Source organism: Eucyclogobius newberryi, unplaced genomic scaffold, assembly GCF_026437365.1.
Source record: "Eucyclogobius newberryi isolate DKJ021-1_F unplaced genomic scaffold, fEucNew1.0.hap1 SCAF_6, whole genome shotgun sequence".
Classification (NCBI taxonomy): Eukaryota; Metazoa; Chordata; class Actinopteri; order Gobiiformes; family Gobiidae; genus Eucyclogobius; species Eucyclogobius newberryi.
The window spans coordinates 5,194,758-5,265,685 of record NW_027316278.1 but is presented as its reverse complement, the minus strand read 5'-3'; the positions used below and the strand labels follow the sequence as shown (position 1 = coordinate 5,265,685).

General features: G+C 47.0%; 2 protein-coding genes across 2 annotated transcripts in view; one reads left to right on the top strand and one right to left on the bottom strand.

Moving 5' to 3' along the window:
• The window catches only part of LOC140347007 (protein SET-like), a 6,453-nt gene extending 2,166 nt beyond the window's left edge, over positions 1-4,287 (bottom strand). Inside the window, exons 1-6 of the mRNA XM_072433313.1 lie at positions 4,182-4,287; positions 2,410-2,467; positions 2,150-2,292; positions 1,771-1,874; positions 1,507-1,620; positions 868-1,038 (exon numbers count right to left, since the gene is read on the bottom strand). Coding sequence (XP_072289414.1) covers positions 868-1,038; positions 1,507-1,620; positions 1,771-1,874; positions 2,150-2,292; positions 2,410-2,467; positions 4,182-4,254 — 663 coding nt within the window. The 5' untranslated portion in view covers positions 4,255-4,287. The remainder of the gene's footprint in view (positions 1-867; positions 1,039-1,506; positions 1,621-1,770; positions 1,875-2,149; positions 2,293-2,409; positions 2,468-4,181) is intronic.
• A 20,046-nt stretch (positions 4,288-24,333) lies between these two features.
• On the top strand, positions 24,334-70,586 carry LOC140347129 (serine/threonine-protein kinase N1-like). Its single transcript, XM_072433466.1, has 20 exons — positions 24,334-24,543; positions 26,951-27,110; positions 36,277-36,428; positions 36,735-36,906; positions 39,160-39,309; positions 45,148-45,260; positions 45,757-46,041; positions 48,938-49,013; positions 50,306-50,507; positions 51,854-51,956; positions 52,769-52,821; positions 52,893-52,950; positions 53,016-53,107; positions 53,233-53,409; positions 53,555-53,617; positions 53,724-53,800; positions 55,457-55,599; positions 55,680-55,787; positions 67,721-67,801; positions 69,189-70,586. Exons 2-20 carry the CDS (start codon positions 26,951-26,953, stop codon positions 69,390-69,392), a joined length of 2,469 nt encoding a protein of 822 aa, XP_072289567.1. The 5' UTR covers positions 24,334-24,543; the 3' UTR covers positions 69,393-70,586.
• The last annotated feature ends 342 nt before the right edge of the window (positions 70,587-70,928 follow it).

Here is a 70,928-nt window from a genome sequence, read left to right as displayed (position 1 = left end):
CGACGAGTGCTAGAGCTCCGTCTACTGGCCGCACAGTGAATTACACAGAGAAAACGGCCCTTGCCTTTACGTGACGAGCTAATGCAGGCGCGGGGTCGTAATGAACGCGATATGACGGACAAAGAAATGCTCAGAATGAGTCATGGACTTAAACAGCAGGTGGAGAGAACTTTCTAGACGACAAGTGTGAATAATAATAATAACTTATTTATATATAGCGCTTTTCAGTGACCCAAAGACGCTGAACATATATAAAAAAGGGGGGGAGGGGGTATTTACAGACAGGGGGGGACAACACGTACAATACACATTAATATACAGATAAAATGAACAAGACAGAAGAAGTAGAGAGAAAAAGATGGGGATGCAACAGGGGGTAGAAGAGTAGGCAATGGGGTAGAGGAGGCTAAATACAACTCCAGGTGTGTTCTAATTAGGGAAGTGTTATAGCGCGACGAAAAAGGTGATTTTAAAACAGCACGAAAACTAAATCTGAGAGCAGACGGTTTCTACGTGTGTGGTTCAAACTTGGGAAAACCAAATTGTTGCTAGTCTAAATTTATGACCAGATAATAGTGAGTCTAATAGCAATTTTTTACCCTGACAAATATTGTAATTCTGTTCTGAGCGTTTCACCAACTTCGCCATTTTAAAAAACGTTTAAAAAGAAAAAGCACAGGATCATTTAAAACCCCGAAATACGACTTTGGAACACGGCACAGGGGTTAACAGGTTTTAAAAATGGAGAATTAGACGGGATATTGATGTCGTTTGTTGTGGAGGAAGTTCTACAATAACAATCATAATAATTTTACGCCTTTGCTACTTGCGCCCGTCCAAGCCGATTGGCCGGAGGTCAGGCCGTACCAGGTAGTACTGCAGGGGGTTGGGCCAGATGTCGTCCTTGATGACCTCCCCGAGCTCGTCGGCTCCGGCGTCAGCGTGGTCGGTGAACCAGGTGAAGAAGCTCTCTGGCTCCTCGTGTTGCCGCTTCCGCGCACCTTTGTTCTGTGACTGGCTGACGCGCTTGGTCAAGTCCTGACCACAACAACAACAACAGTAATCAAAACAACGACAATCAAAACAGAACAAAAACAAACACATTAAGTACGCAATGACGCAGTATTTTTTATCCATGTCGCTTCGTTTCTCAAATGATCTCAATGGTAAAATGTAAACTAAAGTAGTTTCAGTGCAGAGTTTAGCTTTAGCTCGTTTGCCAACTGCAGGGGGTGATAAAGGGCACTTCAACTTAGCTCAAATTAATTTCCTCAACAAACGGTCTCCAAAACGTGCCATTTAAGGAGAGAGAGTTCACGAGTCCAACTGTGTGTCAGTGATAAATGTGAGCGTAGCTGCGGCACTCTCGTTTCTCATTTTTCAGACAGGTACAAACTAAATACTTAAGTGTTGTAGACTTTTCTATTTGATATTTGACTGTAGCGGCTCGTTCACACTTTAGTCACGTCTGGGAACAAGTCCAGGATAAAGGGAGTTTATACAGACCTTCCCTGATCTCCATTTGATTTCTGTGGATTTTGAGGAAGGGTCTCCGCTCTCGTTCAGGTGAAACTCTTTGGACAGGACTTTGTTTTCGAAGTACGGATTCTCATCGAAATACTGCAAAACAGAGACAAAGATGGCAGCGATGAAGATTCGAGGAGGAAATTAGCAGTCGGAAGAACAGAAGGATCACAAAACAAACTACAAAAAAAGGGTTCAACCGACAACATCGGAACCTTTCTCGAAGACATTTTGACCCGCACTCACAAATTCTATTCTGTAGCCCGACTTGATGTCCTCGAACTCTGTGACCTCGACCCGGCTCAGGTAATGCAGCGCCTCCTCGTCCTCCTCGCCGAGTAGAGCGGATACTGGGGGTGGGGGGGGTGGGGGGGAGAAACGACAACGCGACGACAGCGTTAGCATCCCGCCACAGCTACATTTAGAATCGGGCAGGTTACAATTCCATCAGTACAGTGCAATAGTCTGTTTTTGTCTTTTGTTTTAAACGTTATAAATAGTGTGGCGCTTGTATGACTTAAGGGAACCAAATAACGTGCTACATTTGTTCCGTTGGGCTTCGGTTCCCTCCGTTCCTACTTAGAACAGCATTAAAACAAATAAGGGAAACACACTGAAGCATTACCTTGCGGATGATTGACAAACGTGGTGACCCAGAAGTTGGGGATTTTGCCGATCAGTTCTGACCGCTTCTGGAAGAACGGCTGGCGGAGTTTGTTGTACTTCTGTTCTACTTTGAGGATCTCCTCGCTGGCACTCTCGATCAACCTGCGCGCAAAAACGATACGCCGAGGTTTAATGACGCCGGCGACGGCAAAGACGAGGAACCGAGAGGCTTCACGTGACCAGTGTGGGGCGAGTAAGAACGCCGCGGGTGAAACGTACCTGTCGATTTCATTCTGGACTTCGTCAATGTGTTCGATGGCCTCTTGCTGCTCTTTTTCTGGTAAAAAAAAAAAAGGAAAAACAAACATTAGGAAGACGTCCACATGACCACGACGTCCACAGAAGTACGAGCTCACATTTCGGAGTCAGAGTAAATTTGAAGAGACTAAAATGTAAACACACAAAAGTTTGACCTGAGACATTAAGTCCACAGTGCGGATTTAATCTGTGCGTGTGGTGCCAGAGCGCGGAAGTAAATGCAACAGAGCGGCAACTGACCATTATTTTAATAGTTGACCGGTCAAACAACCATTTCTACTGTACTTTGACCTTTAAGACATTTTAAAAACCAAATAACAGGTGAAATATACTGACTGAAGGCTTATAGTTTGATATTTACAAATAAACTGAGTTATTGATTAAAATCCCAAACTGATCATTATTTTTTGCCATTTTGATTTAACACTGCCGTCAAACAAACTAGAGCATGAGACTACGAGAAAGATGGTATAAACAGAAATGTCTTGGAAATACCGTAAATCTAATGTATAAATGTAAATTAAATGCAGTTTTATTTGGATAACGCATAGAAAATAGACCAATTAATTAAAATTTTCAACGCAAAGACGAGAACTGCGTGTCGTGCGTTTATTTACATTACACATTTATTGCAGTATAATGATTTCGGTGAGTTTTTACTAGTCATAACGCAATAAAAATCCAAACTTGAGGCCGTATCATCATATTATCCCTTTGAGTTTGTACATTTAGCGCGTGTTTGTGCAGCACTTTGGATCCCGCTCTTCCACACGCGCTACACAAACACTCGTCCCCGCGGTCGGTCTCCGGTGCACGGGACGTACATCCATCCACCCGTCCGTCCCGTCTACCGCGCACGCTGCCATTAATATTCATCCGTCAGCAAAGGCTCGTCTCGGCGTCCGGAGATGATGGCACAACCCGGCGGCCAATCGCAGCGGATCTAGCGGCGCAGACACGCTCCCCTTCCGGCCGCGGCTCTCGACAAGGCCGCGTGGTTTGAAAATGTGGGACGCGCAGCGCACACACGGCGGCTCCGCGGCAAACGTGTTACGAGCCGAGCGCCAAACCGGGGAAAACACGGTCCAAAACACCGGGCACCATAACACACCGCGACGTATTTCATAACGGTGTGCGCGGCCCGGTTCACATCTGGGGTATTTAAACGCAAAATGTGCACGCGAGCCGCCGCAGTTAGCGTTAGGTAACACTACAACAACAATAGCAAGTGGCCCATGCTAACGCGGTGGCGAGGCTAACGTTTCGCACCGTAAATAAGCCCGGTCCGACGCGGGGGAACGAGCGTTAGCGTGCGGGGAGGACACGCACCGGGCGGCGAAGCGTGAGCGTCGCCAGAAATCGCGAGTACCTGGGGGGGGGGAAAGCCCGTGGACGCGCGACACATCTGGCCACGCTGGGTGATGCTACACGGCGGGGCTAGCGCGGTGCGAACAACAGCGAGGGCTAAGCTACATGCTAACCGCGCTAGCTTCCCCCCGCGAACGGCGCAACGTGAGTGCGAGAAACAAACAACAAAGAGCGGGGCACGAACAAGCCTCAAAACGGTGCGAATTTAAAACACGCGCGCACGGTTCAAACGCGACTTAAAAACGCGCGTGCGACTCCGCGGGGCCGTTTCACGCGGGGCGCCGGGGGAGTTTGCGGGAACGGGAGCCGAAAAAAAATGGCGGTGAACGGGAGCGAGGGAGGCCGCCATTCCGCCGCCGTCTTACCGGAGGTCTCGTCGCCGCCGTCGTGGTTCGAGTTCGCCTCCTTTTTACTCGCTTTTGCCGCCGAGGCCGACATGGTTCTTCCGCAGGGGCTCTGGGTCCTCGAAGGGAAAGCCGGGGTTGAAAAGCGAGGCTGGTGGGCGGGCAGTGCGTGGAGGAAAACGCGGTGTAAAAGTTGCAGAAGGGGGGGAGCGTGCTCTGCTAGCGCTCCGTGTCCACACACAATGCGCGGCCGCCGATGGAGCGAGGAAGTCCCGGTCGGACGCGTTGGGGCTCCAGCGAGCTCCGCCTCTCAAAATAGGTCTTCGCTTTTTACGACGGCGCGCGCGGACGTTTATCACGGCGCGGCGGGAAGACGCGGCGGGAAGGACCGGGGGGAAGACGCGGCGTTTGCGGGGGATTTTATTAACGAAGTGAAGCGACGTGGTTTGGGGAAAAAAGAAGTTGGCGGAAAGTTGAAGTTTAAAGAAGGGGAGGGAGAAGAGGACAGAGCGCGGTGGAGTCCGGTGCGCACTCAGGCCGGTTCACAGTGGCGCATTAAAAAAGATGCTGAGCGGTAATTAGATCATAATAATAATAATCATGCAAATAATAATAATCATGCAAACAATAATAATAATAATGCAAATAATAATAATCATGCAAATAATAATAATCATGCAAACAATAATAATCATGCAAACAATAATAATAATAATGCAAATAATAATAATCATGCAAATAATAATAATCATGCAAACAATAATAATCATGCAAACAATAATAATAATAATTCAAACAATAATAATAATGCAAACAATAATAATAATAATTCAAACAATAATAATAATGCAAACAATAATAATAATTCAAACAATAATAATAATGCAAATAATAATGCAAACAATAATAATAATAATTCAAACAATAATAATAATGCAAACAATAATAATAATAATTCAAACAATAATAATAATGCAAACAATAATAATAATAATTCAAACAATAATAATAATAATGCAAACGATAATAATAATGCAAACAATAATGATAATAAAAATAATGATAATAATAATAACGAAATCATAATTAGATCTTTTCTTTTTTTTTCTGTGTGTGCACAAAAAATCTGCATCACCAAAAGTGCAGTTATATCAAGTTAATTCATTAATTTCAGGGTAACTGTTTTTGGAAGAGCAGTTATAATTGATTTTAAGATTTTTAACACTTTTTGTCTTTGCCACATTACTTTTTCATGTTGAACAAAGGATAATCAGATAGAATGTTACCAGATTACTCATATCAGATGTAACTGTTTATGTTTCAATAATTCATTGATGTCTTTGTATAAATCGAGTTGAATGTGATGGCGCTTGAGACGACCTGAAAAACTGGAACAGTATGTGTATTAATGTCAGGACATTAATACACATTGTTTTTCTCTACAATTATGATGCTGATGATTGTTATTATGAAGAAGGTATTTTGCTATTTTTATTATTGAAAAAAGTCATAGATAAATAAATGATACCTCAAGAAGTGATCAGATTATTTGTGTGCATGTAAACAGAGCCAACGTAAAAGGACTTTCCCTTTTTATGAGACAAATGGAGTCATATTAGTCCATTAAGTTGTTGACTTCTTAACTTCTCATCTTCAACAAATCAAATTATCTATTTTCATGCATAACATAAAGTGCATTACTGTGCATTAAAAACATTCCCACACGCCGCACACAGTCAGTCACACACACACACACACACACACTCTAAACGTCATGAGTACAGATGAGCCACTTGAGGAAGCACCATCAGAGGAGCAGAGTGTGGCCCACAGACTCAGGGCCCAGACCTCTCCTGGTGCAGAGGGCTCCACACTGGAGATCCTAAACGTGAGAAAGGGGTTTAATGTAGAGTAACTTTAAAATAAAATAAAAATAGAATAAAAGTAGGACATGAATACATATGAAATAGTAAGCCTACAATAAATGAATATATTAAATACAAATTAAACAATACATATTAATCAAAAGCTAAGCTAAAAAGATGGGTCTTGAGTCTGAACTCTGAGGAGGAGCCCAAGGGCCGCGAGGGTTTGTCTGGAGAGAACATAAAATATAAAGACATTTAAAAAACAGTAAAAGACCCTTTACCGATCCTAAACACACAGGGAGCCAATCATGTGATGTGGTCCCGCCCCCTGGTCTTTGTCAGGACACGTGCTGCTGGATATGAAGTAACTGTATGTGAAGTAAACCTGAAATACTGTTTCAGGGACGACCAGAGAGCATTACAGTAGTCTATATACCACTGCTGATAAAAGCATCAGAAACCAAACATTTTGCTTTTTATACCCTGCTAATTTAGAATAAGATTATACATAAAATGAGCCTACACTGGCTAGATTCACATCTATGCTGGACCATGAGTGTCACCCCCTGCAGGACACTCTCTCCGCTCTGGAGAGCAGCTTCAGTGAGAGACTAATCCACCCTCGCTGTGTGAAGGAAAGGTTTCGCAGGTCTTTCCTTCCTGCTGCTGTCAGACTTTATAACAAACACTGTTAGTCCTGAACACTCGCAATACTGACCTAACCATGTGCAATTCTGTCATATGTGCAATTGCTGTTGGAATTCATGTGCAATCTATGTGCTGTCGTGACACATATTCATGTGCAATTACTGTCGTGATCACATGCAATGGTATTTATGTATTTATTTGTTTATTTGTCTATGGGAGTTTTTTATTTATTTATAGGAGATCTTCTACTGAAAGTGTTTTTCAGACTTCCTATAAGCGATCTGTTCTTCTGTATCTACCTCTGTATCTACCTGCGTTGCACCAATGAAATTTCCCCATGTGGGACAATAAAGGAATATCTTATCTTATACTCATCTGTTCCTCTCATATATCATATCTCATCTGTTCCTCTTCGCTTATCTGCCCCGGACCATCAGCTCCCCACTTCGCCTGGACTCACCCATCCCCCCAGCACACGGTCCCCCTGCCAACCACTGACTGTCACAGCAGCACAGGTGAGGAGTGAGCTGAAGAGGATTAAAGTGAGGAAGGCAGCAGGACCTGATGGCATCAGCCCCAGGCTCCTTAAGTCCTGCGCAGATGAACTGTGTGGAGTTATGGAGCATGTCTTCAACATGAGCCTGAAGCTGAGGGTGGTACCACAGGTCTGGAAGACCTCCTGTCTGGTACCTGTGCCTAAGACACCGCGCCCCAAAGACCTCAACAGCTTCAGGCCAGTGCCTCTCACGTCCCACCTGATGAAGACACTGGAGCGGCTAGTCCTGGACCACCTCCGCTCCACCGTGAGCTCAGCCATGGACCCGCTGCAGTTTGCATATCGGTCTGGCGTCGGAGTGGAGGACGCCGCCATCTCCCTGCTGCACCGCTCTCTCTCTCACCTGGAAAAGCCTGGCAGCTCTGTGAGGATTCTGTTCTTCGATCTTTCCAGCGCCTTCAACACCATCCAGCCGCTGCTCCTGAGGGACAAGCTGGAGACGGCTGGTGTGGAGTATGACCTGGCAGATTGGATCCTGGACTACCTCACAGACCGACCCCAGTTTGTGAGAGCCCGGAACTGTGTGTCTGACACTCGGACCTGCAGTGTGGGGGCGCCCCAGGGCACTGTCCTCGCGCCCTTTCTCTTCACCCTTTACACTGCAATTTGGAAATTTCATTGGTGCAGTTGCACCAATGAAATTTCCCCATGTGGGACAATAAAGGAATATCTTATCTTACTGCTCTTATAACTCCTCATCAGAATTTAAATAATCTTCTTAATAACAATTAGGCCAAGGCATATTGACACTTAAACAGAGCCACATAAACTGCAGGACAATAATGTGAATTATTTGACGTAGGTTTGACAAAGTTTGACATTTCATAAGTCTTGGAACATTAATGTTTGGAATCATGTTACATCAGAGTGTTTGTTATTGGCTCGAGCCATTCCATGGAATAGAATGCGACGAGTCTTTGTTCTTGCCAGGTTTCTTATTATTAGGCCCGAGCGCCACAAGTTGGCCAGAGGCCTATTAGTACCATAAGGCCGTGCGAAGCGCTCGCCCACTTCCAAACACTCACTAACGCACTCCTCCTCATGCACGCCCCGTGCATACTAATTAGTAATAGGAAAATGGAACATTACTGTTGTAAACGGGCGAATCCCGTGCAAAAGTGCGCATTAAACAAGCGCTTTACATTGGGGATGACGACCGCCATATAAAGCACTCCTTTGCGCTAAGTAGCTCACGAATACGTTCCCCATCTCTTGCATGTTCCGCTCATATAAGCATGTAATGCAAAAATTTAACATTATTACTGTATAGAGGGCCAATAACACAAAGTGGGCGGAGCCCACTCAAAATTAACGAAAGTACCCGTCAGTGACCAGGGACCCACACCATGAGGGAGCGCTTTCCGAAAATGTATAGTTTATTATATTTGAAAAATGGGAAACATTGTTTTCGCATCAGAATATTCTTCTTTCTTCTTTCTTCTTTCTTCTTTCTTCTTTCTTCTTTCTTCTTTCTTCTTTCTTCTTTCTTCTTTCTTCTTCTCGGGACCAACCCGCCTATTTTTCACCCAGTGAACATAGACGAAAAGTAAAAAAAAATTGCACACCTCATTTTGCCACAACTCTGGCATTTTTGAGCCCCTGAACAATGATGAATGTCACACATAGACGCGATCGGCTCGGCCCAAACTCAAATAAAATGGACGTTGCGAGAACGCCCGTCTTAACAGTGTTCAAAAAGAAAAAAACATGAAACTCTTAATCTCTGGCCTAGGCACATGACACTTGGGACAGTGATAGAGCTACATTTGACCTCTCACCTTTGACGAGTAAAACGCACCTGGCAGCATCGCTCTATGATAAACAGGAAGTCAGCTATGTTGAATCACCGCCACGTTTGACTTTTTTTTTTCTAAATTGTACTTGTCCTAGGTTTTTTGTCCGATCGAGCTCAATAAAACACCTTTTGCCTCTAGAGACATTGAAATTGAATAAATATTCCCCAAAAATGTTGATATTCTTTACGGTCTCTGCGTAACACGCCCTCAAAAAAGCTTTAATTTCCTGTTTTTTCTAGGACAAGTCACGCCTATTGGAATTGATCCACGGAGCTCATATTTCACTCACTAATGCGTTTTTATGATCTGATTGGAAATAAATACCATGTAACAAATTTACTCTATAGCGCCCCCTACCCATTGTGTGATATATTCTCCTCGAGACGCCATGAAAAAAGTGCATTGCAGATATTGTGTATTTTCACAAATGGCCAGCAGAGGCGCAATGAATGCCTTCACTTCCTCTTCCTCTTTTATTTTGATGGGACATTTCCTCTCGTGTCGTGGTCTTAGCATTAGCGTTAGCATCAGCATTAGCGGCGGGTCTCTGTTGCTAGGTGACAGAGGCACAGGGAGGAGGGGAATAAAGTCTTTAGACTTTAGGCTTTATTCTTTAGGCTTTATTCTTTAGACTTTATTCTTTAGACTTTATTTTTTAGGCTTTATTCTTTAGGCTTTATTCTTTAGGCTTTATTCTTTAGACTTTATTCTTTAGACTTTATTCTTTAGGCTTTATTCTTTAGGCTTTATTCTTTAGGCTTTATTCTTTAGGCTTTATTCTTTAGGCTTTATTCTTTAGACTTTATTCTTTAGACTTTATTCTTTAGGCTTTATTCTTTAGGCTTTATTCTTTAGGCTTTATTCTTTAGGCTTTATTCTTTAGGCTTCATTCTTTAGGCTTTATTCTTTAGGCTTTATTCTTTAGGCTTCATTCTTTAGGCTTTATTCTTTAGACTTTATTCTTTAGGCTTCATTCTTTAGGCTTTATTCTTTAGGCTTTATTCTTTAGGCTTTATTCTTTAGACTTTATTCTTTAGGCTTTATTCTTTAGGCTTTATTCTTTAGGCTTCATTCTTTAGACTTTATTCTTTAGACTTTATTCTTTAGGCTTTATTCTTTAGGCTTTATTCTTTAGGCTTTATTCTTTAGGCTTTATTCTTTAGGCTTCATTCTTTAGGCTTTATTCTTTAGGCTTTATTCTTTAGGCTTCATTCTTTAGGCTTTATTCTTTAGACTTTATTCTTTTTGCCACAACTCGGGTATTTTAAGATAAGATATTCCTTTATTGTCCCACATGGGGAAATTTCATTGGTGCAACGCAGGTAGATATAGAGGTAGATACAGAAGGGAGGAATAAAGTCTGGCGGTAATGCAACACTCGGATGCCAACCGCCATAAAACAACAACAACAACAACAACAACAACTATTCTGAGGAAGAACAAGCCCTGGACTAAAACTGTGAGGAGACCTTGCTCAACACCCGGTCTGGAGAGACGGGAGATGGCGGAGGAGAGTGGATCGGGGATGGAAGACGTTCTGGACGGCGTGGAGGAGCAGCCTTTTCTGGCTGCACGTGCCCGGAAACGTAAAAAGTCCCTTAGCTCGTCCGAGGGTTCTGGGAATGAGCAGCAGGATGAGGCTGAAGCTATTGATATCCGGGGTGAGAGCAGAGACTGTAAGGTGATCATAAAGCTTGCACAGGATAGTGCATCCTTTAAGGAGTGGAATTCAGTGGCATTGTCAAAGAGCCTAACTGTAGCTGTGGGAGTGATCAAGAGTGCGAGTGTCCTTAGAGATGGCTCGCTGCTGGTCGTGTGCAAGGACGCGGCTCAGCAACGGAAGGCGATTGGAACTAAACGTCTGGGTGGAAAGGACATTCTTGTCTCTGATGCTGAAAGAAACACGGTCAGAGGAGTTATCGTAGGTGTCCCTACGGCGACGTCTGTGGATGAAATTAAGGAGAATTTGACTGGAGTTACGGTGGTGGACGCTAGGCGTTTGAAGGTGACCCGGTTTGGGGTAAGATGTGACAGCTTGTCGGTAATGGTAACACTTGAAGGGAGGTGCCTGCCTAGTAAGGTGTTCATTGGGTACATGTGCTATAGCGTCAGGCCATATGTTCCGCCGCCCCTGCGTTGCTTTAAGTGCCAGCGCTTTGGGCATATTGCAGCGGTCTGTAGAGGGAAGCAAAGATGTGGTAAATGTGCAGGAGACCACGAGTATGGGAAGTGTGACGTGGGTGCAAAACTGAAGTGCTGTAACTGTGGGGAAGAACATAGCTCTGCCTTCGGGGGATGCAGGTTTAGCAAAAGAGCTGCTGAGGTGCAGAAATTAAAGGTCTCTCAAGGTATATCCTATGCAGATGCAGTCAAGAAAGTTTCAAGTAACAAGTTTAGAGTAAATACAGAGAGGGGAGCCAGCGCTGCTCCCAGCCAGGGCGAAATGAGAAAGGCCAGCGTGGCTCCCAAGAAGTGTGAAGGTTTCAAGAGTGGAGGTCCCAAGTGTGCAGGTTCCAGAATTAATGAGAATACCCTGGTTGTGGATAGAGAGGATTTTGTACTCTTTATGGTGGATGTTGTAAACTGTGCTGCTCAGACTCAAAGCAGAACTGAAAGGATCAGGATCATTGCTAAAGCTGCAGGGAGATTCCTTGGAACAAAGGAGCTTGATTGGGCAGATATAGAAAACAGGCTAAAGGCGCTAAATGGGAGTCGGAGTGATGGGGGTCTGCTTTTGGGGAGTCAGAGTGATCAGAGTGACGAGATGGGGGTGGGGGTGGTCTCCTGTCCTCGCCCAGTCTCGTAGACGCACGGCTACCAAGCAGCGACATCAGTGGACATATTAAAGCCTATAGAATGAAGCCTAAAGAATAAAGCTGTACGGTGGAAGCACCGAACGTCAAAGAAGGAGAGGAAGATGAAGAAGAGTCTCCCTGGAATAAAGCCGGTTGGTCTCTGAAACAACAACTACTATTCTAGTCACAAAGACATATCATGACCTCATGGGCTTTGTAACACCAAAGCAATGGAAGGAGTACTTTTACGGACTACGACAGAGTCTGAGGACAAGTCTGAGGAATAAAGTCTGGCGGTAATGCAACACTTGGATGCCAACCGCCATAAAACAACAACAACAACAACAACAACAACAGATCACTTATAGGAAGTCTGAAAAACACTTTCAGTAGAAGATCTCCTATAAATAAATAAAAACTCCCATAGACAAATAAATAAATAAATACATAAATACCATTGCATGTGATCACGACAGTAATTGCACATGAATATGTGTCACGACAGCACATAGATTGCACATGAATTTCACATGAATTGCACATGAATTCCAACAGCAATTGCACATATGACAGAATTGCACATCAGTATTAAGTTAGGTCAGTATTGCGAGTGTTCAGTACTAACAGTTTTTGTTATAAAGTCTGACAGCAGCAGGAAGGAAAGACCTACGGAACCTTTCCTTCGCACATCGAGGGTGGATCAGTCTCTCACTGAAGCTGCTCTCCAGAGCGGAGAGAGTGTCCTGCAGGGGGCGACACTCATGGTCCAGCATAGATGTGAATCTAGCCAGGACCCTCCTGTCCCCCACCTCCTGCACCGAGTCCAGAGCACAGCCCAGGACGGAGCTGGACTTCTTGATGACTCTGTCCAGCTTCTTCCTCTCCCTCTCTGTGACCCCCTGAACATCAATGAAAATGGGCTTTGTAACACCAAAGCAATGGAAGGAGTACTTTTACGGACTACGACAGAGTCTGAGGACTACGAAAAGTCTGAGGAATAAAGTCTGGCGGTAATGCAACAATTGGATGCCAACCGCCATAAAACAACAACAACAACAACAACAACAATGAAAAGTCCCGGGTCACAGAGGCTCTCTCTTTTTCTCCCTGCTCAGCGTCGTTTAGTATGCCGCAAAACGCAGCAGAAAACATAGAGGCGCGGGAAGGCGGTCGCGCGGGAGGCGAGAGCCATCATCGCCGCTACCGCGGCTTTAATTTAAGTTATGATTGCCCTGAATTAGGCAATAAAGCAAGGCCGTGGCTGCAGATCCGCGGCGCGGTCAAATGGCCCAGCAGTTTCAGGAACCATATAACCTCATGGCTAACCCTAACCTTATGCGGTCCCAGAGGATTTATAGGGACAGCAGCGTCTTGATTTTCACAGAGACCTGGTTAACAGCAGAAATGCCTGACTCTATTGTAGGTTTGGACAATTTTCATCTGCTGCGGGCGGACAGAACGAGAGAATCCGGGAAGAAAAGAGGTGGAGGTCTGGCTGTGTATGTGAACACGAGCTGGTCCAAACCCGAACACTGCACAGTGAAGGAGCAGCTATGTAACAAGGATATTGAACTATTGGCTATTGGCATGAGGCCATATTATCTGCCCCGGGAGTTCTCACATGTGATTTTGATTGCAGTCTATGTGGCCCCGTCTGCCAATGCTGAAGATGCTTGTGAAGCACTGCTCTCCTGCACTTGTAGGCTGCAAACACAGCATCCACAGGCTCTCTTCCTCATCTCTGGTGACTTTAACCACGCTTCTCCCTCTTCTGTTCTACCAACATACACCCAGTATGTTACCTGCCCCACCAGAGAGAATAGAACATTGGACTTGTTTTTTGCCAACACCAAGGAGGCTTATTCTTCTTCCCCCCTCCCTCCCCTGGGCAGCTCGGACCACAACCTTGTACATCTGAGGCCTGTGTATGAACCCATCGTGCGCAGGCAGCCTGTGGTGTCCCGTGAGGTGAGGATGTGGTCTGCTGAGAGCGAGGAGGCTCTGAGGGACTGCTTCAGCACCACTGTCTGGACTGAGCTTTATGACCCACATGGGGAGGACATCAACACCATCACAGAGTGCATCACGGACTACATCAACTTCTGTTTTGAGAACATTGTTCCCTCCCGGACGGTGCGGTGTTTTCCAAACAACAAGCCATGGATTAACCGTGAACTGAAGGCTTTGCTGAAGGAGAAGAAGATATACGTCATAAGGCGCTGGTACAGCTGGCAGCCCGGTGTAAACGCTCTCTCTTCTTTCTCACACTTATTGTGCTTTATCTCCTATATTTTGTAAATATAGTTAGTATATTTTTTCTATTTTACTGTACGATAGGGACACGCGCTGGAATAGTTTTTTAATTCAACTGTTTTTGACTTTTTTCGGCTGGATTTGAGCGTTTTTCGTTGCGTTCGTTGTGTTGTTGTGACGTGAGCTAGCTCCGAGCGAGCCCCCCCCCCCCCCCCCCCGCGCCCTCCGGCCGCGCTAAAGTAAGGCGTGTCGTCGGTACACGTTTATATACACGTTTATATGAAAGAGGAACTTCACGAACGATCGGGACACACACTGGAATCGCTTTAAATTAACTTGTTTTGACTTTATTCGGCTGGATTGAGTGTTTTCGTCGTGTCGTGGCGATGTGTCTTGGCTCTGAGTCCCCCGGCTCCGGCCCCGCCCCCCGGCCGGCGCCGTACCGCGTTTACACAAAGGAGGAACTCATGAAACTGCGGACAACAGTCGTCTTACCCGGAGATCGTCACGTTATCCCGTCGCAATACTGACCTAACCTAATACTGATGTGCAATTCTGTCGTATGTGCAATTGCTGTTGGAATTCATGTGCAATTCATGTGCAATTACTGTGAAATTCATGTGCAATCTATGTGCTGTCGTGACACATATTCATGTGCAATTACCGTCGGGATCACATGCAATGGTATTTATTTATTTATTTGTCTATGGGAGTTTTTATTTATTTATAGGAGATCTTCTACTGAAAGTGTTTTTCAGACTTCCTATAAGTGATCTGTTCTTCTGTATCTACCTCTGTATCTACCTGCGTTGCACCAATGAAATTTCCCCATGTGGGACAATAAAGGAATATCTTATCTTATCTTATCTTATCTTCAGGTCAGGGAACAAGGAGGAGCTGAGGACTGTGCAGAAGGAGCTGAGGAGGAAGATCAGGCAGGCTGAGGCCGGCTACAAGAGGAGGATGGAGGAGCAGCTGCAGCAAAAGAACATTCAGGGAGTGTGGAGGAGCCTAAAAACCATCTCGGGCTTCAAAATCCCCCCTGCCCAGACAGAGGGGGATCTACAGTGGGTGAATGATTTAAATGCTCACTTCTTGAGGTTTGATCAGTCACCTGCCCCTCCCCCTGCACAGCTGCATGCTCCCTCTTCCACAGCTGGACAATGCCCTGCATCTGTTCCTCTTCGCTTATCTGCCCCGGACCATCAGCTCCCCACTTCGCCTGGACTCACCCATCCCCCCAGCACACGGTCCCCCTGCCAACCACTGACTGTCACAGCAGCACAGGGGAGGAGTGAGCTGAAGAGGATTAAAGTGAGGAAGGCAGCAGGACCTGATGGCATCAGCCCCAGGCTCCTTAAGTCCTGCGCAGATGAACTGTGTGGAGTTATGGAGCATGTCTTCAACATGAGCCTGAAGCTGAGGGTGGTACCTCAGGTCTGGAAGACCTCCTGTCTGGTACCTGTGCCTAAGACACCGCGCCCCAAAGACCTCAACAGCTTCAGGCCAGTGGCTCTCACGTCCCACCTGATGAAGACACTGGAGCGGCTAGTCCTGGACCACCTCCGCTCCACCGTGAGCTCAGCCATGGACCCGCTGCAGTTTGCATATCGGTCTGGCGTCGGAGTGGAGGACGCCGTCATCTCCCTGCTGCACCGCTCTCTCTCTCACCTGGAAAAGCCTGGCAGCTCTGTGAGGATTCTGTTCTTCGATCTTTCCAGCGCCTTCAACACCATCCAGCCGCTGCTCCTGAGGGACAAGCTGGAGACGGCTGGTGTGGAGTATGACCTGGCAGATTGGATCCTGGACTACCTCACAGACCGACCCCAGTTTGTGAGAGCCCGGAACTGTGTGTCTGACACTCGGACCTGCAGTGTGGGGGCGCCCCAGGGCACTGTCCTCGCGCCCTTTCTCTTCACCCTTTACACTGCAGACTTCAGACATGACACGGACACCTGTGTCCTGCAGAAGTTCTCTGACGACTCTGCCATCATCGGACTCATCACGGACGACGATGACGCGGAGTACAGAGGACTGGCGCAGGACTTTGTGGACTGGTGTCAGCGGAACCACCTCCTCATCAACGCGGGGAAGACCAAGGAGATGGTGGTGGATTTCCGCAGACGCCACCCCACTGCCCCCCTCACCAGTGAACATCCAGGGAAGGGACATTGAGAGAGTGGACTCATACAAGTACCTGGGTGTTCATCTGAACCACAAACTGGACTGGACTCATAACACAGACGCACTGTACAGGAAGAGCCAGAGTCGGCTCTACCTATCTATCTACCGATCTATCTTTTGGAGTGACAGGGCCACTCCTGAAGACCTTCTATGACTCTGTGGTGGCATCAGCCCTCCTGTACGGTGTGGCCTGCTGGAGCAGCAGCATCACAGAGAGGGAGAGGAAGAGGCTGGACAGAGTCATCAAGAAGTCCAGCTCCGTCCTGGGCTGTGCTCTGGACTCGGTGCAGGAGGTGGGGGACAGGAGGGTCCTGGCTAGATTCACATCTATGCTGGACCATGAGTGTCACCCCCTGCAGGATACTCTGTCCGCTCTGGAGAGCAGCTTCAGTGAGAGACTGATCCACCCTCGATGTGTGAAGGAAAGGTTCCGTAGGTCTTTCCTTCCTGCTGCTGTCAGACTTTATAACAAAAACTGTTAGTACTGAACACTCGCAATACTGACCTAACCTAATACTGATGTGCAATTCTGTCATATGTGCAATTGCTGTTGGAATTCATGTGCAATTCATGTGCTGTCGTGACACATATTCATGTGCAATTACTGTCGTGATCACATGCAATGGTATTTATTTATTTGTCTATGGGAGTTTTTATTTATTTATAGGAGATCTTCTACTGAAAGTGTTTTTCAGACTTCCTATAAGTGATCTGTTCTTCTGTATCTACCTCTGTATCTACCTGCGTTGCACCAATGAAATTTCCCCATGTGGGACAATAAAGGAATATCTTATCTTATCTTAACCTTAACCTTAACCTTAACCTTAACCTTAACCCTAGCCCTAGCCCTAACCCTAACCCTAACCCTAGCCCTAACCCTAACCTTAACCTGGCGCGGTCCAAAATGGCGCGGTCAAATGGCCCTGCAGTTTGAGGAGCTCTGTAGACACTCCCATAAAGCAAATCTGTTGTATAGGATAAGATCTGGACCGGCGTCACAAAGGCGCCGGTCCAGCTGGCAGCCCGGTGTAAACGCTCCGCTCTTTTCTCACACTTTTTTCACACTTATTGTGCTTTATATTTTGTATTTTGTAAAAAAAAATTCTACTTTACTTGTACAATAGGGACACGTGCTGGAATCGCTTTAATTTAACTTGTTTTTGACTTTGTTCGGCTGGATTATTGAGTGTTTTCGTCGTGATGTGCGCTAGCTCTGAGCTAGCCCCCGGCCCCCCCGCGCCCTCCGGCCGTCCTGACGTACAGTATGCCGCCGGTACACGTTTATATAAAAGAGGAACTTCATGAATGATCGGGACACGCACTGGAATCGCTTTAATTCAACTTGTTTTGACTTTGTTCGGCTGGATTGAGTGTTTTCGTGTCATCGCGATGTGCCCTGGCTCCGAGCCCCCCCGGCCCCCCCGCGCCCCCCGGCCGGCGCCGTACCGCGTTTCCACAAAGGAGGAACTCATGAAACTGCGGAGAACAGTCGTCTTACCCGGAGATCGTCACGTTATCCCGGCGGACATCCTAAGATTTTTATAAGAGATCTTCTACTGAGAGCGTTTTTCAAACTTCCTATAAGTTATTTGTTCTTTTCTTCTGTATCTATCTCTGTATCTACCTGCGTTGCATCAATGGAATTTCCCCATGTGGGACAATAAAGGAATATCTTAAGATAAGCCTTTATTTGTCCCACAATGGGGAAATTCCACTGCTGCAATACAATTAGGTACAGAAGTAAACAACAAAGAACAGATAACTTATAGAAAACTTAAAAAAAAAAAGAAAAAACACTCAGTTCTTATAAAAACACTCTATAAAAACACTTCTCTTATATTCTTAATAAAAAGTAAAAAAACATATTAGTAACAATAGTAACAGTCTTATTTACAGTTGTTATATGGACGGAGAATATTACACCAATATTACTGACATTATGTCAGAGAATTGCACATGATTAAGTCAGTATTGCACATGTTTATGACAGTGTTTGTTATAAAGTCTGACAGCAGCAGAAGGACAGACTGTGAAACGTCTCCTTCACACAGCGAGGGTGGATCAGTCACTGAAGCTGCTCTCCAGAGCGGACAGAGTGTCCTGCAGGGGACAGAGTGTCCTGCAGGGGACAGAATGTCATGCAGGGGGCGACACTTATGGTCCAGCATAGATATGAGTTTAGCCAGGACCCTTCTATCCCCCACCTCCTGCACCGAGTCCAGAGGACAGCCCAGGACGTATAGGATTAAACATTGGAGATTGCACTGACTGAAACAATAAAGCTCAGAACAAACAAAATGAAGAAATTAGGGGGAAAATTAAATAGGCTATAAAATAGATTAGATTATGCTGTGTGAGTTAGCGTTCATCAGGCAATATTCTTTGCACTTAATTCTATGTAAGTGGCAATTAAAGAAGATAAGCTTTTGTATTAAACTTATCCCAAACACATGCGTTACTGTAATTGAGTAGATTTGAATTATGCTTTTGTGTGTAGCTTTTTAAACCAGTTCTTGTACTTGTAACTGAGTCTAATTCTGGCATGTATTGTAATTAGGTACATTTGAAAACTGTGTGTGAATCGTGAGCACGGAAATCTCACGGTTTCTGCTCATTTATAGTAAGTAAGTGAATACAAGTACCAAAAATACATATTCAGAGTACTAATTTTGCATAACCGTATTCCAGTACAGTTCCAAATACAGCTACTTTTCCTAAATCAGAAGAATACTGTACATAGTGGTATTTGACAGCCTTCGACCGTCACTGGATTTGTGAGAAAACTGTAAAACGCAGCTCTTACGGCGGCGAGTTCACATTGTGCAATATTTCCTTCTCTAATTCGTCATAAAGTTTCTCTCATAAGAAACGGTCAAACAAAAAGCTGCTTTAAATCCTAAGGCATGTTCTTCTTCACACTATAATATAATGCAGTTCAATGTGAAAGTATTCCAAGTATTCAGACTACAGTTCTCCGATTGGACCAAGTAAAAGAACTAGGGTGACCAGACGCCCCCTTGTACTGGGGATTAAACCAAGTAAAAGAACTAGGGTGACCAGACGCCCCCTTGTACCGGGGATTGCCCCTTTGTACCGGGGATTGGACCAAGTAAAAGAACTAGGGTGACCAGACGCCCCCTTCTACCGGGGATTGGACCAAGTAAAATAACTAGGGTGACCAGACGCCCCCTTGTACCGGGGATTGAACCAAGTAAAAGAACTAGGGTGACCAGACGCCCCCTTGTACCGGGGATTGCCCCCTTGTACCGGGGATTGGACCAAGTAAAAGAACTAGGGTGACCAGACGCCCCCTTGTACCGGGGACTGAACCAAGTAAAAGAACTAGGGTGACCAGACGCCCCCTTGTAACGAGGATTGGACCAAGTAAAAGAACTAGGGTGACCAGACGCCCCCTTGTAACGAGGATTGGACCAAGTAAAAGAACTAGGGTGACCAGACGCCCCCTTGTACCGGGGATTGCCCCCTTGTACCGGGGATTGGACCAAGTAAAAGAACTAGGGTGACCAGACGCCCCCTTGTACCGGGGATTGCCCCCTTGTACCGGGGATTGGACCAAGTAAAAGAACTAGGGTGACCAGACGCCCCCTTGTACCGGGGACTGAACCAAGTAAAAGAACTAGGGTGACCAGACGCCCCCTTGTAACGAGGATTGGACCAAGTAAAAGAACTAGGGTGACCAGACGCCCCCTTGTAACGAGGATTGGACCAAGTAAAAGAACTAGGGTGACCAGACGCCCCCTTGTAACGAGGATTGGACCAAGTAAAAGAACTAGGGTGACCAGACGCCCCCTTGTACCGGGGATTGTACCACGTAAAAGAACTAGGGTGACCAGACGCCCCCTTGTACCGGGGATTGCCCCCTTGTACCGGGGATTGGACCAAGTAAAAGAACTAGGGTGACCAGACGCCCCCTTGTAACGAGGATTGGACCAAGTAAAAGAACTAGGGTGACCAGACGCCCCCTTGTACCGGGGATTGGACCAAGTAAAAGAACTAGGGTGACCAGACGCCCCCTTGTACTGGGGATTGGACCAAGTAAAAGAACTAGGGTGACCAGACGCCCCCTTGTACCCGGGACAGTCCCAGTTTTGAGCCCTGTGTCCCATGTCCCAGCAGATGCGTCCAAAACCATTGATTTGTCCCAGTTTTATACAAGACCAGCTCTCCCACCCGCCAACAGTCAATAGAACGTTGTTTCTTTAGCAAAAAATCTGTCTTTAGAATAAGCAGAACATTCAAATTGCACTCAGACAATACACTGAGTCTCCAGTGAGCCATAAAAGAAGTGTGAATGAGCCATAAATCGATAAAAACGTCCCTTTTTATCTCGACCCGGTTTGTTCCAGTGTCTAATTTTGAAAAATCCGATCACCCGAAACAGAAAAGATTTAAATGCGGGTTTCGAGTATTCTGTAAATACATTTTCAAAGTATTTTCTCACCACCATCTGAGAGTTCATAAGAAAGAGAAAGAGTGAGAGAGAGACTAGAGAGAGAGAGACTAGAGAGAGAGACTAGAGAGAGAGACTAGAGAGAGAGAGACTAGAGAGAGAGAGAGACTAGAGAGAGAGAGACTAGAGAGAGAGACTAGAGAGAGAGACTAGAGAGAGAGAGACTAGAGAGAGAGAGAGACTAGAGAGAGAGAGACTAGAGAGAGAGACTAGAGAGAGAGAGACTAGAGAGAGAGAGACTAGAGAGAGAGAGAGACTAGAGAGAGAGAGACTAGAGAGAGAGAGACTAGAGAGAGAGAGACTAGAGAGAGAGAGAGACTAGAGAGAGAGAGACTAGAGAGAGAGAGAGACTAGAGAGAGAGACTAGAGAGAGAGAGAGACTAGAGAGAGAGAGAGACTAGAGAGAGAGAGAGAGAGAGACTAGAGAGAGAGAGAGACTAGAGAGAGAGAGAGAGACTAGAGAGAGAGATAGACTAGAGAGAGAGACTAGAGAGAGAGAGAGAGAGAGAGAGAGAGAATAGAGATAGAGAGAGAATAGAGAGAGATAGACTAGAGAGAGAGAGACTAGAGAGAGAGAGAGACTAGAGAGAGAGACTAGAGAGAGAGAGAGAGAGAGAGAGAGAGAGAGACTAGAGAGAGAGAGACTAGAGAGAGAGAGAGAATAGAGAGAGATAGACTAGAGAGAGAGACTAGAGAGAGAGAGACTAGAGAGAGAGAGAGAGACTAGAGAGAGAGAGAGACTAGAGAGAGAGACTAGAGAGAGAGAGAGAGAGAGAGAGAGAGACTAGAGAGAGAGACTAGAGAGAGAGAGACTAGAGAGAGAGAGAGACTAGAGAGAGAGACTAGAGAGAGAGAGACTAGAGAGAGAGAGAGACTAGAGAGAGAGAGAGACTAGAGAGAGAGACTAGAGAGAGAGAGACTAGAGAGAGAGAGACTAGAGAGAGAGAGAGAATAGAGAGAGAGAGAGACTAGAGAGAGAGACTAGAGAGAGAGAGACTAGAGAGAGAGAGAGACTAGAGAGAGAGACTAGAGAGAGAGAGACTAGAGAGAGAGAGACTAGAGAGAGAGAGAGAATAGAGAGAGAGAGAGAATAGAGAGAGATAGACTAGAGAGAGAGAGACTAGAGAGAGAGAGAGACTAGAGAGAGAGAGAGAATAGAGAGAGAGATAGACTAGAGAGAGAGAGAGAATAGAGAGAGAGAGAGAATAGAGAGAGATAGACTAGAGAGAGAGAGAGACTAGAGAGAGAGAGAGACTAGAGAGAGAGACTAGAGAGAGAGAGAGAGACTAGAGAGAGACTAGAGAGAGAGAGAGAGAGAGACTAGAGAGAGAGAGAGAGAGAGAGACTAGAGAGAGAGGCTAGAGAGAGAGAGAGAGAGAGAGAGACTAGAGAGAGAGACTAGAGAGAGAGAGAGACTAGAGAGAGAGAGAGAGAGAGAGAGACTAGAGAGAGAGACTAGAGAGAGAGAGACTAGAGAGAGAGAGAGCGAGACTAGAGAGAGAGAGAGAGACTAGAGAGAGAGAGAGACTAGAGAGAGAGAGAGACTAGAGAGAGAGAGACTAGAGAGAGAGAGACTAGAGAGAGAGAGAGAGAGAGAGAGACTAGAGAGAGAGACTAGAGAGAGAGAGAGACTAGAGAGAGAGAGAGAGAGACTAGAGAGAGAGACTAGAGAGAGAGGCTAGAGAGAGAGAGAGAGAGAGAGAGACTAGAGAGAGAGACTAGAGAGAGATAGAGACTAGAGAGAGAGAGAGAGAGAGAGAGAGACTAGAGAGAGAGACTAGAGAGAGAGAGACTAGAGAGAGAGAGAGCGAGACTAGAGAGAGAGAGAGAGACTAGAGAGAGAGAGAGACTAGAGAGAGAGAGAGATAGAGAGAGAGACTAGAGAGAGAGAGACTAGAGAGAGAGACTAGAGAGAGAGAGAGAGAGAGACTAGAGAGAGAGGCTAGAGAGAGAGAGAGAGAGAGAGAGAGAGACTAGAGAGAGAGACTAGAGAGAGAGAGAGACTAGAGAGAGAGAGAGAGAGAGAGAGAGAGCGAGACTAGAGAGAGAGAGAGAGACTAGAGAGAGAGAGAGACTAGAGAGAGAGAGAGATAGAGAGAGAGACTAGAGAGAGAGAGACTAGAGAGAGAGACTAGAGAGAGAGAGAGAGAGAGACTAGAGAGAGAGAGAGACTAGAGAGAGAGAGACTAGAGAGAGAGAGAGACTAGAGAGAGAGAGACTAGAGAGAGAGAGAGAGAGAGAGACTAGAGAGAGAGAGAGACTAGAGAGAGAGAGAGAGAGAGAGAGACTAGAGAGAGAGAGAGACTAGAGAGAGAGAGAGAGAGAGAGACTAGAGAGAGAGAGACTAGAGAGAGAGAGAGAGACTAGAGAGAGAGAGACTAGAGAGAGAGAGACTAGAGAGAGAGAGACTAGAGAGAGAGAGACTAGAGAGAGAGAGAGAGACTAGAGAGAGAGAGACTAGAGAGAGAGAGACTAGAGAGAGAGAGAGAGACTAGAGAGAGAGAGAGACTAGAGAGAGAGAGAGATAGAGAGAGAGACTAGAGAGAGAGAGAGAGAGAGAGAGACTAGAGAGAGAGAGAGAGAGAGAGAGACTAGAGAGAGAGAGAGACTAGAGAGAGAGAGAGAGAGAGACCTTGAGTGTCTGGATTACGTAACATTCTTGAGGGAAACCGAAGTCTCTCTGGAAATGTTGTTTTGTTCCAGCTTTTTTTAAAAACATCATCTTTAGTCCTTCACCTCCAGCTCATCACCATGGAGACCGTTTAAAACAAATACATTTATCATGGCTCGAGCCTAATTTATTCCTCATTTTTAATTAACTGGAGGCTTTTTTTTTTAACAAAATAGGCGTGACTCATTTTCTGATTATATCAAATAAAATATAATATAATGTAATGTAATATAATGTAATATAATATAATATAATATGAGATAATATGAGATAATATAATATAATGTAATGTAATATGAGATAATATAATATAATGCAATGTAATATAATGTAATATAATATAATATGAGATAATATGAGATAATATAATATAATGTAATGTAATATGAGATAATATAATATAATGCAATGTAATATAATGTAATATAATATAATATGAGATAATATGAGATAATATAATATAATGTAATGTAATATGAGATAATATAATATAATGTAATGTAATATGAGATAATATAATATAATGCAATGTAATATAATGTAATATAATATAATATGAGATAATATGAGATAATATAATGTAATATAATAATGTAATATAATGTAATATAATATAATATAATGTAATATAATATAATATAATATAATATTGGCTCGTTATCGGCTTATTTCATTTATTTCCCGGTGACAGCGGCGCGGTCACGTGCTCCGCCCGCGTCCAATAGGCGCGCGGGGGCCGGTGATGGAGCCGCGTGTGTGCGCGTACAGGACGGACACGGGACGGGAGGACGCGCACACGGGAGTCACATTGCGGGAGGAAAAACGATCCCCCGGTCAAAAGACGGGGACGTGAGGGACGCGGCGCCGGGGGACGACTGCGCGCGCGGGGCGATGTTCCGTGCTTACGCCGCGTTGCTGTTGTTCTTGTTGTTGTTGTTGTTGACGCGCGGCGGCAGCGGAGGAGAACGGAGCGCGTGAAGATGTAGAAGAGACGTACGGTTGGCGCGCAAGATTTCGTTGTAACGATCGCGGCGGCGGACGCGGAGCGGGGACGGAGCGCGCGCGCGTCACGGAGCGGGACGCGTCAATGCGGGATCCTTTTCCACGGTGCGCACGGGACATGACGGCGTAACGGGGAGAGGTGAGTGCGCCCGCGCCCGTGAAATGCAAAGTCATGGCCCGCGCCACTGTTGTTGCACGTGACGCGGGCACGGTTATTGTTTGATCGCACGTGTCGCCTCCGGCCAATCAGACACTTCGACCGGATTAATTGCGGCCCACGTGACTCGAATGCGGGCTGGGGTTTACGTTAAACGCTTCGTTCAAAAACGTAACAGACGAAGTGTTTAGTTTGTGGCCGGAAGTTGGATTTGGTTCAATAGTTTTTTGTTTTTAATTTTGACCTCGACAGGGCCGTTTCTAGAAGCGGTCGTGATGGGCGCGTGCGCGGGGCCCCACGCGCCATGAGGGGCCCTTTTTAGTTTTTTCCGTATTGTTTTTTTTTTTTGCTTAAAAGTAAAAGGCTCGACGATATGGATGAAAATACAACTGTCGTTTTATAACATTTTTGTGAGTAATAAACATGTAGGAATAGTTATTTTTGTAATATTTGATCACTTGTCTATACTCTGTGCACTTTAAGTAATAATATATGTAGTACTTTACACCATTTTTAACCAGTAAACGAATACAAATACTTGCCATAGTAAAGCAGGACGTGGTATAGATGTTTGCCTCTTGTTGGCCCCGGTTACAGTGTGTTACTGTGTTAAACCGTTGCGCTGGTTTTATATTACACTGACACAAGCACTCCAGGGTGTTTCCTGTGGACGATGATGGACACAAAGCATCGGGACGTGTCCAGACTCTTCCTGTCGTCCCATTTACAGGCCATACTTTTCATCTGCTACAATTTCGACGTCGATGTCTTGATCGCAGATGGAGGGCGGGGCCTGTTTTTGGACCAAACATCCGAAATGTAGATCCATGAGTGCTGAACATGATCATTATTTGTGGTTTGGAGTTGGATAATGGCACCACTTTATTTAGTTTGTGTCGACGGAGAAGACGTTGGACACGTTGTTTCATGTGGATGTACCAGATATGAACTATTCACCAGCTCAACAAATCTATAATCTGAATTCTGACCTGTCTCGGCTCAATTTTAAACTATCCGTGGGTTTCTGTCACGTGACTTATTTGTTGTCGGCGCCATTTTGAAGACGTCGCACAAAAAACTGCGCATATCGTTGAAAACGTATGGACTTTGAGTCGCTGACGACACGTATAAGCAGCGACAATCTGCGCTTTCTCGTCCACACGCCCTCTGCAGTGGACACGCCCTCTGCGCCGGACACGCCCTCTGCAGCGGACACGCCCTCTGTGCCGGACACGCCGTCTGCGCCGGACACGCCCTCAAAGCTTTCAAGAGCACGGACTTTGTCTGATCCTAAAATATAACACCGGGACAGTTGGAAATGAGGCCGTTAAAAGTGTCTGTGTAGAATAACGTTTATTAGCATAGCCGCTAGCGTTAGCATTAGCAGCTAACGACCTGAAACAAACGGCTCCGCCTCAGTCCGGAGTGACCTCTGTAAGTCCACTGGTCCCTCCTGACCAGTCACACATTTGTGGACACACAGGGTCTTTGTGGGCGGGACAGAAGTGAGAGAATCTTTGTTTTCAGACGTTTTGCTGGCTCCGCCCACAGTGAACATGCTGCTTTTGTCCTCCAGATGGCAGTAGCAATCACTTCAGACACACAAACAGGTTGTCCTCTGACTTTCTTTTATATGAATGGCAGAATTATTGGAAGTACAACTTATGAAACGTGTTTCTCGTTTTATGGCTCATTTTTTGCCAGTGAAACTATTATTTTGCTCCAATTAACTTTATACGGCAAGATTTATAGTCAAAATAGTTTCTGTGCAGAGCTTAGCTAGCTTGTTTGCTAACGGCAGTTGGAGATTTAGGACGCTTTAACTGCCGAAATACAATTATTTTCCTCAACACAAACATCTGTTTTAAGGAGAGAAAGTTGATGAGTTCATCTGGAGTGATAAATGTGGGCGTCGCTGCAGCGTTCCTGTTGTTCATCTGGTTTACTACAACTGTTCACTTCTAAATAGCATTGTTTCGTTAGCACGCGGCTCCTGTCTCGTTAGTGCGGCTCCGGCCTCGTTAGTGCGGCTCCGGCCGGCTCCTGGCTCCTGTCTCATTAGCGCGGCCCCTGTCTCGTTAGCGTGGCTCCGGCCTCAATAGCGCGGCTCCTGTCTCGTTGGCGCGGCTCCGGCCTCAATAGCGCGGCTCCGGCCTCATTAGCGCGGCTCCGGCCTAGTTAGCGCGGCTCCTGTATCGTTAGCGCGGCTCCGGCCTCGTTAGCGCGGCTCCAGCCTCGTTAGCGCGGCTCCGGCCTAGTTAGCGCGGCTCCTGTATCCTTAGCGCGGCTCCTGTCTCGTTAGCGCGGCTCCGGCCTCGTTAGCGCGGCTCCTGTATCGTAATCAGATTTGAGATTGCTCACCTTCATTGACGTTTTGTGCTTGCATCAGATGTTGTCCACGGCTCAGCAGATGCTTCAGGACAGCCGCTCCAAAATCGAACTCATCCGCCTCCAGATCATCAAAGTGGCCCAGTCCGGCGTCAACGGCAACGGCGACGAGGGCGGCCATGATGAGAGCCGCGGGGAAACAGACGGGGACAACCAGGAAGGTAAGAATTGGATGTGATATGTAATTTAGACTTGTGGATATTGTAGTCCTTAAACCTCTGTAATTGTACATTTAGAAAGGTAAAAGTGCATATGACGGGTTCAACGACACATTTGTCTTAAACGCACTGAACACAATTATATTCCAGATCTGACTCAACATTTTGTCCGTTTGTCCCCAGTTTGAATCATTTTTGTAAAGTTTATAATTTTACTTCCTGGTTGGACACGAGCATAAATATGACACAGGTAGAGGTGATTCCACAGCTGTTACCATAGCAACCAGACTGTAAACAAGAGCTAAACTCCACGTAAATGACACAACAGTTCTGATCTGACACAATAATACCATAAAACACAATAATACCATAAAACACTGTGTACTCCGTCCCGAGGAAACTATATATTTGGGCCTTGAAACTCCTGCCATGGACACAGTGGATGGATCTCTTTGGAGCACACTTATAGCAGCAGGAAAAAGGCCATCACAAAAAATAGATGACACATTTTGCACCGACGATTAAGGACTGAACCGACATACGCAATTTTTGTTTTTTAACTCACATTTGGGTTCAACTTGAAAATAGACTAATTTAACCGACTTTGGACAAAACAGGACTTTAATTTCTGACTATATGTGCCTTCATTTTTATTTATTTAGTATTTATTTTTATGTATTTTTTGTTTATTTGTATTATTTGTATTTATTTGTATTTATTTTGTATTTATTTGTATTTATTTATATATTTTTGTATTTTATTGTTTTGTATTTTTTATTTATTTGTCTTTATTTGTATTTTTAATTTGTATTTATTTTTATATATTTTACGCCTCCCCTTCCTTTTCCTCATTTTTAATTTTACTTATTTTTAAAAAATGTCCTGCCCTGTTTGTTTTATTTTTTTAAAGGAAAGATGTATATGTATGTATGTATGTATATATATATATATATATATATATATATATATATATATATATATATATAAATTAGTTGTGTCTGATGCTGCTGTAATTCCATAAAAAGCTCAAACCTGTGTTGACCTTTAAACTCTCCTCATTAGCGTCATCTGTCTCGTGAGCTCGTTACACAGAATAATTAACCACCAGCGACTCACGAGCGCCGTCTTTAACCGTTAAATCGCCTTTATCGTTTTCACCTTAAAAGTGCGACGCGTGACTCGCTCCAGCACGAAAGAAGAGCGCGTCTGGAAATAGCTTAGGTTTAAAAATAACTGGAGGAAATCGATTGAACGTGAAAAGGACTTTCAGGATGTTGGATTGAAGTGGAAGAATGTGCAGTTTACACCAGAACCAGGAGTGAAAATGAGGCCAAATTCTAATGTCAGTTTATCCAAAAACTAAAGAAGAATTCAGACCACGTTTTTCTATCTTCTCTTTGTACAAACGCCACATTTAAATTGGACACGATAAATGTTTACATGATGTTTTGGTTCATCTGCTTCATGGTTTTGTTGACGTCTATTTGTGATTTTGTTCTTTTTGTTCTTGATTTTGCGCTCTTGTTTGAGCTTTTTGTCTCTGTGTTTACAATGTCCCATATCATGTAAATCTGTGATAAATTAATTAAAAATGTCTTTAAAAAGAAAAAAACAAAATCAAAATTGGAATCAAACTAGGTCTAAATCTGGAACTAAACATGGACAAAGTCAGAGCTAAACAAGGACCATAAACGGAGCAAATCAAGTCTGTCAGAGTCAAACTGGGCTCCTCCTCTCCCTCCTCCTCTCCCTCCTCCTCTCCCTCCTCCTCTCCCTCCTCCTCTCCCTCCTCCACTCGCTCCTCCTCTCCCTCCTCCTCTCGCTCCTCCTCTCGCTCCTCCTCTCCCTCCTCCTCTCCCTCCTCCACTCGCTCCTCCTCTCCCTCCTCCTCTCCCTCCTCCTCTCGCTCCTCCTCTCCCTCCTCCTCTCCCTCCTCCTCTCGCTCCTCCTCTCGCTCCTCCTCTCCCTCCTCCACTCGCTCCTCCTCTCCCTCCTCTCCCTCCTCCTCTCGCTCCTCCTCTCCCTCCTCCACTCGCTCCTCCTCTCGCTCCTCCTCTCGCTCCTCCACCCGCTCCTCCTCTCTCTCCTCCTCTCGCTCCTCCTTTCGCTCCTCCACTCGCTCCTCCTTTCCCTCCTCCACTCCCTCCTCCTCTCACTCCTCCACTCCCTCCGCCTCTCCCTCCTCCTCTCGCTCCTCCTCTCTCTCCTCCACTCGCTCCTCCTCTCGCTCCTCCTCTCGCTCCTCCTCTCCCTCCTCCACTCCCTCCTCCACTCGCTCCTCCTCTCGCTCCTCCTCTCGCTCCTCCTCTCCCTCCTCCACTCCCTCCTCCACTCCCTCCTCCTCTCCCCGCTCCTCTCCCCCCTCCACTCGCTCCTCCACTCGCTCCTCCTCCACTCACTCCTCCACTCGCTCCTCCTCTCGCTCCTCCTCTCCCTCCTCCTCTCACTCCTCCACTCGCTCCTCCTCTCGCTCCTCCTCTCCCTCCTCCTCTCCCTCCTCCACTCGCTCCACTCGCTCCTCCACTCCCTCCTCCTCACTCCTCCACTCGCTCCTCCACTCGCTCCTCCACTCGCTCCTCCTCTCGCTCCTCCACCCGCACCACTCGCTCCTCCACCCGCACCACTCGCTCCTCCTCTCGCTCCTCCACTCGCTCCTCCTCTCACTCCTCCACTCGCTCCTCCTCTCGCTCCTCCACTCGCTCCTCCTCTCACTCCTCCACTCGTTCCTCCACCCGCACCACTCGCTCCTCCTCCACTCACTCCTCCACTCGCTCCTCCTCTCGCTCCTCCTCTCCCTCCTCCTCTCACTCCTCCACTCGCTCCTCCTCTCACTCCTCCACTCCCTCCTCCACTCGCTCCACTCGCTCCTCCACTCCCTCCTCCACTCCCTCCTCCACTCGCTCCTCCTCACTCCTCCACTCGCTCCTCCACTCGCTCCTCCACTCGCTCCTCCTCTCGCTCCTCCACCCGCACCACTCGCTCCTCCACCCGCACCACTCGCTCCTCCTCTCGCTCCTCCACTCCCTCCTCCACTCGCTCCTCCTCTCACTCCTCCACTCGCTCCTCCTCTCGCTCCTCCACTCGCTCCTCCTCTCCCTCCTCCACTCGCTCCTCCTCTCCCTCCTCTCCCTCCTCCTCTCGCTCCTCCTCTCCCTCCTCCACTCGCTCCTCCTCTCGCTCCTCCTCTCGCTCCTCCACCCGCTCCTCCTCTCTCTCCTCCTCTCGCTCCTCCTTTCGCTCCTCCACTCGCTCCTCCTTTCCCTCCTCCACTCCCTCCTCCTCTCACTCCTCCACTCCCTCCGCCTCTCCCTCCTCCTCTCGCTCCTCCTCTCTCTCCTCCACTCGCTCCTCCTCTCGCTCCTCCTCTCGCTCCTCCTCTCCCTCCTCCACTCCCTCCTCCACTCGCTCCTCCTCTCGCTCCTCCTCTCGCTCCTCCTCTCCCTCCTCCACTCCCTCCTCCACTCCCTCCTCCTCTCCCCGCTCCTCTCCCCCCTCCACTCGCTCCTCCACTCGCTCCTCCTCCACTCACTCCTCCACTCGCTCCTCCTCTCGCTCCTCCTCTCCCTCCTCCTCTCACTCCTCCACTCGCTCCTCCTCTCGCTCCTCCTCTCCCTCCTCCTCTCCCTCCTCCACTCGCTCCACTCGCTCCTCCACTCCCTCCTCCTCACTCCTCCACTCGCTCCTCCACTCGCTCCTCCACTCGCTCCTCCTCTCGCTCCTCCACCCGCACCACTCGCTCCTCCACCCGCACCACTCGCTCCTCCTCTCGCTCCTCCACTCGCTCCTCCTCTCACTCCTCCACTCGCTCCTCCACTCGCTCCTCCTCTCACTCCTCCACTCGTTCCTCCACCCGCACCACTCGCTCCTCCTCCACTCACTCCTCCACTCGCTCCTCCTCTCGCTCCTCCTCTCCCTCCTCCTCTCACTCCTCCACTCGCTCCTCCTCTCACTCCTCCACTCCCTCCTCCACTCGCTCCACTCGCTCCTCCACTCCCTCCTCCACTCCCTCCTCCACTCGCTCCTCCTCACTCCTCCACTCGCTCCTCCACTCGCTCCTCCACTCGCTCCTCCTCTCGCTCCTCCACCCGCACCACTCGCTCCTCCACCCGCACCACTCGCTCCTCCTCTCGCTCCTCCACTCCCTCCTCCACTCGCTCCTCCTCTCACTCCTCCACTCGCTCCTCCTCTCGCTCCTCCACTCGCTCCTCCTCTCACTCCTCCACTCGCTCCTCCACCCGCACCACTCGCTCCTCCTCTCGCTCCTCCACTCGCTCCTCCACTCGCTCCTCCACTCCCTCCTCCTTTCGCTCCTCCTTTCGCTCCTCCACCCTCTCCTCCACCAGTATGTTTATCAAAGCGGTTCTATTGATTCCTTCAAATGTTAATTGCTCTTTATCCTTCAGTCTCGTCTTTAAGTCTTTTCCAGCGTTTCACGTTCAGAGAAATATCGAGCTGTGACATTTATGGCTCGTTTCCAAAGTCCTTCATCTCAGCAACTACTCCATGTACACATACATGTACCTCATAACACTGCAACTACTCCATGTACAAATACATGTACCTCATAACACTGCAACTACTCCATGTACAAATACATGTACCTCATAACACTGCAACTACTCCATGTACAAATACATGTACCTCATAACACTGCAACTACTCCATGTACACATACATGTACCTCATAACACTGCAACTACTCCATGTACAAATACATGTACCTCATAACACTGCAACTACTCCATGTACAAATACATGTACCTCATAACACTGCAACTACTCCATGTACAAATACATGTACCTCATAACACTGCAACTACTCCATGTACACATACATGTACCTCATAACACTGCAACTACTCCATGTACACATACATGTACCTCATAACACTGCAACTACTCCATGTACACATACTCCATGTACAAATACCCAGAAGAAGAAGTACTCACATACAGGACCAAACATACATTTACTTTCTACCACTTTTAGTTTCTCCTTTTTTTTAACTCTGACTTAGTTTAATGGAGTTAAAACCTGTGGTGAATATTTATCACAGTTTTACTTCTGTTAAGTGTCAGTTTGTGAAGAAATGTAAAGAGATTAAAATGACAGGAAGTGGAGCTGAATCCCTCTGTGATGTCATCAGTGTGAGACAGTTTAAACCATGGTTGGACTAAATAAAGGTGTTTTATGGTCTTATTGTGTGTCAGGTCAGAACTGTTGTGTCATTTATGTGGATTTTGGCTCTTGTTTACAGTCTGGTTGCTATGGTAACAGCTGTGGAATCACCTCTATGACATATCTGTGCTCACGTCCAAACAGGAAGTACAATGATAAACTTTACAGAAATGGTCAAACCTGGACAAACGGGCAAAATGTTGAGTCAAACCTGATTTATTTTTTTAATTTAATTTAATTTTAGATTGTAGAAAAAGCTTCAGTTGTAGTTAGAAAAAATAGACGTTTCGACTCTCATCCAAGAGTCATTGTCAATAAAAGAATTTAGGTCGAGAACTCCGATATTTATCCTATTCTGTGGTAAGTCCAGCCCATTGGGCGGAGCCTTCCTGAAGTAGAAAGAGTTGTTTGTTTCAACAGAAACTCCCCCCTTGTATCTACCGAGACTATTCAGAATCTTAATGGCCTATTAGAATCCTCTTTGTCTTTGTGAGACCCTGGCTCAACCACCCTGAGTACCTGATTAGCATCTAAATAAGATAAGATAAGATATTCCTTTATTGTCCCACATGGGGAAATTTCATTGGTGCAACGCAGGTAGATACAGAGGTAGATACAGAAGAACAGATCACTTATAGGAAGTCTGAAAAACACTTTCAGTAGAAGATCTCCTATAAATGAATAAAAACTCCCATGTCCTGGTCCTCTACCTTTCCAGGGGTTCAGAATCCCATTATAAATAACAGGAAGATTAAACCTTAGCCCTCCATTTCTGTTTAAAGAAGGTCTTTCTTTTTTAACAAAAATAGCTTCCTTGACTCCTCTTTCAAACCATCTTTTCTCCTGCTTAAAACCTTCACCTCACCGTCTTCAAACGAGTGATTAGAGGCTTCAAGATGGAGATGCACGGCGCTCTGAGGTCCTGAACTTGTATTTCTTCTGTGCTGATAGAGCCTCTTGTGTAGAGGCTGTTTTGTCTCACCTATGTAACGTTCTTTACAGCTTTCTTCACTGCATTGGATCGAATAAACTACATTGCTCTGTTTTTGAGTCGGCAACTTGTCCTTTGGGTGAACCAGTTTTTGTCTTAAAGTGTTTCCTGGTTTAAAATAAACAGGGACTTCGTGTTGTCTAAAAATTCTCTGCAGTTTTTCCGACAGGCCAGACACATAAGGGATAGAAACACCCTTCCTTCTCTGTTCAGTTTCCCTTTTGTCCTGCTTCTTGGTTCTCTTCACTCTGTTGAGAGCCCAAGCGGGGTAACCACAGGCTGAGAGGGCATTTCGGACATGTTTTTCCTCTTTCTTCCATTAAGATTCTGAATAGGCTCGGTAGCTACAAGGGGGGAGTTTCTGTTGAAACAAACAACTCTTTCTACTTCAGGAAGGCTCCGCCCAATGGGCGGGTCTTACCACAGAACAGTATTAATATCAGAGTTCTCGATCTAAATTCTTTTATTGACAATGACTCTTGGATGAGAGTCGAAACGTCTATTTTTTCTGAGTCCAGATGACTACAACTGAAGCTTTTTCTACTATGGAACACGCCTGGACGAATGAGGGATTACACCGATTTATTTTAGATTGTGAGACTTATGTAAGAGTCAAATGTAGTGATGTTGATAAAGATTCGTTTGGATGATTTTTGGTCGACAGAAGCAGCTGAAAACGCGTCGTACATTTTGGTCTGTTCAAAGCCGGAACTCGAACTAAAAACAATCAGGATTTTTTTTTTTTTTTTAAATGTAGTGCAGTTAAAAAATCTGCTCTCAAAAGTAAAAAGTAGATGTAAATGTGCAGATTCCTAAAAACTTAAAGGTGGAATGGACGATTTGTTTGGCCCAAATCTGAGTTTCATTTCCTGGTGGCGTGGACTGCCGATTAGCATCTACTGTTCACCTGCAGCGGCATGCGGCTCGTCCCCATGAGCAGCATGTTGTCTAAGCGCATGGATCTATCGTGATATAGTTCCCTCAGTGTACAGGACAAAATCAAGACAGAGAAAGACAGTTCGAGCTCAGAAGAGACAGACGGAAATCTACGGAGACGAGAGACGATGCGATCCGTCGTGCTAATACACGTGTAGAGGGAGGGGCATGTGCACTTCCGCTTGAGTTCTCAAATCGGCGAAAAATCCTCCATTATGCCTTTAATAATATTACTGATGCTGGTACTAATAAATTGGGTTTTGGCGAAAAAAAGAAGAAGAAAAAAAGAAAGAATTAATAAAAAATAAAAAAGAATAAATAATAGCAATAATTGGGTTTGGGAGGAAAATAAATAAATGAATAAAGAAATAATTAGAATAAAAAAAGAAAAATTATAATTAGGGTTTGGGGGGAAATAAATGAATAAATTAATTAAAAAAATATTTGAATAAATTAATAAATATAATAATTACGGGTTTTGGGTGGAAATGAATAAATACAAATAATTGGGTTTTGAAGTTGTTTGGTTGCTTTTACAGACTTCGTAAAGGTCAGGACAATGCGTCCAGTGACTCAAGGTCAAACACAAAACGTTGTCTTTTTGCCTTTTATAAATCGCCCTTGGAGCCTTTTGCCGCGTGGCATTTGGCTCTCGGCGCGTCGTGAAATATTGATCAGGGGCTGAGCGAGGAGCCGTCTCAGCGTCTGACCGTGCTTTCAAAGACCATTGGCCCCGACTATTTTTAGTTTTTTATGATCCGTGGAAGTCGTGCGGACGGCTATTTACACGATGTACGAGTCTGAACCAGGTACAAGCAAGAGTCAAGAAGGTCGAAGAAGGACTAAACTTAACTCTCTAAACCGTGTCTAAACCAGCACTGAACACGCGTAAAACAGCTTTATTTGGACTGAAGGTTGTGGGTTCCACCTCTGCAGCGCGGTGGTTTTGTTCTCCCTTTATCTGCGTGAGGGTCCAGTTTCCCCCGTGAGCATAAATCATGCACCACACCAGCCCCTGCACCACGTGACTAAAGGTGTAGATGGCGCCGTCACGACAGGGAAGAAACAAGCCTGTAATGAAGCGTTTGGAGTTTGTCTTTGTCGTTAAATTAAGCCGTAAACGAGAACAAACGACTTAAAAACAGATTCAACATTATGACGTTTGTCTAGATTGAGCCCTAAATCTGGACATTTGAGTCACTTTCCACCTTCTAATGTCATCATAAAGTGTCTGGATATTTTTGTGAGAAATACACTTAACCCTAACCATAACCCTATTATAAAACCCTTTTTTATTTATTTTATTTATTTTATTTATTATTTTTTTCACATCACATGATCTCTCTGGGTGGAGTTTGCATGTTCTCCCCGTGTTACCGTGGGTTCTCTCCGGGTTCTCCGGCTCCTCCAACCGTCCAAAGACAGGCATGTGTTAGGTAAAATTGGTGACTCTAAATTGGCCCTAGTGAATGAATGTGAGCGTGAACTGTCTGTAATGTCTATGTCTCTGTGTTGGCCCTGCGACAAGTTGGCCACTGTCCAGGGTGTACCCCGCCTAAGGCCCAAAGTCACTGGGATCGCCTCCAGTCCCCCGCGACCCCGAAAGGGAACAAGTGGTAGAAAATTATGCCCCATATCGAAATATATAAATATACAGCGGCGCGGGGACAGCGGGGCGGGGACAGCGGCGCTATCCAGAGCGCCCGTGTAAATCGCCGACACATTCGATAGGGTCGGATGGTAAGCGCTCTGTTATCTCTGTATTAGAATTGTACTTGATTCTTGCCTTTTCTTTCATAAGCGAGCACGCCGACAAAGTCATAAAAAGTAAAATATAAAAAGTAATAAAGAATAAAGTAATACATAACAAGTAATAAAATAAATAAAACAGTAAATACACAGAATAAATGAATAAAACAATAAATAAAACGGATAAATAAATAAAAGACACAGAGGACTACAACACAACTCATGCTGTGTTAAAACCAGAGAATAAAGGTTAAAACACTTAACTATGTTTGTAATAAATAAACATGAATAAATAGACGTGTGTGTGTTTATAGACGTGTCTAGGGGGAACGGGCGGCGTGTGGCGCCCCGTCTGGCCGAGCTCCGTCATTACATTCAGAAGGAGACGGACGCGCTGACTCTGGCCAAAGACGTGGTCAAACAGCTGCAGGGCATCGCGCCCCTCGACCACACGGCACGACACGAGGTACTTTACACGCCACGAGGTACTATACACGCCATGAGGTACTTTACACGCCATGAGGTACTTTACACGCCACGAGGTACTTTACACGCCATTAGGTACTTTACACGCCACGAGGTACTTTATGCGCCAAACGAGGTACTTTGTTTTTAATCGAGAATTGTTTTAAATCAAATGATGACGTGACACACTCACTACTGCCACCGCGAGGACAAAAGATGCATGTTCACTGTGTCAGACTGAGGCTGAGCTGTTTCAGGTCGTTAGCATCTAATGCTAATGCTAATGCTTGTTGCTGTGTTTTCTCAGGCAGAGAGTCGGCTGCAGGAGTCGTCTCAGAAACTGGATTTGCTGCGTCTGTCGCTGGAGAAATATCTGAAGGAAAACGACTCTTTGGACAAAACGGAAAACGAAAGCGAAGCTGAAACTCTTCTTTCCACTTCCTCGTCCAACCACTCCATCCGACCCGCCTCACTCACAGGTAAGAGTCTGGTCCTGGTTTAGTCCTGGTTTAGTCCTGGTTTAGACCTGGTTCAGTCCTGGTTTAGTCCTGGTTCAGACCTGGTTTAGTCCTGGTTCAGACCTGGTTTAGTCCTGGTTTAGACTTGGTTTAGTCCTGGTTTAGTCCTGGTTCAGTCCTGGTTTAGACCTGGTTTAGTCCTGGTTTAGTCCTGGTTTAGTCCTGGTTCAGTCCTGGTTTAGACCTGGTTCAGTCCTGGTTTAGTGCTGGTTTAGACCTGGTTTAGTCCTGGTTTAGACCTGGTTTAGTCCTGGTTTAATCCTGGTTTAGTCCTGGTTTAGACCTGGTTTAGTCCTGGTTTGGACCTGGTTCAGTCCTGGTTTAGTTCTGGTTTAGACCTGGTTCAGTCCTGGTTTAGTCCTGGTTTAGTCCTGGTTTGGACCTGGTTCAGTCCTGGTTTAGTCCTGGTTCAGTCCTGGTTTAGTCCTTATTTAGACCGGGTTTGGAACATTGACTCATATTATTCTGTCCTTTCATGTTATAAACTAATTGTATTATTGATGTTGATTGACATGTCAGACTGTTTGAGGAGTCTGTTTATCCGGGTTTGGGACCGACGCATGAAACACACGTGTGCTTCAAACGACACCGTCTCTTCTGCAGAGGTGACCAGAGCATACGCTGACCGGAGCATACGCTGACCATAATCCCGGTGTAATCTGTGTTTTTGGAGACCAAACAGAATCAGATAGAAACGTTACGTAACAGGAATAAATCTGGATGCTCGCGGTCAATGACGATGATAATAATAATAATCGTTTATAAAAAGCAACGATTTGGAGCTTCTCTGACCTCTACATCGCCTCTAATCCATCCATGACCAGGACTGACCAGGGCTGACCAGGGCTGACCAGAGCTGACCAGGGCTGACCAGAGCTAGACCAGGACTGACCAGGGCTGACCAGAGCTAGACCAGGACTGACCAGGGCTGACCAGGACTGACCGAGACTCAGTTGTGTTTCGGTCGATTCCTGCGTGATTGAGTTAATCCTGTTTTGTGCTGCGACTGAAGCTCCAGTGCTCAGAAAAGTCCTGTTTTCACCTACCCCCTAGCCCCGCCCACATCCCTGCACTTACTGCCATGATTTGAAGAAGTGACAGTTCTACAAAGTCAAACGTACAACTCCGAAACAAAAACATGTAAATGACAATCTGCTGCTTTTTACAGTGAAATGTCACCAGGACGAGGCGGGGCTTATCACTATGAGGGGGCGGGGCTTCTAGTTCTAGAGACTAAACCAGGTCAAAAATGAGACTTGTCCTGGAGCAGAGCAGGAGGTGGTGCTGATCCTGGTGTAGGTTCCCGGGGAGTCCAGGTGCTGCAGGTGAAGTGGAGAGCCAGGTTGATGACGTCGTCCACAGACCTGTTGGTTCTGTAGAAGAACTACAGGGGGTCCAGCAGGGGGGGTCCAGCAGGGGGGGTCCAGCAGGGGGTCCAGCAGGGGGTCCAGCAGGAGGTCCAGCAGGGGCTCCAGCAGGAGGTCCAGCAGGAGGTCCAGCAGGAGGTCCAGCAGGAGGTCCAGCAGGAGGTCCAGCAGGAGGTCCAGCAGGAGGAAGTGAGGGACTTGAGGTGGGGGAGGACCAGGCGCTCAGATGACTTCATGACTTCAGTCGTCAGAGCCACAGGTCTGTGGTCATGAGTCCAGTGATTCTTGGGGACGGGGACAATGATGGACTTGAAGCTGGGACATGGCGTGACTCCAGGAGTCAGCTCGCCTGCACAGTGTCTTAAGGGGGCCGGAGTGACACCGTCTGGTCCAGCAGATTTTCGGGGGTTGGATTTACGAAATAGTCTGCAACTGTTGTGACTTATTTTGAATACATTGCCGTCCTTTGAGGATTAATCCTGCCAAAATGAATTAAATAAATACACAATTAAATAATAAATTAAATATTGATATGAAAATAAATGTTAAATTACTTAATTTAATGACTTCTTTAAATAACGATTTAAACATGTTATTATTTCATATGTTTTTCATAATTCTTTAAATGTTATTTTAAAGTTAGTTATTTTAATATTTTTTGGTACATTTACTTACTTAATCAAATATTTAAATGATTACTGAAACAAAGAAGTCATTTAATTGAACATTGAATTAATACATTACCTATTTATTTAATGGAATATTAAATTGTGTATTTTTTGTAATTTTGGCACAATAAACTAACCAGAATTGTGATAAATAAATATGTTCATCTTGTGTTGTCCAGGTAAAGTGGAAGTGACGCTGCTCGGCTGTGAGGACTTACCGGAGCCCCCCTTAAGCCCCCCTCAGCAAACCAGACCCCAACATGGAGCAGCCGCCGCCCAAACCGCCCAGACCGCCCAGACCGCCCAGACCGCCCGGACCGCCCACACTGGTCAGTGTCATAAAGGCAGTGCTTTTCACGTGGCTGTTTAAGTCACAATAACTATAATAAAAGTTTGATTTACTGAAGCTGAAACTTTTGCCGTTTGGATTTCATAATAATGTTTAACGATCGTGACACTAAAATGTTTTATTGTGACATCGTCTTGTGTCACTATAACAAATATATTATAATGTTTTACTTTTACCGACACATTTACACTACGATAACTTAAGTAATCAGATAAATCAGTGTCTTTAGTGTTTACGCCATAAAAACTGCTGAAGACAAGAATAATCAGAAAGAAATCCGATTAAAAGAAATCTGATAAAAAGAAATCAGATTAAATGAAATCAGATTAAAATAAATCTAATTAAATGAAATCTGATTAGGCTAGGCAAAATAATATGTCTGTTTGCCGTAACCCGACCGACCCGCTATGAAACTAGCCGACTGGAATAAAAATATCAGCATTTTGTTGAAAAAACGTCAAAATCTTTTATTTTTCAATTATTTCGCCGACTCACCGACCGGACTTTCCTAAACCGCTGTGTTGAATATTTTTTATCACGCTGGTAAACCTGTCTATCACCTCAAAGGACTCAGAACGCAACGCACCGCACAACACATGTGCATCTTCATTTTCAGTCCTCCACATGCGTCTGTAACAAAACAGAGCGCGTGTAGGAGTCGTCATTTTGCTTTAGTCAAGTTGGTTTGCCTCTGTCGGCGCCACTGAAGTCTGCATAGGACATGTGTTTCTCTGTCAGGGTGTGAAATATGACTTACGCAAATGCATTCTGGGATTGAAACACGCCCAGTAGCGTCATCACAACAAACAAGGCGGCGCCCGTGTCCCCCGCATGTTCCCCCCGCTCGCCTTAGCTACCAAAATAAAGGATAGCGGCGTACAAAAGGTCGATTGAAATGTCTTAAAGTCGAGAGATTTAGTACGGGTTGATCGAGACGTTTTCCGTCATTGACTGTTGAAGCCTCTGACCCCTGGACTGTTGAAGCCTCTGACCCCTGGACTGTTGAAGCCCGAACCCTGGACTGTTGAAGCCTGACCCCTGGACTGTTGAAGCCCGACCCTGAACTGTTGAAGCCTGACCCCTGGACTGTTGAAGCCTGACCCCTGGACTGTTGAAGCCTGACCCTGAACTGTTGAAGCCTGACCCCTGGACTGTTGAAGCCTGACCCCTGGACTGTTGAAGCCTGACCCCTGGACTGTTGAAGCCTGACCCCTGGACTGTTGAAGCCTGACCCCTGGACTGTTGAAGCCTCTGACCCCTGGTGGTCACTCCGACTCAAAAAATGACAAAATTTGGATCTTTTTTTTGCCTTCAAAGTAAAAAAAAATAAGAATTTGCCTACCGACCGACCCACTTGAAAAATGTTGACTCGGGTTACAGCAAACAGACAATTTATTTGGGGTAGCCTTAAAAGAAATTCAATTATAAATAATCAGATTAAATGAAATCAGATTAAATGAAATCAGATTAAATGAAATCAGATTAAATGAAATCAGATTAAATGAAATCAGATTAAAAGAAATCTGATTAAATGAAATCCGATTACTCTCATCAGAACGGAACAGAAAAGAGCTGTTTACGTGTCAATAATCCAATAACTCCGGCAGAAATCAGATCATCAGACTGTAGGTGGCGCTGTTTAAAGTCATTAAAGGTGCACTGTGTAACTTTTCTGGTGGCGGGCGTGGCCTCTCACCTGCTTCTCGCCATGGAAACGCACCAAAGTATGACATTAAACGTATTTTACAAACACAAATTGGGCCTAAACTTGCTTCATTTTCTACTTTAACAAGCAGCAGTTTCTCCTGAGATTTATTTTCAAATCAAATCAAATCAATTTATTTTTGCAAGATCCAAAATCACAACAACAGTTGCCTCTGAGGGCCACAGGGAGAAATGAATCAACAATGTCTGTGGTGGCGATGGAGTCAGACAATGTCTGTGGTGGCGAGGGACAATGTCCCAGGGTCCTCTGTCCTTAGACTCTCCTTCTCGGCCAGGAAAAACTACAAAAAAAACGTCTTTGGGAAAAAAGCGTAGAAACCTGGAGGAGTTCCAGTGAAGGAGAGATCCGACTCTCACAGACGGACACGAGGAGACTGGAGCTGGACCCACTCTTCAGGCAGATGAGGGACCGTCGGAGGCGAGCTGGACCCACTCTTCAGGCAGATGAGGGACCGTCTGAGTCGAGCTGGACCCACTCTTCAGGCAGATGAGGGACCGTCCACACAGGGCAGGGACCACTTCACCAGGGGAGGGGCATCTGGGTCCACAGGTCCTCAGGAGTGAGAGAAAGAAAAGAAGGCGGTGAACAGTTTGCAAGTGGAATTAAAAAATAAATATTGTTTGATAGCATAAGTAGTCAGAAGAAGAAGAGGATAGTGCTCAAGCTGTCATACTTCCCCCAGCATAGTTACTCCTAGGGCAGCGTAGCTAAAGCTGTGGGTTTATGTTTCTGTTCCTAACTACTCTGACCATAAGCGATTTCGAAGAGGAACGTTTTAAGCCTGGACTTAAATGAAGAGACCGTGTCAGCATATTTAACATGGGTCGGGAGCTGATTCCATAACACAGGAGCTTGGTAGCTAAACGCTCTACCTCCTACAGTACCTTTAGAGACTCTTGGCACCACCAGAAGGCCAGCATTCTGAGAGCGAAGAGCTCTGTTTGGATGATATGGTTCTATAGCATCTTTGAGGTAGGATGGGGCCATGTCATTTATGGCTTTGTAGGTCAAGAGTAGAATTTTGAATTTGATTCTAGACTCGACGGGAGCCAGTGAAGAGACTTCAGCACCGGCGTAATGTGTTCTCTTCTTTTTGTTCCTGTTAGTAATCTTGCTGCTGCATTTTGAACCAGTTGAAAGCTTTTTATGGAGCTTTTAGGACACGCTGCAAGCAGGGAGTTACAGTAGTCTAATCTAGTCGTTACAAATGCATGGATAAGTTTTTCGGCATCACTTTTAGGCAGGATTCTTCTGATTTTGGCTCTTGTTGCGCAAATGGAAATAGGCTGTTTTACAAGCTTGATTTATATGAGCGTTAAATGAGAGCTCCTGGTCAAATAAGACTCTGAGGTTTCTTACAGTAGAACTGGAGGCTACACTGACATTGTCCAGTGTGACTATCTGCTCAGATAGAGCGTCTCGTAGATGCTTAGGGCCAAGCACAATGACCTTGGTTTTTTCAGGGTTAAGAAGCAGGTAGTTTAGTGTCATCCAGGTTTTTATCTCCTTCACACAAGTACTAAGTCTGTCTACTTGATCGCTCTGATCAGGTTTCATTGATAAATACAGCTGAGTGTCGTCTGCAGAGCAGTGGAAGTTAATGCCATGCTTTCTGATAATGTGGCCTAATGGTAGCATATAAAGAGTAAACAGAATTGGACCGAGTACCGAACCCTGTGGCACACCGTAAATTACTTTAGAGCTTGGTGAGGAGCTCTGGTTTACATTAACAAATTGGAACCTATCAGATAGATAGGATTTAAACCAGCTGAGGGCTGTTCCTCCAACACCTACATCACATTCTAACCTCTGCAGTAGAATGTTGTGGTCGATGGTGTCAAACGCTGCGCTGAGGTCCAACAGAACCAGGATTGAGACCAGTCCATCGTCAGCGGCTAATAACAAATCATTTGTGACTTTAACTAGTGCAGTTTCAGTGCTGTGGTGGGCTCTGAACCCTGACTGGAAAACTTCAAATAAGTTATTGTCCTGCAGGTGGCGACAAAGCTGTTTTACTACAACTTTTTCAAGGATTTTAGAGACGAAGGGAAGATTTGAAATAGGTCTGTAGTTTACCAATAGGTCGGGATCTAGATTAGGCTTTTTCAGAAGAGGTTTAATGACTGCATGTTTGAAGGACTGTGGAACATAGCCACTTTCGAGTGAAGTATTTATTATATTAAGAATAGGGTCTATAATTAGGGGAAGAATGTCTTTGAGGAGTCTGCTTGGAATGGGGTCTAGGACACAAGTTGAGCTTTTAGAGGACATAATGGCTGAATTTTGTAATTTAATTGTGTTATTACCGTATTTTCTGGAGTATAAGTCGCACCAGCTAAAAAATGCATAATAGAGAAGAAAAAAACACATTTAAGTCGCACTGGAGTATGAAATGTGGTTGCAAGTGTGAAAATAACAAATAATATCACATAAGTCGCTCCCGAGTATAAGTATATAAGTAGAAGTAGAAGTATAAATATAAGTATAAGTCGCACCCCGGCCAAAATTATGAAAAAACTATAACGACTTAGAACGGCAGATTTAGAATTTATTGAATTACTGGTGTTTGTGTTGCAAAACCTGGGAAACGTGCATTATTACTGCGAGTTTCCCCTTGCCTCTCCACAGATCTGACCTGTAACTCAGAAAAGTTACCTTTTAAATTCAAGCCTGAGTTGTTCTTGACTAAATGTGTTATTTATCAGTTGAACAGTGTGAAACATGTGAGTCGCACGTGGAGGTTGAAGTCGCCACCACAGGTCAGGACGCTCTCAGAGTGGTTTACAATCAGGTCCTGGACACAAAGAGAGACCTCCCTGTGGGTCTTACACATTTACTAAACTAAACCAGGTCTAAAGTGAGACTAAACCAGGTCTAAAATGAGACTAAACCAGGTCTAAAGTGAGACTAAACCAGGTCTAAAATGAGACTAAACCAGGTCTAAAGTGAGACTAAACCAGGTCTAAAGTGAGACTAAACCAGGTCTAAAATGAGACTAAACCAGGTCTAAAGTGAGACTAAACCAGGTCTAAAATGAGACTAAACCAGGTCTAAAGTGAGACTAAACCAGGTCTAAAGTGAGACTAAACCAGGTCTAAAATGAGACTAAACCAGGTCTAAAATGAGACTAAACCAGGTCTAAAGTGAGACTAAACCAGGTCTAAAATGAGACTAAACCAGGTCTAAAATGAGACTAAACCAGGTCTAAAATGAGACTAAACCAGGTCTAAAGTGAGACTAAACCAGGTCTAAAGTGAGACTAAACCAGGTCTAAAATGAGACTAAACCAGGTCTAAAGTGAGACTAAACCAGGTCTAAAATGAGACTAAACCAGGTCTAAAGTGAGACTAAACCAGGTCTAAAGTGAGACTAAACCAGGTCTAAAATGAGACTAAACCAGGTCTAAAATGAGACTAAACCAGGTCTAAAGTGAGACTAAACCAGGTCTAAAATGAGACTAAACCAGGTCTAAAATGAGACTAAACCAGGTCTAAAATGAGACTAAACCAGGTCTAAAGTGAGACTAAACCAGGTCTAAAATGAGACTAAACCAGGTCTAAAGTGAGACTAAACCAGGTCTAAAGTGAGACTAAACCAGGTCTAAAATGAGACTAAACCAGGTCTAAAGTGAGACTAAACCACTTTAAAATAAAATGAGACTAAAGGTCACAACAAATAAAATCTGTGACAATTTTAGAGCCAAAATTGAGTCTTTTTAATTAAATCTGTCGTCAAAATGTGCAGTTTTTGTCACATTCACTTCATTTTATCATTCAGAAGGTTTCAAATCATAAAACTGGTCATAAACACAATAATAATAATATGACAACGGGAATTAAGTCTTAGTAATCATGAATAATCGTGCTATAAATCGTGCTATTTTTTAACCGTAGCAGTTAAAATTTGACATCGTGACAGCCCGATTCATGCCTCATCAAGGCCGTTAAAGGTTCAGTTATAATAAAGTGTTACCTGAAACGTACTGCTGCCTGAATTGGGTGTTTTCAGAGTCAAATGGGGCAGTTCCATAGCAAAAGCCTTAAAACACTTGTATCATATGAACAAACGATCCAAATGTGTTTCTGGATCCAGCCCCGGAGGTGAGCGCCGTGCTGCGTCTGGACGGCAGAGTGGTCGGCCGGACCGAGTGGGCGTCGGCCGGGAAGCTGACCTGGGACCAGAGCTTCTGTCTGCAACTGCAGCGGGTGAGAACGAAAGGAGAGCGCGGCCTTGTAGAGTCTGATAAAAAACAACGATTACACAAAAAAACACTGTTAATTCTTCAGTTTTAAAGATCAAGCATAAAAATGAACGTGTGACTAGTTTAAAACGTCCAACATTATGCACATTTCCAGCTTTAAGAACACATTTACATTGGTGTTTCATGTTTTAAAGCCTCAAATATTTAGGAAAACAAGGAAAGGTGTGAATACAGTCTCCATTTCTGAGCATTTAGAACTTCACTGTTGCAACTGGCCAGAAGGGGGCGCTGCAAGTCTCTTCCGTAACTGTATTTTGCCAAGTGTAAGTATTATCTGGACTTTATAGACGCTGCGCCACAAACAACGGCGTTTTATAACAAAGACAGTGGCATTATTCAAGTCAAAATGTCCAAAAATAATAAATCATTTCTAATTTTCATCAATAAGACACGTTTCTGTGAATACTCTCCGTCATCGTTTTGTTGTTGTTGTGTTCTAGTCCCGCGAGCTGGAAGTGAGCGTGTTCCGCCGCGAGCCTCGGACCACCACGTGCGAGCCTCGGACCACCACGTGCGAGCCTCGGACCACCACGTGCGAGCCTCGGACCACCACGTGCGAGCCTCGGACCACCACGTGCGAGCCTCGGACCACCACGTGCGAGCCTCGGACCACCACGTGCGAGCCTCGGACCATGTGTGCCGTGGCGTTTGTGCGTTTGGAGGAGGCGATGGAGCGACCGGAGCAGACTCTGGCTCTGGAGCCACAGGGACGGCTCAATGTCCAGGTGAGAGCCACACATTAAGGGGCCTTCACACCGCGGCGGCCGAAGCGTCCAGTTCAAAGTCTATGTAAACGCGCGTCGAACGCGTCCTGCGTTTTCCGCGGCGCGATTTCTAAGTTTTGCGTCCTGCGTTTTCGTACGCTCTCGACGCTTTGGGCGCGCGTACGAGGCGCCCGAGGCGTCCAAAGCGGCCGGCGCGACATGTTCAGCTTTGTTCAACTTTCTGCGGCAGATGCACCGCAGCCAATCAGAGATGACGCTCCAGTGACGTGCAACGCACGACCCAGAAAAAGACCCAAAACAAAACCCTCAAGATAAAACACAAATCTTTAGACGCAGCTCTTGGAGCAAATAATGATATTGACTAAACTCTGCTCAGCTCTGAAGTATCTGCAGGTCCCAGACGGGCCCCGGGGCCCATCGCCTCCGCTTTTGGACTTTGTAAAGTTTAGAAACTAAAGCCACTGTCTCAACCTGGTCCACCATTAAACTCCATTTACACCACGAGAAAAGCAACACAGCACAATTCCTCCACTGAGCATGTGCAGGACGACTCAAACGCACGTCTGCTGCCGAGTGTATTTTACGGACATGAGTCCGGGGCGTCGAGAACGCGCATCCGGTGCGTTTGTCTTTCAAATGTATAGGCGTCTAACTTCTGCGTCTGGCGCGAATTTGAGGCCGCGGTGTGTACTTATAGTCTTGACTAATGGACTATAAGTCGCAGCAGCCAAAAAATGCATAATAGAGAAGAAAAAAACATATACAAGTCGCACTTGAGTATAAGTATAAGTATATAAGTATAAATACAAGTATAAGTCGCACCCCCATCAAAACTATGAAAAAGGTGCGACTTATAGTCCGGAAAATATGGTACTTTTATGTGTAAATATGAGCGCGTCATGATTAATGCGTCACTTTTCCATGATTTGTCGCATGAGTCGACGCGTTCACTTTGACAGTTCTACTTTTTAGGCAAAAATAGACTAAAATAAAGACGTGTTCATTTTGGCGCTTGCATCTCCACAAACCTGACTTGTACTGCCTCCTCCTGCTTGTTTCCATGGAAATGGAATATTCCACAGTATGGAATTAAACATATCCATCTTCAATGTTTAAAACAGAGAACAAAACCAGAGAGAACAAATACAATTAAAACATATTTATTTAATTAAATGTTAGATTAATTTAAAATCAAATAAAAACATAAAAGTAAAAAAGAAATAAATAAAGAAGACATGAGATGGTGATGGTCTGATAATAAAGAACAACAGGATAAAAACAAACAGTCACAACATTAGAAATCATCAGTGGTAAAAACATTGTTCTCAGATTTACTCTTCGTTTGGTTTTGTTAAAAAGAAATCAAAATTAGGCCGCCCCAAATAAATCGTCTGTTTGCTGTAACCCGACCCAACTTTTCAACCGACCCCTTTTCAAGTGGGTCGGTCGGTAGGCAAATTCTTATTTTTTTTTACTTTGAAGGCAAAAAAAAAGATCCAAATGTTGTCATTTTTTGAGTCGGAGTGACCACCAGGGGTCAGAGGCTTCAACAGTCCAGGGGTCAGGCTTCAACAGTCCAGGGGTCAGGCTTCAACAGTCCAGGGGTCAGGCTTCAACAGTCCAGGGGTCAGGCTTCAACAGTCCAGGGGTCAGGCTTCAACAGTCCAGGGGTCAGAGGCTTCAACAGTCCAGGGGTCAGGCTTCAACAGTCCAGGGGTCAGGCTTCAACAGTCCAGGGGTCAGAGGCTTCAACAGTCCAGGGGTCACAGTCCAGGGGTCAGGCTTCAACAGTCCAGGGGTCAGAGGCTTCAACAGTCCAGGGGTCGGGCTTCAACAGTCCAGGGGTCAGGCATCAACAGTCCAGGGGTCAGGCATCAACAGTCCAGGGGTCAGGCTTCAACAGTCCAGGGGTCAGGCTTCAACAGTCCAGGGGTCAGGCTTCAACAGTCCAGGGGTCAGGCTTCAACAGTCCAGGGGTCAGAGGCTTCAACAGTCCAGGGGTCAGGCTTCAACAGTCCAGGGGTCAGAGGCTTCAACAGTCCAGGGGTCACAGTCCAGGGGTCAGGCTTCAACAGTCCAGGGGTCAGAGGCTTCAACAGTCCAGGGGTCGGGCTTCAACAGTCCAGGGGTCAGGCATCAACAGTCCAGGGGTCAGGCATCAACAGTCCAGGGGTCAGAGGCTTCAACAGTCCAGGGGTCGGGCTTCAACAGTCCAGGGGTCAGAGGCTTCAACAGTCCAGGGGTCAGAGGCTTCAACAGTCCAGGGGTCAGAGGCTTCAACAGTCCAGGGGTCAGGCATCAACAGTCCAGGGGTCAGAGGCTTCAACCCGATCAGGAGACTAAATCTCTCGATTTTAAGATATTTCAATCGACCTTTTGTACGCCGTTATCCTTTATTTTGGTAGCTAAGGCGAGCGGGGGGAACATGCGGGGGGCACCGCCATGTTTGTTGTGATGACGCTACTGGGCGTGTTTCAATCCCAGAATGCATTTGCATAAGTCAAATTTCACACCCTGACAGAGGGTGACATTACTATGGACATGTCAGTGGCGCTGACAAGGGCAAACCAATTTGTAAAAGGCAATGTGACTGTTTTATTATAGACGCATGTGGAAGACTGAATATAAAGACGCGCATGCGGTGCGCAGTGCGTTCTCAGTCCTTTGATATGAAAGTCAGGTTTACCAGCGTGATAAAAGTGTTCGACACGGTGGTTCAGGACAGACCGGTCGGTGAGTCGGCGAAATAATTGAAAAATGAAAGATTTTGACGTTTCAACAAAATGCTGATATTTTTTTTTCGGTCGGCTAGTTTCATAGCGGGTCGGTCGGGTCACGGCATACAGACATATTATTTTGCCTAGCCTCAAAGTAAAAGCTCTTGTGATTGTTGCAGCTTCATTTCGTGGACACGGTGGTGGAGCGACAGCCGAAGCTCAGGAGACAGCGCTGCATCTTCACAAAAGAACGAGGTACGAGACAAAAACGGGAACGGAACCAGCCCCAAAGCCCAGATAAAGACCAAAGGTGGAGAAGTTCCTGCTGCAGGAGGTTGTCTGCAGTGTTTAAACCCGAGCGTGTGGAAGACGGATCCCGCGGTCATGGAGACGATGGAAATAAATGTTTTAACGCGGCAGAAGCTTTTGAACCTAAGCCACAGTTAAAGTCCATGTGTCAGGTTCACGTATTTGACTAATTATGACGTCGTTAGAGATCGTGGTAAATAATGATCAGAGTTTTACATCGGTCGAGTCTCAGTTTGTGAAGGAAATTTGACGAGTAAAAGTAGAAAATCACACTAGTTGTGCTGAGTTCTACAACAGGATCCCTCTGTGATGTCATCAAAAAGCGCCATTCCATCAAAAACGCAGAGAAACGTTGCGTCTTACACCTTTTATGACAGTTTAACACTCATTTAACAAAATAAAGTCATCATCAGGTGTAATTATTTGTTCAATCATAACTATTGTATGATTTAAATGGACTTTGGCTCTTGTTTACAGTCCGGTTGCTTAGTAACAGTTGTGGGATTACCTCTGTCTATGTCATATTCACTGGACACGTCAAATCAGGAAGTGACATTATAAACGTCACTAAAAATGGCCAAATTGGAGAAAAAAAACGGCAAAATGTTAATCTTAAATATAATCACGTTAGTAAGTACATTTTTTTTGTATAGCACCTTTCACAAAAACACAGAATAAAACAATAAAAACACAAAAAACTTACAATTATTACAAACCTACTTATTCTAATGTTAATAATTCACATGGACTTGAACGTGAGCTGTAATGAAAGCTAAAGCTAAAGCTAAAGCTAAAGGAGCTCCAGACAAAATTAGACCTTTATTCTGTGGCGACTTTAGTTGTTGTTTTTGGCCTGGCGTTTGAAGACCCTGAACAAGATTTTGGCCAATTATTTAGTCTAATTGTTTATTCTGGCAGACAGAGAACTTAACGAGGACTAAACCGAGACAAAACCAGGACCAGATCCACACAAAGACCACCCCAGGATCAGGACTAAACTAGACCTAAACCTGAAGCTAAACGCGGACAAGGCTAAACCAGGACTAAAGCCGGAACAAGCGCGACCGCGGCCCTAAAACAGAAGCTACAGAAGATACCGAGCAATGAACTGCATCTTCCTCGTTGATCTTCTCACCGTCCTCGAGTCGTACGTGAGCGCTGCGAGTGGCCACGCCCCCCGCGGACACAGAACGCCGGCGTGACCTCCGACTTGACGTTGCGTTTTTTTGACCCTTCAGGTAAGAACTTCCTGCGAGCGGCTCAGATGAACATGAACTTCGCGACGTGGGGCCACCTCATGATGAGCATCCTGCCTCGCTACGGCTCCTTCTCCGGCTTCGGCTCGTCTTTCCGCGCTCCTCCGGAATTCTTCGCGAGCGTCTCCGCCGAGCGCCGCGATGCCGAGCCGACGCCCCCCCAGAGCCACAGCGCACTGCCAATGTGAGTACGGCCCACGTTCTCGCTCCGTTCCTCGTCACAAACTCGGCCGGAGCACGTTTGATGAAGTCCTCTCCCCTCCGAGCCTCAGAAACACTCCGTTCTGAATCCCCTCGATCTGTGATGTCATAGTCGATCTGTGATGTCATAGTCGATCTGTGATGTCATAGTCGATCTGTGATGTCATAGTCGATCTGTGACGCGGCTTTGAGAATCTTTTGACATCGAATCACGTTTGTTACGACGGCGCTGCTTCATCAGGAAGTCGGCGAGCAAGTGCAGAACGTTTATTTAGTGTGTAATTCCCTCTGCAGCCAGTAGGTGGAGCCAAAGCTCAGTTATTCTGGCGTCGCCCAAGGCTGTGACAAAGTTGTATTGTTTTTTTCTAAATGTAAATGTATTCTAAAATATGAAATACCAAACTGAATGTTCAAGATCATGATTTAAAGGACAATAACAAGACAAATAATGCTTTAAACCGTGACTAAAATGAGCCTTAAATCAAACTGAAGCTGTTCCTGAACCTTTGAGTCTAAATAAATGTCTGAACTCTGTGAAGCTGAGACTTTGTGTTCTTTTAGCCTCTGATTCTGAGGAGGATGGACTGTCTGACTGACGAGTTTTGGAAAGTTCATTTAACTAAAAATTAGATTTAACGACTTTTAATTGAGCCAAAAAGTCAAGACCAAATCCACATAAAAGTCCTATTCATTTATTTAATTTAAGGCTAGTTTTTTTAAATCTGTTTTGAAAAGGTTTTAACTCGTCCAGCAGCTTGAGCGTTCCCTTTAATCAGACGACGGACGAAAAGGAATAAATAACGAATAAAATAAAGACAAATAAAATAAAGTGTCAAATTCCACCGTCTCTTATGGAGTTTTAAATCACAAAAGTGCAGAAATATCACCTCGTTTTAAAGCTTACGACGTCACTTTTTTCATTTTTATTACTAATCGGCTCTTTTTTCTGACTATGAACGATAAAAATCACTCTTCAAATGTTGCGTATTTACTCTGCAACAATCACGATGTTTCCAAATGTCTGTAGATTTAGATGCACCGTATTTTCTGCACTATAAGGAGCACTTAAAACCTGACATTTTCTCAAAAAACAACAATGGTGAAAAATGTATGAAAAATTTTCGCAAATAGACCATTCATTATAATCCAGTGCGTCTTATAGTGCGGAAACTACGGTAGATGAACAGAAAACTCACATCTCGTTGTTTATTCGTCATGATTTTAATTGTTTGTAGATGTTGACGCGAGAGCGGTTTAACCTTAAAAACCAGACGCTTCACTTGAACCGTGTTTTAAAAGTGTTTATTTACCGTTTGTTGTCGTCGACAGCAACACGCCCATCATCAACCTGAGCATCTCGGACACGCCCCCTCCTCTTTCCAACGGCGTGGACAGAGAATCCTCGTCCGGCTCCGAGCTGCAGGAAAACACGGTACGGCGTTTCCATCCGGGCGATTTAACGTCTTTTTCATCGTATTTACCGTCGAGTCACCGACAAAACACACGAAAAACTGATGAAACGACGTCCAGAAGTTCTAGTGTTTCTTGCTCAAATTTAAAGCGTTTAAAATGTGATGAAAAGCGGTGCAGAACGTGGGGTACGGGGCCTCCTGGTGGTGTGTGATGGTATTACAGATAGACTGGGCAAATCTGTATTTTAGTTTAATTCAGTGGTTCTCAAGCTTTTACACCAAGTACAAGTACCACCAAAGAAAGTATGAATACTTTCTAAATCGGGTCAATAAAAGGACTATTTCAGGTGTGAAAAAGGTCTAAATTTGGGCTAAACCGGGTCTGCCTATGATTTTTTAGGTTTATAATTTCACTTCCTGTTTGTAATTGATGACATCACACTAGGAAATCACACTTTTTTTGACAAATGAAAATAATTGTTTTGTTGAGTTCATGTTTTAGAAGAGAAAAAAAATTGTTTATTTTGTGTAAACGATGCATGAACTTGGTCTGCTGTGTGTCACTTCCTGTCCTTGGTGTGATGTCACTTCCTGTCATTTTCTACAGATTTTTCAATGTTTTCTCCACAAATACCTGCTCGATCGGTATAAAACTATCATTTATCTGCACAATTGGTATAAACACACCAAATAAAGTCAACATTAGAAAATCGGACACACATGTCACGGGCCCTTTAATGCGCTCTGAAGTTAGAACTCGAATCGTTCAAGTGGAAAATAAGCAACTTCTCACGCAAATCTTGTATTTTTTGATGTTCTTCTGTATTTGCAGTTGTCCCTGAGCGATTCGGAGGGAAACCAGGTCCAGCCGATCGCCGCTTTGAAGTAAAAACCTCGCTCGGAATGACGTAAGACACAATCGGCGCGTTGTTGGTAACAAATGGCGTTGTTTGCAGGATGCGGCGAGAGGACTTCAGATACGTGTCGGTTCTGGGCAGAGGACACTTTGGAAAGGTGACCGCTCGCGAGTCACACGTGCGTCTCGTCTCGCTCTGGTGTTGACCGGTTGATGTGTGCAGGTTCTGTTGGCCGAATCTCATCCAAAGGGAAAACTTTACGCCGTCAAAGCCTTGAAGAAGAAGGAAATTGTGTCGCGGGACGAAGTGGACAGGTCAGTGGTCAGACGTTTTCCTTGTATCTGTGTTGTAATAAATATGGACCTTTGTGGGACCCTCACGTTGGTCTGCTTCACGGGACACTCTGGACGCCGGTCAAACGCTTGTGCGGCCGCTGCAGCCTGATGAGCGAGAAGAGAATCTTTGAGATGATCAACGCGTCTCGACACCCGTTTCTGGTGAATCTGTTCGGCTGTTTCCAGACGGACGATCACGTGTGTTTCGTCATGGAGTATCTGCCCGGAGGAGACCTGATGATCCACATCCACACGGACCCCTTCACCGAGGAGCAGACCAGGTACTGGCCTGCTTTAGTCCTGCTTTAGTCCTGCTTTAGACCTGGTTTAGACCTTGATCGTTCAGATAGTTCTTTAAAGTACTATTGAAAGTACACTTGAAAGTACTTTAGCGTTTCCGTGGTGACGTTGTCTCGTGTCCTGCAGGTTCTACTCGGCGTGTGTGGTGCTGGCGCTCGAGTTCCTCCACCAGAACAAAATCATCTACAGGTGAGTCGCCCGGTCACGTGACTAAACCGGCCAATCACCTGTGAGTCGTGGTGCGAACCGCCGCCAGGTCACGTGACTAAACCGACCAATCACCTGTGACCCGCAGGGACCTGAAACTGGACAACATCCTGCTGGACAGAGATGGATACGTCAAGATGACCGACTTTGGCCTCTGTAAAGAAGGTGAGGCCCGGACCAGAGTGGACGGTCCAGTCGCTGTGTGTTTGTGTTTGTTTGTTTGTTTGTTTGTGTGTTTCTCTTCTATTCTGTTCTTTCTTTCGTCCTTTCTTCTTCCTTCTCGCCCTTAAAGTTCACTCAAAATGTTTTAACAAATTGTAAAGTACCTTCTGGACACAATAATGAGATAATAAGCCAAGTGTGTGTGTGTGTGTACGTGTGTGTGTGTGTGTACGTGTGTGTGTGTGTGTGTACGTGTGTGTGTGTGTGTGTGTGTGTACGTGTGTGTACGTGTGTGTGTGTGTGTGTGTGTACGTGTGTGTGTGTGTGTGCGTGTGTGTGTACGTGTGTGTGTGTGTGTGTGTGTGTGTACGTGTGTGTGTGTGTGTGTGTGTACGTGTACGTGTGTGTGTGTGTGTGTACGTGTACGTTTGTGTGCGTGCGTGTGTGTGTGTGTGTGTGTGTGTACGTGTGTGTGTGTGTGTACGTGTGTGTGTACGTGTGTGTGTGTGTGTACGTGTGTGTGTGTGTGTGTGTGTGTACGTGTGTGTGTTGTTTGTGTGTGTGTGTAATATATATATATATGCAAATCATTGGGTGAACTAATAAATAAGACAGTAAATACTGAATATAACACACATAATTTACAGTTGAGTCTCTGAAGGTCAGACCAGTGAGACCAGGAGCGTTGATTCTGTCGCCCTCTTGTGGTGAACGGTGAGACTGACGTTTAAAATACATGAAAAAGTCCTTTGACCTTGAGAAACAGAACTTTATTAGATATTTACCAATGTAGAGTTATTATAACCAAGACATTCAGCTTATACACTGGAATAATATCAAAATGATATAAATGTATTGATGATTCAGGTTATATTATCTGATTATATTAAAAATAAATGGTAAAGCGAGGGTCACTTTAATGTATCTGAGGAAGAATGAGAACATATCTGTCCTTCTCAGAGGAGGAGCTTAAATCACATGTTTGGAGGGAATTCTGTGTGAAAAATGTGTCGTGTTTCTTCATAACTCCAGGTCAAAGTGCTCATTACTCACAAGTAAATGCAGAATGTTGGAGAAACAGCGCCACCAGGAGGAAAACCACTGTCACGTCTTCTGGGCGTGTCCTTTAATGACGTTGACGGATTCTCATCTTCTTTTCCATCTTTGTTCTTTTACTTTTGAAATGAGACTTTGGACTAAATGGGACTTTTTTGTTTGTATTTGTGTTTCGCTGGCGTCTGCTTGTGTAGTTGTTATTATTCCCTCTGGTCGTTTTTGTTTTGTTCTGTTTATTTGTTTCTAAAATAAAATATTTGTTTTTTTGAAGTTGACTTTACCTTGTGACTCAGCTCCAGTTTTCTCCACTTTTGGCCGATCGTCTTTTCTCTCTCGGGGATTTTCATGTTTAGTTCCGTCTTTGTTCTTTTACCGTATTTTCCGCACTATAAGGCGCACTTAGAAGCCTTCAATTTAGTCCAAAAACGATCTTATATATGGATTCATTCTGGTTGTTCTTACTGACGTTTTGTTTCGCCTTATATATGTAAAATGATCGAAAATAGAACGTTCATTGACAGTGCGCCTTATAGTGCGGAAAATACGGTACTTTTGAAAATGGCGTCGCCTTGACCGTCGCGTAAATGCGTTTGTGTGTTCGAGGCATGGGCCACGGCGACCGCACCTCCACCTTCTGCGGCACGCCCGAGTTCTTGGCCCCGGAGGTTCTGACGGATGACAACTACACCCGCGCCGTGGACTGGTGGGGCCTCGGCGTGCTCATATTCGAGATGCTCGTGGGAGAAGTGAGCGCCGCCCTCTTTTGCTCCGCCCGCTTCGGCGGCGGTGGCGGCTCTTAACGCGCTCTCTGTGCATTTCCCCCCAGTCTCCGTTCCCCGGCGAGGACGAGGAGGAGGTGTTCGACAGCATCGTGAACGACGACATCCGGTATCCGGCCTGCATCCCGCCCAGCGCCGTGGCCGCGCTGCAGAAGGTGACGCCCACGTTTCCTCCGGGTGTTTTCACGCTCTGTGTTTACGTGTCGCTCTGTGTTTACGTGTCGCTCTGTGTTTACGTGTCGCGCCGTGTTTACGTGTCGCTCCGTGTTTACGTGTCGCTCCGTGTTTACGCGTCGCTCCGTGTTTACGCGTCGCTCCGTGTTTACGCGTCGCTCTGTGTTTACGCGTCGCTCTGTGTTTACGCGTCGCTCTGTGTTTACGTGTCGCTCCGTGTTTACGTGTCGCTCCGTGTTTACGTGTCGCTCCGTGTTTACGTGTCGCTCCGTGTTTACGTGTCGCTCCGTGTTTACGTGTCGCTCTGTGTTTACGCGTCGCTCCGTGTTTACGTGTCGCTCTGTGTTTACGTGTCGCTCCGTGTTTACGTGTCGCTCTGTGTTTACGTGTCGCTCCGTGTTTACGTGTCGCTCTGTGTTTACGTGTCGCTCTGTGTTTACGCGTCGCTCCGTGTTTACGTGTCACTCTGTGTTTACGCGTCGCTCTGTGTTTACGCGCCGCTCCGTGTTTACGCGTCGCTCCGTGTTTACGCGTCGCTCCGTGTTTACGCGTCGCGCCGTATTTACGTGTTGCTCCGTGTTTACGTGTCGCTCTGTGTTTACGCGTCGCTCTGTGTTTACGCGTCGCTCTGTGTTTACGTGTCGCTCTGTGTTTACGCGTCGCTCCGTGTTTACGCGTCGCGCCGTATTTACGCGTCGCTCCGTGTTTACGTGTTGCTCTGTGTTTACGCGTCGCTCTGTGTTTACGTGTCGCTCCGTGTTTACGTGTCGCTCTGTGTTTACGTGTCGCTCTGTGTTTACGCGTCGCTCTGTGTTTACGTGTCGCTCCGTGTTTACGTGTCGCTCTGTGTTTACGTGTCGCTCTGTGTTTACGCGTCGCTCTGTGTTTACGCGTCGCTCTGTGTTTACGCGTCGCTCCGTGTTTACGTGTTGCTCTGTGTTTACGCGTCGCTCTGTGTTTACGTGTCGCTCCGTGTTTACGTGTCGCTCTGTGTTTACGTGTCGCTCCGTGTTTACGCGTCGCTCTGTGTTTACGCGTCGCTCTGTGTTTACGTGTCGCTCTGTGTTTACGTGTCGCTCCGTGTTTACGCGTCGCTCCGTGTTTACGTGTTGCTCTGTGTTTACGCGTCGCTCTGTGTTTACGTGTCGCTCCGTGTTTACGTGTCGCTCTGTGTTTACGTGTCGCTCCGTGTTTACGCGTCGCTCTGTGTTTACGCGTCGCTCTGTGTTTACGTGTCGCTCTGTGTTTACGTGTCGCTCCGTGTTTACGCGTCGCTCTGTGTTTACGCGTCGCTCTGTGTTTACGTGCCGCTCCGTGTTTACGTGTCGCTCTGTGTTTACGCGTCGCTCCGTGTTTACGTGTCGCTCCGTGTTTACGCGTCGCTCTGTGTTTACGCGTCGCTCCGTGTTTACGTGTCGCTCTGTGTTTACGTGTCGCTCTGTGTTTACGCGTCGCTCTGTGTTTACGTGTCGCTCCGTGTTTACGCGTCGCTCTACGTGTCACTCTGTGTTTACGCGTCGCTCCGTGTTTACGTGTCACTCTGTGTTTACGCGTCGCTCCGTGTTTACGCGTCGCTCTACGTGTCGCTCTGTGTTTACGCGTCGCTCTGTGTTTACGCGTCGCTCCGTGTTTACGCGTCGCTCCGTGTTTACGCGTCGCTCTACGTGTCACTCTGTGTTTACGTGTCGCTCTGTGTTTACGTGTCACTCTGTGTTTACGCGTCGCTCCGTGTTTACGTGTCGCTCTGTGTTTACGTGTCGCTCTGTGTTTACGCGTCGCTCCGTGTTTACGCGTCGCTCCGTGTTTACGCGTCGCTCCGTGTTTACGTGTCGCTCTGTGTTTACGCGTCGCTCTGTGTTTACGCGTCGCTCCGTGTTTATGTGTCGCTCTGTGTTTACGCGTCGCTCCGTGTTTACGCGTCGCTCCGTGTTTACGTGTCGCTCTGTGTTTACGCGTCGCTCTGTGTTTACGCGTCGCTCCGTGTTTACGTGTCGCTCTGTGTTTACGCGTCGCTCCGTGTTTACGCGTCGCTCCGTGTTTACGTGTCGCTCTGTGTTTACGTGTCGCTCTGTGTTTACGCGTCGCTCCGTGTTTACGTGTCACTCTGTGTTTACGTGTCGCTCTGTGTTTACGTGTCGCTCCGTGTTTACGCGTCGCTCTACGTGTCGCTCTGTGTTTACGCGTCGCTCTGTGTTTACGCGTCGCTCCGTGTTTACGTGTCACTCCGTGTTTACGCGTCGCTCCGTGTTTACGTGTCGCTCTGTGTTTACGTGTCGCTCTGTGTTTACGTGTCGCTCCGTGTTTACGTGTCGCTCCGTGTTTACGTGTCACTCTGTATTTACGCGTCGCTCTGTGTTTACGCGTCGCTCCGTGTTTATGTGTCACTCTGTGTTTACGCGTCGCTCCGTGTTTACGCGTCGCTCCGTGTTTATGTGTCACTCTGTGTTTACGTGTCGCTCTGTGTTTACGCGTCGCTCTGTGTTTACGTGTCGCTCTGTGTTTACGCGTCGCTCCGTGTTTACGTGTCACTCTGTGTTTACGTGTCGCTCTGTGTTTACGTGTCGCTCTGTGTTTACGTGTCGCTCCGTGTTTACGTGTCGCTCCGTGTTTACGTGTCACTCTGTATTTACGTGTCGCTCTGTGTTTACGCGTCGCTCTACGTGTCGCTCTGTGTTTACGTGTCGCTCTGTGTTTACGTGTCGCTCCGTGTTTACGTGTCGCTCCGTGTTTACCCGTCGCTCCGTGTTTACGTGTCGCTCTGTGTTTACGCGTCGCTCCGTGTTTACGTGTTGCTCCGTGTTTACGCGTCGCTCCGTGTTTACGTGTCGCTCTGTGTTTACGTGTCGCTCTTTGTTTACGTGTCGCTCTACGTGTCGCTCTGTGTTTACGTGTCGCTCTGTGTTTACGTGTCGCTCCGTGTTTACGTGTCGCTCTGTGTTTACGCGTTGCTCCGTGTTTACGCGCCGCTCTGTGTTTACGCGTCGCTCCGTGTTTACGTGTTGCTCCGTGTTTACGTGTCGCTCTGTGTTTACGCGTCGCGTTTACGTGTTGCTCCGTGTTTACGTGTCGCTCCGTGTTTACGCGTCGCTCTGTGTTTACGTGTCACTCCGTGTTTACGTGTCGCTCTACGTGTCGCTCTGTGTTTACGTGTCGCTCTGTGTTTACGCGTCGCTCCGTGTTTACGCGTCGCTCCGTGTTTACGCGTCGCTCTACGTGTCGCTCTGTGTTTACGCGTTGCTCCGTGTTTACGTGTCACTCTGTGTTTACGCGTCGCTCTGTGTTTACGCGTCACTCCGTGTTTACGTGTCGCTCTGTGTTTACGCGTCGCTCCGTGTTTACGCGTCGCTCCGTGTTTACGTGTCGCTCTGTGTTTACGTGTCGCTCTGTGTTTACGCGTCGCTCCGTGTTTACGTGTCACTCTGTGTTTACGTGTCGCTCTGTGTTTACGTGTCGCTCCGTGTTTACGCGTCGCTCTACGTGTCGCTCTGTGTTTACGCGTCGCTCTGTGTTTACGCGTCGCTCCGTGTTTACGTGTCACTCCGTGTTTACGCGTCGCTCCGTGTTTACGTGTCGCTCTGTGTTTACGTGTCGCTCTGTGTTTACGTGTCGCTCCGTGTTTACGTGTCGCTCCGTGTTTACGTGTCACTCTGTATTTACGCGTCGCTCTGTGTTTACGCGTCGCTCCGTGTTTATGTGTCACTCTGTGTTTACGCGTCGCTCCGTGTTTACGCGTCGCTCCGTGTTTATGTGTCACTCTGTGTTTACGTGTCGCTCTGTGTTTACGCGTCGCTCCGTGTTTACGTGTCACTCTGTGTTTACGTGTCGCTCTGTGTTTACGTGTCGCTCTGTGTTTACGTGTCGCTCCGTGTTTACGTGTCGCTCCGTGTTTACGTGTCACTCTGTGTTTACGTGTCGCTCTGTGTTTACGCGTCGCTCCGTGTTTACGTGTCGCTCCGTGTTTACGCGTCGCTCTACGTGTCGCTCTGTGTTTACGCGTCGCTCTGTGTTTACGCGTCGCTCCGTGTTTACGTGTCGCTCCGTGTTTACGCGTCGCTCTACGTGTCACTCTGTGTTTACGCGTCGCTCCGTGTTTACGTGTCACTCTGTGTTTACGCGTCGCTCCGTGTTTACGCGTCGCTCTACGTGTCGCTCTGTGTTTACGCGTCGCTCTGTGTTTACGCGTCGCTCCGTGTTTACGTGTCGCTCCGTGTTTAAGCGTCGCTCTACGTGTCACTCTGTGTTTACGCGTCGCTCCGTGTTTCCGCGTCGCTCTACGTGTCGCTCTGTGTTTACGCGTCGCTCTGTGTTTACGCGTCGCTCCGTGTTTACGTGTCGCTCTGTGTTTACGTGTCGCTCTGTGTTTACGCGTCGCTCCGTGTTTACGCGTCGCTCCGTGTTTACGTGTCGCTCTGTGTTTACGCGTCGCTCTGTGTTTACGCGTCGCTCCGTGTTTATGTGTCGCTCTGTGTTTACGCGTCGCTCCGTGTTTACGCGTCGCTCCGTGTTTACGTGTCGCTCTGTGTTTACGCGTCGCTCCGTGTTTACGCGTCGCTCTACGTGTCGCTCTGTGTTTACGCGTCGCTCTGTGTTTACGCGTCGCTCCGTGTTTACGCGTCGCTCCGTGTTTACGTGTCGCTCTGTGTTTACGTGTCGCTCTGTGTTTACGTGTCGCTCCGTGTTTACGTGTCACTCTGTATTTACGCGTCGCTCTGTGTTTACGCGTCGCTCCGTGTTTATGTGTCACTCTGTGTTTACGTGTCGCTCTGTGTTTACGCGTCGCTCTGTGTTTACGTGTCGCTCTGTGTTTACGCGTCGCTCCGTGTTTACGTGTCACTCTGTGTTTACGTGTCGCTCTGTGTTTACGCGTCGCTCTACGTGTCGCTCTGTGTTTACGTGTCGCTCTGTGTTTACGTGTCGCTCCGTGTTTACGCGTCGCTCCGTGTTTACGTGTCGCTCTGTGTTTACGCGTCGCTCCGTGTTTACGTGTTGCTCCGTGTTTACGCGTCGCTCCGTGTTTACGTGTCGCTCTGTGTTTACGTGTCGCTCTGTGTTTACGTGTCGCTCTACGTGTCGCTCTGTGTTTACGTGTCGCTCTGTGTTTACGTGTCGCTCCGTGTTTACGTGTCGCTCTGTGTTTACGCGTTGCTCCGTGTTTACGCGCCGCTCTGTGTTTACGCGTCGCTCCGTGTTTACGTGTTGCTCCGTGTTTACGTGTCGCTCTGTGTTTACGCGTCGCGCCGTGTTTACGTGTTGCTCCGTGTTTACGTGTCGCTCCGTGTTTACGCGTCGCTCTGTGTTTACGTGTCACTCCGTGTTTACGTGTCGCTCTACGTGTCGCTCTGTGTTTACGCGTCGCTCCGTGTTTACGTGTCACTCTGTGTTTACGTGTCGCTCTGTGTTTACGCGTCGCTCCGTGTTTACGCGTCGCTCCGTGTTTACGCGTCGCTCTACGTGTCGCTCTGTGTTTACGCGTTGCTCCGTGTTTACGTGTCACTCTGTGTTTACGTGTCGCTCTGTGTTTACGTGTCGCTCTGTGTTTACGTGTCACTCTGTGTTTACGCGTCGCTCTGTGTTTACGCGTCGCTCCGTGTTTACGTGTCGCTCTGTGTTTACGCGTCGCTCCGTGTTTACGCGTCGCTCCGTGTTTACGTGTCGCTCTGTGTTTACGTGTCGCTCTGTGTTTACGCGTCGCTCCGTGTTTACGTGTCACTCTGTGTTTACGTGTCGCTCTGTGTTTACGTGTCGCTCCGTGTTTACGCGTCGCTCTACGTGTCGCTCTGTGTTTACGCGTCGCTCTGTGTTTACGCGTCGCTCCGTGTTTACGTGTCACTCCGTGTTTACGCGTCGCTCCGTGTTTACGTGTCGCTCTGTGTTTACGTGTCGCTCTGTGTTTACGTGTCGCTCCGTGTTTACGTGTCGCTCTGTGTTTACGTGTCGCTCCGTGTTTACGTGTCGCTCCGTGTTTACGTGTCACTCTGTATTTACGCGTCGCTCTGTGTTTACGCGTCGCTCCGTGTTTATGTGTCACTCTGTGTTTACGCGTCGCTCCGTGTTTACGCGTCGCTCCGTGTTTACGTGTCGCTCTATGTTTACGCGTCGCTCTGTGTTTACGTGTCGCTCCGTGTTTACGTGTCGCTCTGTGTTTACGTGTCGCTCTACGTGTCGCTCTGTGTTTACGTGTCGCTCTGTGTTTACGTGTCGCTCCGTGTTTACGCGTCGCTCCGTGTTTACGTGTCGCTCTGTGTTTACGCGTCGCTCCGTGTTTACGTGTTGCTCCGTGTTTACGTGTCGCTCTGTGTTTACGCGTCGCGCCGTGTTTACGTGTTGCTCCGTGTTTACGTGTCGCTCCGTGTTTACGTGTCGCTCTGTGTTTACGCGTCGCTCCGTGTTTACGTGTCACTCTGTGTTTACGTGTCGCTCTGTGTTTACGCGTCGCTCCGTGTTTACGCGTCGCTCCGTGTTTACGCGTCGCTCTACGTGTCGCTCTGTGTTTACGCGTTGCTCCGTGTTTACGCGTCGCTCTGTGTTTACGTGTCGCTCTGTGTTTACGCGTCGCTCCGTGTTTACGTGTCACTCTGTGTTTACGTGTCGCTCTGTGTTTACGTGTCGCTCTGTGTTTACGTGTCGCTCCGTGTTTACGTGTCGCTCCGTGTTTACGTGTCACTCTGTGTTTACGTGTCGCTCTGTGTTTACGTGTCACTCTGTATTTACGCGTCGCTCCGTGTTTACGTGTCGCTCTGTGTTTACGCGTCGCTCTACGTGTCGCTCTGTGTTTACGTGTCGCTCTGTGTTTACGTGTCGCTCTGTGTTTACGTGTCGCTCCGTGTTTACGCGTCGCTCCGTGTTTACGTGTCGCTCTGTGTTTACGCGTCGCTCCGTGTTTACGTGTTGCTCCGTGTTTACGCGTTGCTCCGTGTTTACGTGTCACTCTGTGTTTACGTGTCGCTCCGTGTTTACGCGTCGCTCTACGTGTCGCTCTGTGTTTACGCGTCGCTCCGTGTTTACGTGTCACTCTGTGTTTACGTGTCGCTCCGTGTTTACGTGTCGCTCTATGTTTACGCGTCGCTCTGTGTTTACGTGTCGCTCCGTGTTTACGTGTCGCTCTGTGTTTACGTGTCGCTCTGTGTTTACGTGTCGCTCTACGTGTCGCTCTGTGTTTACGTGTCGCTCTGTGTTTACGTGTCGCTCCGTGTTTACGTGTCGCTCTGTGTTTACGCGTTGCTCCGTGTTTACGCGCCGCTCTGTGTTTACGCGTCGCTCCGTGTTTACGTGTTGCTCCGTGTTTACGTGTCGCTCTGTGTTTACGCGTCGCGCCGTGTTTACGTGTTGCTCCGTGTTTACGTGTCGCTCCGTGTTTACGTGTCGCTCTGTGTTTACGCGTCGCTCTGTGTTTACGTGTCACTCCGTGTTTACGTGTCGCTCTACGTGTCGCTCTGTGTTTACGCGTCGCTCCGTGTTTACGTGTCACTCTGTGTTTACGTGTCGCTCTGTGTTTACGCGTCGCTCCGTGTTTACGCGTCGCTCCGTGTTTACGCGTCGCTCTACGTGTCGCTCTGTGTTTACGCGTTGCTCCGTGTTTACGTGTCACTCTGTGTTTACGTGTCGCTCTGTGTTTACGTGTCGCTCTGTGTTTACGCGTCGCTCCGTGTTTACGCGTCGCTCCGTGTTTACGTGTCGCTCTGTGTTTACGTGTCGCTCTGTGTTTACGCGTCGCTCCGTGTTTACGTGTCACTCTGTGTTTACGTGTCGCTCTGTGTTTACGTGTCGCTCCGTGTTTACGCGTCGCTCTACGTGTCGCTCTGTGTTTACGCGTCGCTCTGTGTTTACGCGTCGCTCTACGCGTCGCTCCGTGTTTACGTGTTGCTCTGTGTTTACGCGTCGCTCTGTGTTTACGTGTCGCTCCGTGTTTACGTGTCGCTCTGTGTTTACGTGTCGCTCTGTGTTTACGCGTCGCTCTGTGTTTACGCGTCGCTCTGTGTTTACGCGTCGCTCCGTGTTTACGTGTTGCTCTGTGTTTACGCGTCGCTCTGTGTTTACGTGTCGCTCCGTGTTTACGTGTCGCTCCGTGTTTACGCGTCGCTCCGTGTTTACGCGTCGCTCTGTGTTTACGCGTCGCTCTGTGTTTACGTGTCGCTCTGTGTTTACGTGTCGCTCCGTGTTTACGCGTCGCTCTGTGTTTACGCGTCGCTCCGTGTTTACGTGTTGCTCTGTGTTTACGCGTCGCTCTGTGTTTACGTGTCGCTCCGTGTTTACGTGTCGCTCTGTGTTTACGTGTCGCTCCGTGTTTACGCGTCGCTCTGTGTTTACGCGTCGCTCTGTGTTTACGTGTCGCTCTGTGTTTACGTGTCGCTCCGTGTTTACGCGTCGCTCTGTGTTTACGCGTCGCTCTGTGTTTACGTGTCGCTCCGTGTTTACGTGTCGCTCTGTGTTTACGCGTCGCTCCGTGTTTACGTGTCGCTCCGTGTTTACGCGTCGCTCTACGTGTCGCTCTGTGTTTACGTGTCGCTCTGTGTTTACGCGTCGCTCCGTGTTTACGTGTCGCTCTGTGTTTACGTGTCGCTCTGTGTTTACGCGTCGCTCCGTGTTTACGTGTCGCTCCGTGTTTACGCGTCGCTCTACGTGTCGCTCTGTGTTTACGCGTCGCTCTGTGTTTACGCGTCGCTCCGTGTTTACGTGTCGCTCCGTGTTTACGCGTCGCTCTACGTGTCACTCTGTGTTTACGCGTCGCTCCGTGTTTACGTGTCACTCCGTGTTTACGCGTCGCTCCGTGTTTACGTGTCGCTCTGTGTTTACGTGTCGCTCTGTGTTTACGTGTCGCTCCGTGTTTACGTGTCGCTCCGTGTTTACGTGTCACTCTGTATTTACGCGTCGCTCTGTGTTTACGTGTCGCTCTACGTGTCGCTCTGTGTTTACGCGTCGCTCCGTGTTTACGTGTCACTCTGTGTTTACGTGTCGCTCTGTGTTTACGCGTCGCTCCGTGTTTACGCGTCGCTCCGTGTTTACGCGTCGCTCTACGTGTCGCTCTGTGTTTACGCGTTGCTCCGTGTTTACGTGTCACTCTGTGTTTACGTGTCGCTCTGTGTTTACGTGTCACTCTGTGTTTACGCGTCGCTCTGTGTTTACGCGTCGCTCCGTGTTTACGTGTCGCTCTGTGTTTACGCGTCGCTCCGTGTTTACGCGTCGCTCCGTGTTTACGTGTCGCTCTGTGTTTACGTGTCGCTCTGTGTTTACGCGTCGCTCTGTGTTTACGCGTCGCTCTGTGTTTACGCGTCGCTCCGTGTTTACGTGTCACTCCGTGTTTACGCGTCGCTCCGTGTTTACGTGTCGCTCTGTGTTTACGTGTCGCTCTGTGTTTACGTGTCGCTCCGTGTTTACGTGTCGCTCCGTGTTTACGTGTCACTCTGTGTTTACGCGTCGCTCTGTGTTTACGCGTCGCTCCGTGTTTATGTGTCACTCTGTGTTTACGCGTCGCTCCGTGTTTACGCGTCGCTCCGTGTTTATGTGTCACTCTGTGTTTACGTGTCGCTCTGTGTTTACGCGTCGCTCCGTGTTTACGTGTCACTCTGTGTTTACGTGTCGCTCTGTGTTTACGTGTCGCTCCGTGTTTACGTGTCGCTCCGTGTTTACGTGTCGCTCCGTGTTTACGTGTCACTCTGTATTTACGCGTCGCTCCGTGTTTACGTGTCGCTCTGTGTTTACGCGTCGCTCTACGTGTCGCTCCGTGTTTACGTGTCGCTCCGTGTTTACGCGTCGCTCTACGTGTCACTCTGTGTTTACGCGTCGCTCCGTGTTTACGCGTCGCTCTACGTGTCGCTCTGTGTTTACGCGTCGCTCTGTGTTTACGCGTCGCTCCGTGTTTACGTGTCGCTCCGTGTTTACGCGTCGCTCTACGTGTCACTCTGTGTTTACGTGTCGCTCTGTGTTTACGCGTCGCTCCGTGTTTACGCGTCGCTCTACGTGTCGCTCTGTGTTTACGCGTCGCTCTGTGTTTACGCGTCGCTCCGTGTTTACGTGTCGCTCTGTGTTTACGTGTCGCTCTGTGTTTACGCGTCGCTCCGTGTTTACGCGTCGCTCCGTGTTTACGCGTCGCTCCGTGTTTACGTGTCGCTCTGTGTTTACGCGTCGCTCTGTGTTTACGCGTCGCTCCGTGTTTATGTGTCGCTCTGTGTTTACGCGTCGCTCCGTGTTTACGTGTCGCTCTGTGTTTACGCGTCGCTCCGTGTTTACGTGTCGCTCTGTGTTTACGCGTCGCTCTGTGTTTACGCGTCGCTCCGTGTTTACGTGTCGCTCTGTGTTTACGCGTCGCTCCGTGTTTACGCGTCGCTCCGTGTTTACGCGTCGCTCTGTGTTTACGTGTCGCTCTGTGTTTACGCGTCGCTCCGTGTTTACGTGTCACTCTGTGTTTACGTGTCGCTCTGTGTTTACGTGTCGCTCCGTGTTTACGCGTCGCTCTACGTGTCGCTCTGTGTTTACGCGTCGCTCTGTGTTTACGCGTCGCTCCGTGTTTACATGTCACTCCGTGTTTACGCGTCGCTCCGTGTTTACGTGTCGCTCTGTGTTTACGTGTCGCTCTGTGTTTACGTGTCGCTCCGTGTTTACGTGTCGCTCCGTGTTTACGTGTCACTCTGTGTTTACGCGTCGCTCCGTGTTTACGCGTCGCTCCGTGTTTATGTGTCACTCTGTGTTTATGTGTCACTCTGTGTTTACGTGTCGCTCCGTGTTTACGCGTCGCTCTGTGTTTACGTGTCGCTCTGTGTTTACGCGTCGCTCCGTGTTTACGTGTCACTCTGTGTTTACGTGTCGCTCTGTGTTTACGTGTCGCTCCGTGTTTACGTGTCGCTCCGTGTTTACGTGTCACTCTGTATTTACGCGTCGCTCCGTGTTTACGTGTCGCTCTGTGTTTACGCGTCGCTCTACGTGTCGCTCTGTGTTTACGTGTCGCTCTGTGTTTACGTGTCGCTCTGTGTTTACGCGTCGCTCCGTGTTTACGTGTCGCTCTGTGTTTACGCGTCGCTCCGTGTTTACGTGTTGCTCCGTGTTTACGCGTCACTCTGTGTTTACGTGTCGCTCCGTGTTTACGCGTCGCTCCGTGTTTACGTGTCGCTCTGTGTTTACGCGTCGCTCCGTGTTTACGTGTTGCTCCGTGTTTACGCGTCACTCTGTGTTTACGTGTCGCTCTGTGTTTACGTGTCGCTCTGTGTTTACGTGTCGCTCTGTGTTTACGTGTCGCTCTGTGTTTACGCGTCGCTCCGTGTTTACGTGTCGCTCTATGTTTACGCGTCGCTCTGTGTTTACGTGTCGCTCCGTGTTTACGTGTCGCTCCGTGTTTACGTGTCGCTCTGTGTTTACGTGTCGCTCTACGTGTCGCTCTGTGTTTACGTGTCGCTCTGTGTTTACGTGTCGCTCCGTGTTTACGCGTCGCTCCGTGTTTACGTGTCGCTCTGTGTTTACGCGTCGCTCCGTGTTTACGTGTTGCTCCGTGTTTACGTGTTGCTCCGTGTTTATTTGTCGCTCTGTGTTTACGCGTCGCTCCGTGTTTACGTGTCACTCTGTGTTTACGTGTCGCTCTGTGTTTACGCGTCGCTCCGTGTTTACGCGTCGCTCTACGTGTCGCTCTGTGTTTACGCGTCGCTCCGTGTTTACGTGTCACTCTGTGTTTACGTGTCGCTCTGTGTTTACGTGTCGCTCCGTGTTTACGCGTCGCTCTGTGTTTACGCGTCGCTCTGTGTTTACGTGTCACTCTGTGTTTACGTGTCGCTCTGTGTTTACGTGTCGCTCCGTGTTTACGCGTCGCTCTGTGTTTACGTGTCACTCTGTGTTTACGTGTCGCTCTGTGTTTACGTGTCGCTCCGTGTTTACGCGTCGCTCTGTGTTTACGCGTCGCTCTGTGTTTACGTGTCGCTCTGTGTTGCAGCTGCTGAAGAGAAACCCTTTAAAACGACTCGGATCTGGAGAAAGAGACGCCAACGAGATCAAGGGAGAGAAGTTCTATGAGGTGAAGAAGAGATCTGTTTTCTGTACAACATGGGGGAGGAGCCACACTACATGGGGGAGGGGCCACTCTACATGGGGGAGGAGCCACACTACATGGGGGAGGGGCCACTCTACATGGGGGAGGAGCCACACTACATGGGGGAGGAGCCACTCTACATGGGGGAGGAGCCACTCTACATGGGGGAGGAGCCACTCTACATGGGGGAGGAGCCACACTACATGGGGGAGGAGCCACACTACATGGGGGAGGAGCCACTCAAAGCACTGGAAGAACAACTTTTAGGACTACGACAAAGTCTGGGGAATAAAGTCTGGCGGTAATGCAACACTCGGCTGTCGACTGCCATAAAACAATAACAACAACATCTACATGGGGGAGGAGCCACTCTACATGGGGGAGGAGCCACTCTACATGGGGGAGGAGCCACTCTACATGGGGGAGGAGCCACACTACATGGGGGAGGAGCCACACTACATGGGGGAGGGGCCAACCTACCAGGGCAATCCAGGCTCAATAAACCCTTAGTTTTGTGCTGCTTCTCTTCTCCTCTGCACATGCTCAGTTAGAGCTTCTCTTCTCCTTTGCACATGCTCAGTTAGAGCTTCTCTTCTCCTCTGCACATGCTCAGTTAGAGCTTCTCTTCTCCTTTGCACATGCTCAGTTAGAGCTTCTCTTCTCCTCTGCACATGCTCAGTTAGAGCTTCTCTTCTCCTCTGCACATGCTCAGTTAGAGCTTCTCTTCTCCTCTGCACATGCTCAGTTAGAGCTTCTCTTCTCCTTTGCACATGCTCAGTTAGAGCTTCTCTTCTCCTCTGCACATGCTCAGTTAGAGCTTCTCTTCTCCTCTGCACATGCTCAGTTAGAGCTTCTCTTCTCCTCTGCACATGCTCAGTTAGAGCTTCTCTTCTCCTCTGCACATGCTCAGTTAGAGCTTCTCTTCTCCTCTGCACATGCTCAGTTAGAGCTTCACTTCTCCTCTGCACATGCTCAGTTAGAGCTTCACTCCTCTGCACATGCTCAGTTAGAGCTTCACTCCTCTGCACAGGCTCAGTTAGTGCCTCTGAACACGCCCACAGACTGAGCAGCTGCAGGAGAAGAAGAACTAAGCTTCCTGCAGTACTGCTGAGCGCCTGTAGAGGCTCCAGCAGCAGAAGTGAGGGGGAAAAACGGGCTGATTTGGAAATATTTAGGAAAAATGTAAATATAGTTGTTACAGACGATCATTTTAGATTTTATTGGTCAATCACTACTCGTCTTGATCGCCCTGACAACGCGCCGCTGCAAACTAACACTTTACACGCCTCAGTCCCAATATGTACAATAGAAATAAGGATTTGACCAGTGAATCGCTGTTAACTCGATGGTAATGACACGCGTCCCGTTCCAGAGCATAGACTGGGACGCGCTGCTGCTGAAGACGCTGACTCCGCCCTTCCTGCCGGTGATAAAGGCGTCGCTGGACCTGAGTAACTTCGACAGCGACTTCACGGCTCTGAGGCCCGAGCTGTCTCCGCCCCTGTCGCCCTCGGCGCTGACGCAGGAGCAGCAGGACGCCTTCAAGGACTTCGACTTCTGCGCGCTGCACGGATGAAACGCTGAACAGGGGAATTAGCGGGGAGAGGAAGGGTCAAAGGTTAAAGGTCCTGTATTATGCTAAATATGCTACTTCTTATATTTTCTGCCGCGCTGTGAAGTCCCTTTAAAACGTCATCGAAACAGTCGAGAATCCTGAATGAAAGCAAAAGGTATTCCAATGCTAACTACTGTGCGCTACTTCATGTGTGACGTCACATACTCATCGCTACTGCCATCTGGAGGACAAAAGCCGCATGTTCACTGTGGGTGGAGCCAACAATAAGTCTGAAAACAAAGGATTCTTTCTCTTCTGTCACGCCCCCAAAGACCAGTGGACTTACAGCTTATCACTCCCGACTGAGCTGTTTGTTTCAGCTCGTTAGCAGCTAATGCTAATGCTAGTTTACATGTCATTGCGCGGTTATGCTAGTAAACGTTAGCCTACTCGCAGACAGTTTTCCAACTGTCCGGGTGTTATATTTTAGGATTTTAGGACAGACAAAGTCTGTGAAAGCTTTGAGGACGTGTCCGGTGCAGAGGGCGTGTCCGGTGCAGAGGACGTGTCCGGTGCAGAGGGCGTGTCCGGTGCAGAGGGCGTGTCCGGTGCAGAGGGCGTGTCAGCGACTCCTCAAGTATCAACCCTTTTCATTTTCACTCTCATGCTCTGTTTTTCATGACTCTTTAACAGCGAGCGGCAGCAGCGCGTGTGAGATTTTCAAAATGGCGGAAATAACAAATAAGTCACTGAAAAGTGTGAATAAAACGGTTAAATCACATTCTCTGGCTGCGTCACAATAAAAGGGCAAAATACAGGACTTTAACCCGAGCTTTTCAGGGTGAACAGAGTGTAAACGTGCAGCTGGACACGTGGCTTTAGCAGCGTTTGGACTGGACAGGAAGTGGGTTTGGACTGGGACAGGAAGTGGGTTTGGACTGGACAGGAAGTGGGTTTGGACTGGGACAGGAAGTGGGTTTGGACTGGACAGGAAGTGGGTTTGGACTGGACAGGAAGTGGGTTTGGACTGGACAGGAAGTGGGTTTGGACTGGACAGGAAGTGGGTTTGTCCCTCACTCTTAAAACGTTGCTCGCTTCGTGGCCTTTGCTTCCTTTTTGAGTTTGAAAAGCGACTGCAGTTCAGAGCTTTTCCTATGCACCACTGTGACGGCCGCGCACTGCCTCAGACCAAAGCGACACGCGCTGCAAAAAGGAGCGACTGTGTTATTATATATATTTTATTTATATATATATATATATTATATATATATATATATATATATATATATATATATATACCTTATTCTATAGTATTATCTAATTATATTGTAATGTGTTCAAATCAAATATAACAAATTTGAAAATGTTTTTTGAGGGAAACTAATGCCCTGATGATTCAGTCTGACCTCTGTCAGTCTGAGGTCAGAGACAAGGTCAGTCTGACCGGTGGATTAGCCAATCGGGGACAATTAGTCTTTTCTTCTAAAAGTCTGAAGAATTTGAAAAGGGAAATTTACTCTCGGAAACATTGTATTCACACGTTCTGTCCTCTCGGGT

Excerpts from the sequence above, each read along its gene's own strand:
- LOC140347129 (XM_072433466.1), top strand. The coding sequence starts at position 26,951 with ATGTTGTCCACGGCTCAGCAGATGCTTCAGGACAGCCGCTCCAAAATC. Across the intron at positions 53,108-53,232 it reads TCGCGGGACGAAGTGGACAG|CCTGATGAGCGAGAAGAGAA; the intron begins GTCAGTGGTCAG and ends CGGCCGCTGCAG. Across the intron at positions 67,802-69,188 it reads AGGGAGAGAAGTTCTATGAG|AGCATAGACTGGGACGCGCT; the intron begins GTGAAGAAGAGA and ends GTCCCGTTCCAG.